We start from the raw sequence: 72089 nt of genomic DNA, 5'->3' as shown, positions 1-72089 counted from the left end.
ATAATGTTGCAGATACTTTTTCTATGTTTGTCTGCCCTTACAGTTTGTTCACTGTCCTAACTAAAAGTATTCATTCTCAACTGAAATTATAACATTTTTGTCTGTTATATATATATATATATATATATATATATATATATATATATATATAGTTTTAATGAAAAGAAGTTAATTATTGGTGTTTTTTTGGAAGATTTTTCATTCACAAAGTCATTTTAACTATCAAATATAGGAGCACAAGCATCTTAGATTGAAATATATTTGGTTAAGAGCCGAGGACTGATGGGTATTCATTAAGCCAAATTCACCCAAGTCACAATCCTGATCCCATCCCTTATGATGTTGAAGCCCATCACTGAACAAGAATAACCCTTCAACTTCACTAGCAAAACAAGGACTCGTTCACATTATTGATGCATTTTAATTTGTATTGCAAAACTCATAAGTAGTAAAAATAATATTATTTATCTTCTAAAAAGAATAATTCTTTTCAAATCAAAGAAAGGAAAAAAAAAATAGTACTCTTTACAATCTCTCTTCACTTGCACCATTCCATTTCCTTCTCTTTTTAGTTTTGTCTTGGTCTACAACTAACCATTTTTCATCTCTTTGAGCTCTCTAATATCTTAATGATGGATTATGCAGTGTCATTGGAAATGTTGATAAGATAAAAATCTCTCACACAATCAAAAGTGATAGTCTTGTAGATTGTGGAAATCTAATAACATTAAAAGCTTTAGTAGTAGGATAGTGGTATCAAGATTAAATTGTGTAGTTTTCTCCCATGAGAATGAATGTTACACTTGACACTCGTTGCATGTAGGTGGTGTTCACAGAGGTGAAGCATTGGGTCTTCTGGGAGGTCACCGATCCTAGTACTACTCCAACTCAAACATTCTTAACCATGTAGTTTCCCTAAGGTTAAGCCCACTTAGTTGGCTATCCCATTTGCAAAACCTTCAATAAGTATTGTGCCTTATGAACCATTCATTGTAGAACCCCTTTAGCTCATCAATTGATAAATGAGAGATATTTTCCATAGGAAATCAAAATAAAAAACGGAAAATCAATACAAAAGATCAATGCCTTTCTAGATCCCCTTTAGCTTTAGTATTATCAAATATCATTACCTTAAAATAAAAAACCTCAAATCAATGCAAAAGCTCGTTTACATTATTAGAGTTAACATTAATGATGAAATTTGTAGAAGAGTCTATCCAAAGTATCTTGCAAATTTTAACTTATGTTGTAAAATTAATAAATTGTGAAAATAAGATTATTATCCTCTCCAATAAAAATTAATATTTTCAAATTAAAAAGGTAGGAAAAAAATTTAGTACTATGAAATATCATTAACTTAAAAATTAAAATCTCAAATCATGCAAAATGTTAATGATGTTAGAGTTAACATTAATGATGGAAGTTGTTGATTAGACTCTCAAAAATATCTTGTAAATGAATTGTGGAAGACAAATTCTTTTTCCTACCCTATTTAATTTACAAAAATGTTAGACACAATCATGTAATTAAATTTTTATTTACTAATAAACTATTTTAAAATAATATTCTAAAAAGACAAAACCACTTTTAATAATAGATGTTACATTTCTCATTCTAATAAATGTAGTATAATCAGATACATAATTGTGGTCCAATTATATAAAAACAGTTGTGAATGAAAACCATCTCAAAAAATTATAATGACCCTCCTCTGCATTCTTTTAACAATTTTATATTTCAAATTTCCCTTTCAAGTTGAAAGTCAAGCTCCATTTTAAAAGTGGGTCCATATAAAAAACAAAGGACTATCCAATGTGAAAGTATGTTGTCTAGGTATACTATTGAGGCATGCAAATGCTAAGAAAAAGACACATCTTAATTAGAGGCAAGAACTAACATTGCCATCACCAAATTCTCCTCTTGCCATCACAACTATCACAACTGGCATGCATAAATATATATATGTATATATGGCCATAGAGTATTAGTGGGAAGCATATGAAAGCTTTAGTTAATAGATACATAAATTGATATTTGATTTTGATATAATCATTGCTCCATTTGATATATATAGATTTTTTTATAATTAATCAAAATAATTTAAAGATATTTATCAACATCATATAAAGCAAGCAATGTTCCTACAATTGAAATATTAGTTTAGGTATTAAATATACTAAGCCTATGTGACATTTATTAGAAAAATCTATTTGAACTACCTTTATTTCTTATCAAGCTTCTATTGGTTGGTGGTATGGGCAGGAACAACATCAATATCTAGACTTGTACTCTTAAGTCTATAACATGTGACCACTGGTACCTTTAAAGTCTATTACATGTGAATGGGTGAGATAAACGTACCTCCTATCTTCATTAATACTTATTATATAATTAAAATGCTTCAAATGATAGCTTTTTTCAACAATATTCATTTCATTGTTAGAATATGGTGGTTTTATTATATAGACTACACATTTTTTTTTATATATGGAGGAGATATGAAATATAATAGTGCAATCTCATTCTTGGGTCAAGGGAAATAGATTAAAGTTTATTATAAATGATATTTATATGTATATGTAGTATATTATCTTTCTCAATTTTATTTTATGTTTTTTTTTTCTTATAATTGGTTGTTGTAAAAAAATATTATTAGTTGATTAATATCATAAAAAATATAAATTTATATGGAGGGGATTTGATTTAATTTAATAAACATAATTTTTTTATGAAAATGATTGTATGTAATTGAAATATTAAATTAAATAGTAAGTGATAATTTTTTTAAATAATTTTATATTTTATATTGATGTTCTTATTTCAATTAAATAAATAAATAATTATTTTCATTTATTTGTAAAAAAATCCACTCTATATATCTAAATTTTAATTATTACTTATTAAAAATTAAAAATTTAAAAATATTAATAAAAAATATAATAATTATGAAAGCATTGTCTATTAGTCTTAGGCATGTCTAAATTTTTAGATTTTTTTCTCAATTTCATGTTTTACTAAATTAAGAAATTATTGAATAAAGACAATATAAATATAATAATCACTTTAAAAAAAAATCAAATACAATATTTATAATTTTTTTAAAAGTAATGAATAAGTTTAAAAAACCTTATCTTTAAAGATTCTAAACTTTTAAACTATGGAACACATTACTATGTTGTCACCCAAAAGAATTTAAAGTGATTTGAAAAAAATCATATTATGCAAGATCATATGTTTACATGATTTTCATGTGATTTAAAATTATGAATGAATAACCTAAAAAAATAAATAAGAAATTCTACAAATAAAAGAAAGAACATCAAGATGTAGAGATGCTACAAACAATAAAATAGTAATTCACTATCTCAAAAAAATCATGGAATGAATTAATCATATTGATAAGATGGGAGATGTTGCATCTATTCATCTAGATAACCTTCAATAAAACAAGATGAATCATTAAAACACTTTAAACATGATACAATTGTAAGTGTAACTACATGGTACTTAAAAAGGGACCTGAAAAGGTGCATTTTTTACACTTGAAAACTCCTCTTAGAAAATAAATTGGAAAGATAAAATGCATTTACATTACTTTGAAGCTCATAAAAAAATTGAAGCATTAATATCCACATATTAATAGCTTCTAAGGACCCAACCAAATCTAATAGTTTGATAAATATATTATCTATGTTAAAAAATCTAAATTTGAACATCTTCTATATCTTTGTACTCTCCATTATTATCTCCAATACCTAACACTATTGAAAAGAGAAACGTTGACCCATTACACTTTAGGTCCATGATGGTGTATGTAATTCTTTTATCTTCATTTTTTTCTTCAATAGTATAATGGACCACCTCAAAAGTCCCATATCTACCTAGAATAATCAATCATGATGTGTGGAAATTTCTTCCAATTAAAAAATAATATCAACTTTCTGTTAGAGTAAAAGGTTTTATTTACTTAATTAATTTAATCATATTAATTAATTAATTAAGTCACCTTTTTCCTTTTTTCACTTCAGCTAAATTGAGGAAGCTTTTTTAGGCATTTAATATGCATGCATCCCTTAGGTATATTAATAATTAATTCATTATTAATTATTAATTACTTTTTAGGGTTTCTATCTTTAGAATTAGATTTCTTTATAAGGATGTCATATCCTTCATTGTAAATAAATAAATAAGCAATTTCAAAGCAATACAAGCAATATTCAATCAAGCATTTAGTTCTTGTTACTGTCTTCAAAATTCTCATTTGTTGTGCAATTTCTCCTTTGTATGTAATAGGTATTCTTGCAGATGATTATCTGTGCTTGTGGAAATTCAACAATCATGAATTCTAACATGGTATCAGAGCTCGGATTTGAAGACCCTGTTTGCCTATTTTGGAGATATTTGTGATTTACAACAATTAGAGCACCTTGGGCTCAAACTGACATTGCCATTAGACTCACAACGTCCCAAAACCCCAAGATCGCCTATTCATTTGCTCAAATCAGACATCGTTTGCTTTAGAGAAAAAATTTCCCCTCCTTGGCTAGCCGTACAGACGCAGGTACAGTACAGGTATTTTTATATTTTATTTTTTGGGTTTCTTAAAAAATCAAAATAAAAGAAATTTTTTATTAAAAAAAAAAAATTAAATTTGGGGGGTGTGAGATTTTTTTAATTTTTTTATTAGATTTTTTTTTTTAAATCTTTTCTTTTTTATTAGTTTTTTAATGAAAATTTTTCATGCCTTTTTTTAAAATAAAATGTTTGTATGTTTTTTATTAGTTTTTTAACAAAAAAAAAACCTTCTTTGATTGCATGTGTTTTTTGATTTTTTAAATCATTTTTTTTATGCATGCATTTTTTAATAAAAAAACAAATTTTTTTATCCAAGATTGGGTGTTAAATGGGAAATCCTAGATCCAAGGTGGCATAAGATTAACTTCGATGGTGTCTCTGTAGGGAATCTAGGGCGGAGTGGAATTGGATGTATTATTAGAGATTCAGAAGGTATCTGTATTAAGGAAATCTCTGAAGATATCGGTATGGCCACTAACAATGAGGCTGAATTCTGAGTGGCATTAAGAGGTTGCAATTGGGGATTGAGTTAGGGATAAAAATAATCCATTTGGAGGGTGATTCATTAAATGTTATCAATGTTGTTCATAGTAACCAAACCCCTAGTTGGCGTCTTAATCTATGGCTTCGATCGATGGTGGATTTGCTTGAGACCATTGCAGAATTACGGATTAGCCATATCTATAGAGAAGGTAATATGGAAGCAGACAAACTATCTAAGATGGCAATTGTAGATGGAGGCCTTGATCTTGGGCTTACGGCTAGGGCATAGATAAATTTTGATTATAGCAATTTATATGGTTAAAGTGCTACAACCTATTATGGCAGATGAATGATCCGGCTTTGTTTCCCCAATGGTCTTGGTTTCTACCTGTTTGTAGTACTTGCCGGGAGATGAACTCTTATCAGGTGTGGGTTTTTCTTTGATTGTGGTATCCTTCTAGTTCCTACCGATAGGGGTATCCCACTCGGTTGCGCGGTCTCTATCGGTTGGCGATGTTGTCGTTTGCATAGGTCTCTTGCACTTGTCTCTTACCGGTATTTATTACGTTCCAGTAATATGGTCTTACCGGGGTCATTTACTCCAGTGCCGGAATAGATGTTGTCAGAAAGATAATCTAAATTTTTTTTTGATAAGCAGCTACAATTGGTTCTCTCCTCAAGTCACCCTGTGCGGATGGAGGCCCTAATCCGGGACATAAGGTTAGGGCACATATATATTTGATTATGGCAGTTAATATGGTTTAAGTGATGCAACCTATCTTGGTCTAAGAATTAAACGAATTTGTTTCCCCGATGGTCTTGGCCTCTATCAGTTTGTAGTATTTATCAGGGGTGAATTCTTACCAGGTCTCTTGCATTTGTCTCCTACCGGTATTTTTTATGGTTCCGGTAATATGATCTTACTTGGGTCATTAACTCTAGTTCCAATGTAGATGTTGTCAGAAAGGTAATCTAATGCCCATAATTACTATTAGATATGATAAAGCTGGATGGCGACAGACATCAAAGTGGCAATAAATTGTGAATAAAGGTAACATGCTTAATATGTGTTTTGTTTGTGCGAAGTAATTTGGCACGGTTTAGCCAGGTCCTCGAGCTCCTCAACCAATATGAGCTGTCGAGATAAATAAAGGAAGGCCTACTTAATTTAAGCATATCAATCTCTTCCCCTTTCTTGCTCTATTGTTTATACAATGGATACACCGATATTGTTGGAGGCAACATGTCGTCAGATGGCATTTCTAGGCAAAATTTCTGATAAGTGCATGCAATCGGTTCTTTCCTCAAATCACCCTTTGATTCTGAATTGTGTAAAAGAATTTTGGGGAAGGAATTCTTAAATGCTTCCCATAGATATAGAGCCAATGCAGAAATCTTGAATTTCTTTCTAGCAATGCTGCTATACATGGGGACTAGCAAGCAAAGGGCCAAGATGCTCACTCAAATGGTGTTCGAGCATCGTTTCCTTGGGGAAATTGACGTCGTACTAGATAATGCTAATGACAATCTCAGAATGCCCTTTCCCCAAAATTATTATATGAGTTTGGGAAATGGTGTGGAGATGAGGAAAGAGGCGATAGTAACCTCTCTTGATTTCAATGCCTTGGAGGCCTCTTGGCCTAACATTAACAGAAATATTGAGTTCCTTTTCAAGGTTGTCAGAATACTGCCCATCTTCATGTCTGCCTAGGGAAGAACCTATAATCAGAATGAAGGGCTTTCGGGTAGAGGAGACATTGGTATTCTGGCCAACGGTGACATAGACGATGACAACTCTTGGGGTCTTGGTTGTGGAGAAGAGTGGTTTCCAGACAATGTCCGCCACCCCTGGGAAAAAGAGGAATTGATGGCTCATGCTTCTTGCGGGAATGATTGCCCGATAATATTGGATGCCGCTGCTGCTCCTGCTCTCGGTGATGAGGACCCAAAATCAAGCTTTGAAGAATCTTGAAATGTTGTGACCTCCTCGGCTTTGTGTGTCGGTTCTCTTTGGTATTCCATTTCTCAAGTTCTTTGTACAATTATGAAAGTTGTAGGCCTTTGGCCAAATTAGGCATAGTAACAGCCAGCATGTTGTTCTCATCCGATTGATTTTGTCTAGCAATGTAGGATCCTCGCCAGCTCAGTTGGTTTTTGGTCATTGTTTGGAGAAATGGTAGGGGGTTTTCTTCCTGGTTCTTCCCCCCTACGACTCTTTCTGAACCAGGTTTGTATTTTTTAAATTTTGATTAATACAAGGGTGTTGCCCCTCTACAGTTATTAATCTATTAAAAAAAAAAAAATTCCTTTTTCAAAATAATTTTTTTGTATGTGTTTTTTTGGTTTTTTAATCAATTTTTTTTGCATGTATTTTAAAAATAAAAACGAATTGTTTTTTTCTTTTATTCAAAAAGTTTTTTTAGGGGGTGTTTTTTAATGTTTTTTTAAATAAAAACACTAATTTTGCCATAATAAGCAAAATTGGGAACATGTTTTATTTCACCTAACCTGTATGCAATGTTCTTCAACCGACAACCTTGGGTGGGATAGTTTTGGCTCCCTTAATTTCACCCTTGGCTATATTCCAACCAGAGGGCATATAATTTGCACAGATTTCTACAGGGCATCATTTGGTGGTAGCCTCATCTACATGTTTTCCAGTTTTGCACACTTGCATTTCATGTTGGATCTTCTTCTTTGAGCTATGTTGTACACGCACTATCATAAAGTTCCACATCTCTTTGTCCTTTGTCTTTTGATGACACATATGATGCAATCCTTCTGTATTGTAGATTAGGAATTTGATATTAGACCTTTGACCTATCTCCTCTATTGAGCATGTCAATATGTTTGTGTAACCGATGGTTCCCATACTTGGTCTGCGTGCCCGATCTTTATCATTTGCAACAAGTGATTCATCGTCATCAACATTGGTACCTAGTTTTATCACACTTTGACGTTTTTGGTGCAACATTAGTTCTCATTCTTCCTATGGAGGAACATTTATAGGAGATTCTACATTTTTGGAGGGCTTCATGGTCTTCATTCGTCTCTTTTTGGAGAGGAGTTTTGTTCCCATTGGGTTTTCTCCTATTCTCCACTTTACAGAGATTTGCATGTTGTGATTGGGTACCTCATTAGACCTTGTTGTCGGGACCCAAATTTGAATGTAGTTGCCTTTATTGTATGTAGCTGCATTCATGCACTTAGCTTTTTAGCTTCTCCCTAAATTCATCTTAAGGGGGGATGTTAGAGTAAAAGGTTTTATTTACTTAATTAATTTAATCATATTGATTAATTAATTAAGTCACCTTTTTTTCTTTTTTCACTTAAGCTAAATTTAGGAAGCTTTTTTAGGCATTTAATAATCATTTAATATGCACGCATCCCTTAGGTATATTAATAATTAATTGCTTTTTAGGGTTTCTATCTTTAGAAGTATATTTCTTTATAAGGATGTCATATACTTCATTGTAAATAAAGCAATAAGCAATAAGCAATACAAGTAATATTCAATCAAGCATTCAGTTCTTGTTATTGTCTTCACTATTCTCGTTTGTTGTGCATTTTCTTCTTTGTATGTAATAGGTATTCTTCTAGATGATTATCTAGGCTTGTGGGAATTCAACAATCATGAATTCTAACACTTTCGTGATGAAAAAACACTTAAATAAATCCCCTCTAGCTACTCTAGAATGAAATTGTCTCCCCTCAACTATTGTCCCATCCTTGTTAGGAGTCTTTCTAAGGTGATTAGACACCTTACTCCACCTCTTGTTAAAACACCTTCCATGAGGATGTCAAAATATTTTTCCTCATAAATTAATAAAAGATCCAATAAATCTATTTTTTTAATTGGAGCTTACTTGGGTCAAGATCCCACTTATTGTAGCCTTAAAAAAAGATTTGTGGAAGACCTAATTTTGTAATATTTTTTGAATTTTACTTTTGGACTATAGTAGCTTCAATATGTTTTTATTAACCCTCTAGATATTAAAAAAATTATGATTTTCAATCTTGAGAGAAAATTTAGTGGAGATCATAATTTTATAATAAATCCTTGAATTACACTCCAAATGATCTTTAATATTACCTTCAAAAAGATTTTAGAAATTAGAAAAAAATTATCCAAATTGAGAGACACGTGTTTTTCATAATCTTCCCTCCAAATAAAAAATATTTCTTATATCTTTCCCTTTTGTTTCCAAGATCATACTTTGATACACTTGTAACGAAAAAAATTGAATAATATTTAAATAACAAATTTGACATATGTTGCAAATACTTGATAATAATATGCCAGTTCAAGGAGGATACTTCAAATAATCTTCAATGAGAATAAATACTCAAACTGGTAATAATAACTAACTCCTACCTCTTATATATGCCATACCCATACCTAATATAAGACTATATTAAAGATTATATATTTTAATTAAGATTTAAGGCAGTCACAAGCTGGCTATACAAAATCCTATGTATAATATAAGATTAAGGTTGTAGTATTCTATTGAAAAGTCATCAAAACATTCACATGAAGAACCCTTGACATTGAACCTATGATTCCTTTCCTCCTTTTCATCAATAATTTGGATAATGATATTTTTCATCCTTAAATGAAGCCACATCATCAAATAAAAGTCACTTAAAACTCATAGCATAGATATTTCACCATTAGTTGAAATAACAAGAGTGACAATATCTTTTGGTGTGCCAACACCTAGTTCATAAAGAAACTACCATGAAATATTATCAACATAAATTACTTGAATTCAAAATTTGTTTCTTATACTCTTCAAAATGAATCTATCAAGAAAAAAATTGACCTTGAATTCTTGTTGAATAATCTGAGAAAGTGAGAAGATATTAGACTTAAATTTAGAATATGACAGATATATTTAATTATGACATGTTGTAACGTTACACACACACACACACACACACACACACACACACACACACACACACACACACACACATGTATATGTGTGTGTGTGTGTGTGTGTGTGTGTGTGTGTGTGTGTGTGTGTGTGTGTATACATATATGTGTATGTATACACACATATATATATATATACATATATGTGTATGTATACACATATATATATATATATACATATATGTGTATGTATACACATATATATATGTATATACATACACATGTGTATGTATATACATACATACATATATATATGTATATATACATACATACATATATATACATATATATATATATACATATATACATACATACATATTTATATACATACATACATACATACATATATATATATACATACATACATACATACATATATATATGTATATATGTATACATACATATATATGTGTACATATATACATATATATACATACATATATATACATATACATACATACATACATACATACATACATATATATATATATATATATATATATATATATATATATATATATATATATATATATATATATATATATATATATATATTCCTTCTTAGCTTTTATTTTCTCTTTTACTTTTAGAAATATTTTCAATCTTGCATCCTTTTAGAGTTCCATATGATTTATCGGTCCCTTTCTCTAGCATTATCTAACAGTCTCTAGCTCTTGAGTTCTTACCTATAAAGTATTGCAGCTCCTTGCGTCCTCTTTGCAACAGTATTTAAAGAACTCGCGTCGCCTATACACACTGATCTACCCCCATCTTCGGAGGGTATTAATCATATATTGAATCCTGGAAATCGACCATCATCAGGGATAGCATTTGGGTACATAAACAAGAGGTGGTAGACAGATGAATCATAACTTTGGGTTGCCGAATCATGGCTTATGAATGATATATTGACTTAAAACTTAGGAAAGTGAGGCCAAGCTCTTAGAAACAATGGTTATATTTATATATAAATACATATATATATATATACATACATATATATATATATATATATATATACATATATATACATATATACATATATATATATACATATATATATATACATATATATATATACATAAACATATATATATATATACATATATATATATATATAAACATATATATATAAACATATATATATATATATAAATATATATATATATATATCAAAGGATGTATACACATATATAATATTCATATATATATAACATATATATCTGTAGGTATACATATAGATATAAAGGATATATATACACACTATTTATAAGACATAAATATACAAACAGATATATATACTCATATATATTATTAAACTGAGGTATATAGATATATATATACAAATATATATATATATATATTTATATTAATCTGGGTATATATACATATATATATACCAAGATATAGATATATTCAGATATATAATCACATATATTGAACATCATTGAAATCTCGAAACTAACAATTATAATATTTATATGACAAACATATCAAATTTAATTTATATATATACTTTTGGCTCATATATATATATATATATATATATATATATATCTGGGTATATATACATATATATATATACCAAGATATAGATATATTCATATATATAATCACATATATTGAACATCATTGAAATCTCGAAACTAACAATTATAATATTTATATGACAAACATATCAAATTTAATTTATATATATACTTTTGACTCATATATATATATATATATATATTAATTCATACTTACAACCTGAAACCAATAATAATAATTAGTAATCATTTTCATATTTAAAGTCTACACTGTCAAATCCAAAACATACCTATAGAACATTTTATCTTAAAATTAATTAAATTTTCATCAAGATTTGAGGAGCAGCTATGCCCTTAGGCTTATATGTCCCTCATCTCACGAAACAGAGGACGATTAGTAACTTAGCAGGCAGTGGCACTCATATCTAAACACAACAATTACATAATAATGAACCCCCAGATAGGTGTACTTGATCATCAAAGCATATAGGATCCCCAAGAAATCCTAATCATTATGACAAGTCAGGGCTTCGATGTGTGGCGTACCCGTTTGATCATCTGCCAAAATTAATCAGGGCTCCTCAATAGGATTTTCCTACATACGATGCATCATTGAAGGATATGCACTATTTCTTAGCTAATTAGATTCATCCAAAGTGGGTTATGGCTCGCATGTATTTAGAAAGAATAAGCAAACTCAGTTCTTTCACATCAATAACCCATTCGTCTATTAACCAAGCTTCAGGTTAATTTTAAGATGCTTTGTAATCCATCAAAGAGCTAGAATTGAGGAAAACTGGTGATGGATACCCTGATCAAACTATGCAGTACGAGGAGGCAAATGGCTTTTGAAGGGGCTATTACCAAAGATTGCCTAAAGCATATCATGTGACTTCCCCATACCTTAGTGATTGATGCAGTTGAGAGCATCATGGGCCCAGAATTTCTCACAAATTCAAACAGAACCAGGGAAAACACGGATGTGGCCGCCATGTTTCTTGATGTGATGATTACATCATCCAAAAATCGTGAGGATACAAGTGCTCTATGTAAAGAGGTCTTCATTGCCTCTATATTGGGTGATCTGGAGCGAGTTTTAGTCAACATTGACAACGAATGGACTATCCCTCGGCCGCGGCACTATGATATTCTCATTCGAAACAACAGGTCGGTTCCTAGATTCCCTATCATCTCCACGGATGGTGAGTCCTTCACCAGGGAGAGGATTGAGGCAATCAATAGAAATGTCAACTTTCTACTCTACTTGTTTCATGTGAGACACCCTCCAATATCCACTTGGTTCGAGGACTTCCTCAAGGCTAAAGGCCTGGTTCTAGACGATGAGAATGCTTCTACCTCGCCTTCGGGGTCGGAGTGAGTAGGCTCGTCCTTGATAGTAAAACAATGTTATTTTTGCAGGGGATAATCTTGTCACTAAATGTTAGGATTATACTGGTGACCCAAGTAGATTACTATATCTAGTAAAACAGGGTTTAATCTTTAGTTAGCAAAGATCGGGGTAAAGATAGTAACTAGTATCGGATCTTAAAGACAAACTTAAGTGACCTACAGGACTTTAAATTAGTTTGTTTTAACAGTTAATCCTAAAAATGTTACGAAGACTAAATAGGCATGATGGAATATCTGTTTATATAGACATATATTAGCATTCTGTTTTGTATACCTAGCAATTTGAATATATACTCTAGATATTTACAAGCATCTGGATGCATGCATTTATTGGTATTTATTCACATTGGGGGAAATCATTTTAGGATGGGTAATATTGGCTTATTTTAGAATACTAATCACTGGATGTAGTACTCTAGTGCCATTTGCTGAAGATTTCTATATTTTGATATCTGTCTGTCATATCTTAAGACTATGGATTAAATGTGGCTAACATGCAAAATTTAGGGCCTAGACAGAGATTATATCCACCCTTGAATAATCATAGACTCTGTCATCCTCTCTGGATAAATTTACAGGGAAGGGGAGGTTGGAATGACCGAATCTCATTTACCTACTCTTGTTATTGTAGCCTGGATCTCATCCTTCTCTAGGGATTGCATCCAGGAGCATAAACAAGAGTTGGTAAACTGGAGATTCTTTGTTTGGATGGGTCACGGGTCGATCATGATTGGGCCTAAGATAAACGAATTTGGAAACCCAATTCAGTTTAAAGTTTTATACCTCTTTATTCATGATCTATGAGGATAGGTTTCACAGGATATTTTATTATGGTAAGTTTCTAGCTTTATAGGTAAAATTTCATTTGGGATAATGGACTGAATGATACTAACAAATCTGCCAAGTGTTTGAGAAACTAACCATGCAGGCCAAACAGGTATATCTCGGGCAATTAAGGGATACTATATACAACCAAAGAACAACTTCAGAGCCAAGCCGCTGGAAGTTGAGGGACAAATGATTATTGAAACTTGTAAATTAGGGCTTGTAAGGGAGGGGTAAAATGGAAACACCCTCCCTCCTGATCACCTTGACCCGGGGTGATGAAGTATTAAAATCTGAAATTATTGTGTATTAAGACAAGACCAGCTGGACTATGGTCCCGGGCAAGGCCGGAGGTTTTCTCGCCTCCACTCTTTCCTACCAGCGCCCACACGAATAGAGTAATGTAAAACTTCAAAATAATTAATAAAATTCTTGGCCTCGACCTCTTATCGATCAAAAAAAAATTATGACATGTTGAAACATAACTACTCCTAAAAATTAATAGAATTGGATGATCATCTATATAGACATTCTCATTATTTTATTTAATAATTATTTATTTAAAAAATCATCCTATTCAAAAGATGGCTGCAACCAAAATATTAAACAAACTAGTAATTCAATTTATGTGCACAAAAATTATTAAAGACATGAGCTAAAATAACATAACTCTTACCATTTTATTATTTGTACCCAAGTATTTCTTTACTTATTTTAAATCCTCTTTGAAATATCTCATCTTTGTATAGCATGCATCCTCAACATGTCCAAGGTACTACAATAGGTGCAAATTTTCTGTACTTCTACTTCTCACTCTTATGATATTCATTGCAATATACTATTATAAGAGATCCCGATTTTTAGCTTTAGTCACTGTTTCCTTGTTATTACATCATATGCAACTCTTAGTTGTTTTTCCTTGAGAGTATGCTTCCAATACTCAAATGATTCAATTATCATGAACCAAGAACCCATCTTAGTGAAATTATCATATTGTATAACTAATAACATGAAAATTTTATCAAAGCATTCTATATTTCCTCTCTCCTTCATAATGGGCTTCATAGAAAATAATGTGGAGAGAAAAGCATCATAAGATAGATTGAATATCTTAAGGAAACTATAGAGGATTCCAATACTACTTGTTACACTCTTTCAACTAAAACTAAATATCATTAGAATAAGATAGATAGTCTTTGATCTTGCAAAACATTGATTTAGCAAGAGTACAAATATTTTTATTTAATATGTAACTCCTTGGCCCATAAAATTTTCCAAAAAAAATTAATTTAGTAGATCCAACATCCAGCCTCAATATTTTTTTACAACTTTGGATGAAAATGAAGCTTAGGTGAAATATATGTCGACAAAATGGGTCCTTATTATTCCATGTAATGTTTTTCATACAACCAATTTGGTCCTAAATTATAACTAAATGAAATATTTCTATACCTAATAATTATGTCACATTAACATAGGGATCTCTAGAATTGTCTCTATATTCTCAAAATCTAGGATCAATATAAATTTTATGATTAATAGTATACTAGATCAACCAACTAAATTTTATTGGTTAATACTCTTTAAAATGCATCTATTTAGAAAAATAAACCTTGATTTCTTGTTGAGCTATTTGCAAAAATATTATATTCACACTCAAATTTGAAACATCCTAAATATACTTAATTATGTCATATGATGGCATATTATTTTCATTATTAATAATAAAAAGACTTGAATAATCCTCTATATATACCTTCCCATCATTTCCTTCACCAAATATTTATAAAAAAATATCCTTTGTCATAAGATGACTATATCTAGAACCCAAAACAATGTCATATATCAATTTACATGCATGAAAATATGATAAGTATGAGCAAGAAGAACATTAGGCTTACCCTTTTGGGGTATTTATAATAATTTCATGAGTTGTTTGACCTCCTAGAGTGCATTCCTTTTTCTTCTCCTTCTAACCCTTTTGGTTATCCCTATAATTGCCATTGTGAGAGTCTTGTTGATGACCTAAAAGACACAAAGCAACACAAGTTAAGTGTTTCTACTTAAACTCTTTTGAAATAAGTAATAGATAGCAAAACCTATAACCTCCCAAGGTCTCAGGAATCGAATCATGATAATATTGTGTAGCCAAGTGTTCTATGAGGTTGGTTTTGATATTCAAATTAAACATATCCTAAACTAATCATATTCTAACAATATTCTAAAGAAACTTAACAAAAGATAAGACAAGGATGTGAGAACCTAAATACTTGATATCAACTCACACTAATCAAATTTACTAGATCCAAAGAGATTTTAAATAATTTATCACTAACATACAAAATAACATCCAATCTAACACACTAATGATACCAAATTCCAAAAGGAAATTCCAAACTTACACTCATTCACCAAGGATCTTAGGACAAGTGAGTCTCAAAGCCCAGAAGGAAACAAGAAAAACCCAAGAAACAAAATAGGAAAAGGGAACTTTGGGGGAAGGAAGGATCTTAGGACAAGATCCTAAGGTCCTTCTAGGGCCCAAAATCGCCCCCCCACCCCCCCCAAAAAAAAAAACAAAAAAAAAAAACAAAACAAAACAAAGACAAAGAAGAAAGTGGGAAAAAGGGAAAGCGGGAAACAAAAGGATATGAGGATGAAGTCCTAATATCCTTGTGAGGTCTTAAATCCTAAAAGGAAATAAATAACAAAAGACAAACAAGGAAAAAAATAAAGGAGTAGAAGGAAAGAAGGAAAACAAATGACAAGGAAGAAAATAAGGGGACCCTATTTTGATCAACAAAACATGGGGGTGTGCATGTAGGGCATAACAAATGGTGACTCACTGAGAAAAATACCAAGGTATTTTATAATTTAGAATACCTAGAGAAACTCATATTCACATTGCTTAAGTCTTCACTTGAGGAATTATATAGTTTTTTCTTACCTCATGTGGTTGAGACATATGCATGCATACTTGCCACTTGCTCACACATTTGTCAAGCAATCTCACAAGTGTGCACATTTGGAAAGGTAGTTAGTCATTATCTTCTACCTTCTCACCTCATCAACCTTGCCTATATAAGAAAGGTCACTATGTAAATTTTACACAATATCATTGTATATGATAGATATTTCTATTTGTGTTAATCTGGTTTCACTTGTAAAAGACTATATTTGCATTTTGATTCAAGCTAATCCTAACATCTTCTTGATCCTTAATAGTTTGATCATTTTAATATTTTTAGACTATCTAATATTTATATCTAGTAGAATCTTTGTTGGTCTCATTCATATCTAAACATACATACTCCCCCAATTGAACCTTGATTTACTTTTCCATCCCCTTTAAAATTTAGTTAGAGGACACTTGGAAAAAATACAATTTCAATCTTACTTTCCTCCTTATTTGCCTTGGTCTTAGTATATATTTCTTATTATGAGGAAAAAAGAATCATACATAATTTATAAATATTAATTTGGTTAAATATTAGTTTAGCATTAACTATTATTTAGTATACTTTTGTCATAATTATAGTTAAAGGATTAGATAGTTTTTAAAGTCAAAATAAAATTTTATAATTAATTAACTTTAAAATCAAGAAACCATTTAGTTTATTGGTTCGTGCATGCAACATTACATTAATTAAATTGGTTAAGTTTTTAATTTGGTCAAAATATTTATAAGTAAATAGGGTCTTATTTAACAAAATAGTAGATCATAATAATTATGTTATCTAATTGGAAAGGATTAATAGTTATTTCTACTACTAATTAAAAGACACAAAATAGTACATACTTGTTTAGAAAGGGTAATTGACCTTGGATGATAAGTTAATCAAGTTCATGGATATTGTTTGAGGTGTTCACTTCAAGGTTGTGGGTAAATTAATCTTGAAGTAAACCTAACAATTGAGTTAGGATATCTATAACTAATATAATACATGGTATGTTAGCAAAAAATTCTAATGTAAAAAAATTATTTGATTTATGAGGACTTAAACATAGACATGAAGACATTTTAGAATTATGTATGATGTCTTTTAAATAATAATTTTTTGAGGACTCAAATATTATCTATTGATGTCTTTTTAAAAATGAAATATAATATATCTGTTTTACAAATATTGATCTAATTTAATAAAATTTCAATTAATTTTTGAAGTCATTTCATGAACAAGAATACCACCTTCAATCTTTTCCTTGAAGTTTATATGCTTGATGAAGATTCCACACACAACAACTACAACACAAATATTGAATGAAATCCAAAAAAATCATGCAAAACCTCATCAAGCTATAAACTATTTTTTAAATCCCTTCTTCTTTGATGTAACAATTGTAATATTTATTCCTTTCTTGAATATATAGTCTTAATGATAATTTCTTTCTTTTCCTATTTCCCTCTTTTTTAATCCAAAATGATGTGTATTCTTTAAATGTAAGTATAAAGTTAAAAGATTAATAATTTAACTACAACTTAGATAAAAATATCATTCTAATAATCTTTTCTATGCATGCACATGTATCTAATAACAAAATATTAGAAAGTCAATATTAACTAAATACAATAAATCATTTATCTTTTTATTTCTAAATGAAATGAATATAAATATTTTATTTTCAAAGTTATTTATAAAATTATAAATTTTAATTAATTGAATTTAAACTAAATCTACTTAATTTATTTTCTTAAAAGATACTAGAAATTATAAATCACTTAACTAGATAAATACTTTAAAATAATTAAGAAATTCATTATATATGCATTTTAAAAGAACAAAATATCAAGAGGTATTTATCTGTATTTTAACAATATCCTTTTCAATATATATATCTTGAGAACAAAGGAGCAACATAAACAATCAAGTCTAACAATAATGAATAGTCAACATTCAGTACCATGGTAGTATACTTAGGTTTGCATCCAACACAATCAAAGACCTACCATTAAATCAAAGATTGAAGTGATATGGTTGCAGGGTGTTTTTGAAGCCCCCTACACATCAAAAGCATCTCAGTGTGATTTTTAGGTGAAGCCAAAAGTTTTGTAGGCTTACTCTTTATAACAATTTGACGTGTGTTCAATATTGGAGTTGAGAAAATACAACACCATAGGAGCCCAAATTATCTCTACAAGTTGAAAAACCTGTTACAAGGAGAAGCAAGGAAGCAAATACAGAAAAACAAATACACAGAGAATATGCTCAAAAAGAGAGAGCTCAATATTCACAAAAATATGTAATGTGTTAATCCTCCTTCTTCATACAATGAAAAGAATGAACTCAACCTTTAATAGGTCAAGAAACCCTAAAAGGGAAAACCTAGGTTTGCACATAATAATTAATAAAAGAATTAATTATTATGCACCTAAAGTTAGCTTAAGTGTAAAAGAGATAAAGGGAACTTAAATAATTAAACAAATATTATTTAATTAATCAAGTAAATACCCGAAAACTCTAACACCCCCCCTTAAGCTAGACTTAGGGAGAAGCTAAAACCTAGAACAACTAGTGAAAGCAAGAAAGATGGGTCCCGACAACAAGGCCTGATCAGGTACCCAAATACAATGAAATCTCTATGAACTGGAGAAATAGAGAAAACCACATGGGAACAAAACTCTACTCCAAAAAGAGATGGAAAAGAACACCACTGAAGCATGAAGAACCTGCAAACTCTATCGAAGAATAACTGCTGATCTGAAGAACCTCCATTGAAATAGAACATGACCAGGTAGAGAAGACTATGATCTGTATGAGTGCCCTCAAATGACACTACTTGAATAAGAAGGCAAACAAGGCAAACAACTGAAATCGAAGATATAGATGGCATGAAAACACCAAAGCCTGAAGAGCTGATCAATCGAACCACGAAAGCATTAGAACCAACAGGACAAACCTCCCCATAATGCAGAAGTGGGAGAGGGACAGGAACACTGAAAAGAACAGCCAAGAAGAACTGCATAACGAAGAACCAAGAACATCAAAGGTGCTGAGAAAAATACAGGGTGTCATGGAAGGAACACTCACTTGACACACATCATGAGGTTAATGTCATGGAAGGAACACTCACTTGACAAAGGTGGATGGCAAACAAGGCAAACATCAACCCCCTCATGGCACTTTATAAGGAGTGCATGTACAACAAGACACATGATGTGCAAGATCCCAAGTAAACAATGAATGATGGCACTTTATCTCAGTGCGTTTGCATAAATACAAGCTACAATGATAAGAAGATTGGAAATAAAAACGAGAACCAAAATAGAGACATCTGAACCAGACAAGAGATCCCAGGACCTGAAACAACCAAGATATTCACCAGAGTGTTGAAAAGCAAAAAAAAGAATAAAATATGTATGGAGCAGAATCTGGAAATAAAACTCATTTGGTTGGAAAGTACACATCACAGGCTTTCCAAAAATATAAATTTTTCGAAAAACAAAGTTCAGAGGTTCATTCTACATCCCCTGGAGTGCAAAAAAGAGACCTCACTTTGACTGAAAAAAAATAGTCAAACAACAAAATTGAAAAAAATTACCAACATGACGAGGTCCGGCTCAGAACTAGCTTTCCGACGCCTATTCATTTTCAAAAAAATGACTCCGTATGCCCAAGATATGACTAAAAAACCAAACCCCCCTTCAAAACAAGAGGAAGGGGTAGTCTAGTGGCTCTGGCGGGTGGAGGTGGCCAGTGAGCGGTGCTCCGGTGGCGGGATGGTGGCTCCCCAGTGGCTGGGTGGCGGTGTTCGGGCAGCAGCCAAGCTTGGCGGCGATTTTTGGCAGCGCAACAGGCGGCGGGAGGTGGCTAGAGCGGTTCTCGGCGACGGGAGGTGCAGGTGACGGTTTCCGACGGGCGGTAGCGGCTGGAGGGAAGTGGCTATGGGATGACTATAGGCAGTGGGGGCTAGGGAGGAGGCCACAGACGAGAAGGCCGGCGGCGGTGACAAGGGCCGAACGGGAAGCAAGGTGCCGGCGGGGAGGAAGCACAGCAGCCAGGGTTTGTAGCGGCGGTGGGCGACGAGTCGGGGGTCGTAGGGAGGCTACAGGTGTTGCAGTGTGGAGGAGGCCGCAGGGGCGGCAGTGGCCGCAAGGAGGTGCCGGCGGGGGCCGGGGGCTGGCAGGGGGCCGGAGGCCGGTGTCAGCGAGGGTCGGGCCGGCGGGCGGTGCAAGGGCCGAAGCTGAGGACGGCAGGGGCTGAAAGTTGAAGACGGCAGGGCCCGAGGCTTGACAGGTCTGCAGCAGCGACAGGGGGCTCCACAGTACTTGTGTACCATGGGGAACCCCCCAAAAAAAAATTTTTGATTTTTTTTTTTTGTAAAAATAATAACTATCGCCTTTTGATTTATTTTATTTTTTTACAAAAAAATCAAATTTCACCCTGCATGTCGTAAAAGGGCAAAAAATTATTTTTTTTTGAAAATTTTTTGTCGATTTGCGTGCCAGGGCCGTATGGCCTGGATCTGAGAAAAAAAAACTCCCAGAGGCTCAAGAACCAAAATAAGTCAAATTTTATATGACCATAGGGGTTTTCGGGCCTTCTAAGCATGATGGTGAGGTTTGTTTAGGCCTAAAGTGCTCAGAAAAAAAATCCTATACCTAGGTGCATAAAAAAAACTTTCTGAAACCCCAGATATGCTTCCAATGCAAAAATTCTCAAAACAAGAACAAATAGCTATAGATCTGAAGCTCTGATACCATATTGAAGTTGAGAAAATACAACACCATAGGAGCCCAAATGATCTCTACAAGCTGAAAAACTTGTTACAAGGAGAAGCAAGGAAACAAATACAGAAAAACAAATGCATAGAGAATATGCTAAAAAAGAGAGCTCAATATTCACAAAAATATGTAATGTGTTAATCCTCCGTCTTCATACAATGAAAATAATGAACTCAACCTTTAATAGGTCAAGAAACCCTAAAAGGGAAAACCTAGGTTTGCACATAATAATTAATAAAAGAATTAATTATTACGCACCTAAAGTTAGTTTAAGTGTAAAAGAGATAAAGGGGACTTAAATAATTAAACAAATATTGTTTAATTAATCAAGTAAATACCCAAATACTCTAACATTCAACATGTAGTTGCATGAGTCACACTTTATAATTTTAGATAGTTTTATTCAAATAGGATTCTATAGCTTAGATGTCTTATGTTATGTGAAGTCATGTTTTGTATATAATTTTGAAGATTGTTAAAACTATAATTTTTTCTTGAGAAATTCAAAATATGAGAGGTTTTTTCTTGTGGTTTTTTCCTAGTATAGTTTTATTAGGTCTTCTATGTAAATATGTGTGTTTATTATTTTTACATAATTTTGCATTGTAAAGTTTCACAATAATTGTTAGGATTAAGATGTTATTAATGTTATAAATTTTATGTATTAAAAATATTGTTAGAAGATTTACTTGGATGCATAGAGTGTAATTAGATAAATAAATTATAGTTTAAATTATTCTAAAATCTTAATATTGATTGTCATATGCATTTATGATAGATGCATAAAACTATAATGACATAACTACATGTTTGACTTTGGACTCATTTAAGACCTACATATCCCCATTCTAGGTGCTAGAGGAAGGAGTGTATATTTTTTTCATAATAGATGGGACCTATATGAGTTGTTGGACTCCAAAATGGAGTGCTACAAATGAGGATATGCAATATTGGGGATTTATGAGATAAATATTCCTTTTCAATTGTATTTTATATAACTGAGGATTCATTGATTGAGCTCATATGATGTCCATTGAAGTCATTGATTGTATATATTATTCTTAAAAAATTTCCTCTAAGGTGGGCAGAGAGTTTTTGCATCATGTGATGGTTTTGATACCAATTGTTTTGAAAAAAATAAATTTTGATTTTGGCCTCTCTTTGCCTATATATTGAAGGATCGAGATACTATTTTTATATGGTGTTTTAAAAGAACACAGGTGCTACCAAAATGCTATCTAAGTGTAGAGTGGATAGTGTACATGATATTGTATTCATGTTATTTGAAGAGTAATATATACTTGTCCCATTTCTATAATGGATTTTATTTTCTAAAAAGGTTTCTCCATGTAAAAATTAAATTATTATATAGTTTGTTAATTATATTCTTATTATTGATTTATGTTCACATGTATATAATCTTTCATGATAATCCAATTATAAAAAGATTTCTTTTAGAGCTGCATACACTTTGAGAAGTTTTTACTAAAGTAGTTTCACCTTTTTTCTCAACACATATAACTTTAGAAATATATGTGATTCAAATAATTTATTTAATATAGTCACATGTATAAAAATGAAGAATATGATAATGAAAAAAGAATGCATAAAGAAGAAAAAGATGAAAACATACAATATATTGACATATGCATTCAAAAAAAATACAACATTCAACACTTTCAATAGAAATGAAAGAAGATGAAAGGATAGATATATTCAACAGTTATGTCTCACTCAAGAACAGGTAAATTATGAATATATTTGTGGGTCCACCAAGTACCTTGAATATAATAGAGATAAAAAAGAATGGAATTGTGCATGTTATTAATTTTAAATAAAAATACAAAAAAAATCATATTCAAGGTTTGATGGACTTGAAATGCAAAAACATGTCAATTAAAATGTGAAGGGTGCTTTCTATATCATAAATATTAAAATATTTGACATAATACTCAACATAAATTGACTTAAACTCTATATCAATTACCAACTAATCATGCACAAAAGTTAAATCTATATTACATAAACATTCAATAAAAAATGGTATAGAGTCACAAGAAAGGGAGTTAAACAAGACATAGAAAAATAAAGACTTCATCACTCAAGGAACATGTTAATATTTTAACAAGACATAGGTTTTTGAAAAAATATTGTTAAGAAATAAAAGCTCTATCAAGTCTAGGTGAAGTCACCATTAAAAATAAAATATAATAAATAATTAAATCTTAAATAAATCTTAGAAAGGCAAGAGAAATAATTGAAAGATTAGAGAATCAAACACTAAACCAATTATCTCTAATCAAAGAAAGCGAGTTAACAAAGGAATAAGTAGTATTAGAATTTGAAGAATTGATCTAACATTCTTTGATAATATAAATTATAATTTGGGAACAAAGCCTTTTAAGAAGGAGATATGTTGTGCACCCACATAATATTAGTTAAATTAGTTGGTTTAATTTAAAATAATTTTGTGCATACACACACATGCACGAATAAGACAATAAAGTAACACATTCATTCTCTTATCACTTATATATGTTATCAATTTTATATTTGCATTAATTTCATTCTATTATATTTAATTATTTCACCATTTGGATACTTTGGAGTGCATCAATAGGTAAGTGAAAATGTAAATGTGGATGTTGTAATGGTGAAAAATTAGGGTTTCCACCATTAGATGTAAATCCACTAATTTTTAACTTAGGGACCATTACAATCAAAGAGGGGTGAACTTAACAGATCTAGCCTCAAACTAGAAAGGATAGGGATGAGAATTCTTATTAGACTCACCTTGAGGGTAGTTGTCCTCTTTTAAGTTGAATTGTAAAAATGCTAAAATTAGGGTAAATGTGTTGGAATTGAAGTAAAAATGCATAAACAATGAACTACAATCATCGTATTGATCCATGAAGTTGGATCTTAGTAAAATATGAATATTCAAATATGTTCCTAGAAGGAGCTCCTGAAATGTTGGGATCAGAATGCCCGTCGCTCTAATCCTCCACACTTTTCACTGTCCAAAGGGGAGCCTGTTCATCGTTATAAAAAAAGTCAATTATGAAGACCACAACTTTGTACCTATTCTTGCACACACTAAAGAAGGGAAATAGGTTAGGAATAGGGTTTTGCCTTAGGTCAAACCCTGGTTTTGGAATTAACCATGAAATAGAAATGAAATGTAATTGAATTGTAGTAATGAAAGTGATCTCCTTTTGAGGGAAATGTTGAATAAATGTCTAGAACACTAATGTTGTACCTTTTAATGGAGTTTTGTTTGTCTTCACAAAGAATTAGGGTTTCATGAAGTCTTCATAAACATATAACATGAATGTCAATTCTAATGCTTGAAGCTTGACCTTACTTTTTCTCCAATGCTTGAAAGAAGATTGATTGATTGCTCACTTAAATTTGAATGTTTGATTTCTTTAATTGATTGCATGAATCTCTTAGGTGGTTATCAAAATGAGAGGGGTAGACCTCCTTTTATACATGCTTATTGAAAAAAAACTTAATTTTCCAACATGAGCTGATATAGGATCAAGATTCTTTCCCAAATGATGCTACCATTGAGGGTCCCCAAAATGGGCCCTGATTGGGAGGACCAAGACGCCAACACCCTAGTCCTGACCAATCAGGGACCAAGAAAAGAGGGGCAGGAGATGCACATTCCATAAAAATGAATTATTTGCAAGGTGTGAGTAGAGTCAGAGCTCCGATCAGGCCTTGGGACATGAATGCCAAGGTGAGGGCACAAATGAGGATAAAATTGTAAGGGATTAAAATTTAGGATGCTAGAGATGTGTTTTTGTGGTTTTATGTGTGTAAATATGTTTTTTATGGTTCATATGTAGATGTACATTTATGATACAAATGTATGTGTGGAGATATATTTGGGTGTTTGTGCACATAAATCTCTAAAGGGTTTTTGTGTGATAATATGAGTGTATGTGTATGAAAATGAGGGGATGTGTGTTTGTAAGTGTTTATTCTTGAAATAATTTGTAAATGGTTGCTTAAATTTATTAAAAGACATCCTTCTATGAAAAAAAAATCTTCTCCTTATGTGATGATGCAAGGCAATTTTGGAAATCCACATGTGGGCTTATATTTTGGGTAAGGTGGAAATTCATATGGACATATGGTGGTCTAATCAACTTAACTTTGTGTGATTGTATCTTATAAAGTTTTAAATATTGGGAGGTCATTTAGATTTCATTTGTTGACATAACTATAATGGAGAGTTAAAAAAATGTTACAAATATACTGAATTACCTACCTCTATAAAAAGACATCTTTATTTTGTACAAAGTTCTTCTCTTCAGGAAGGTGTGAGGTAGTGATTTGATGAAAATTAATTCATTTTTTGTGATTATATGTCACATAAATCCTATGTTACAAGATTTTTTATATTTTTCTTACATGACATAAGTTGAATAGAGAACTAACCAACTCTTGAAATAACCTAAATCATATAAACTATTGGTAGATCACTTGGTGATTTTTTCAATGTATATGGTGAAATTGGAAGACTAAAATATTGTGAAACCAAATAAGATTCAACCACATAAAAACCCTAGTTCTACAATGAAATCCACCATACACCAATGAAGAACCTATAAACATGCAAAACATCAAATATGAAAGATTATACCATTCATATTCTCATAGGGCTTGATCTCCATTGTTTCCTATCTCCATTGATCTTTCTTTGATATGTTGGTTGCTTTTAGATTTTATGTGTGCACAAGAGTTCAACAAAGAACATATTGTGGTTGTGTAGATGCTTAAGAGACTGATTCCTTATTAAGGATTGATAAGGATGAAATGATCCTCTTATATAGAGAATACCCTAAAAAATGGAGGGAGAGGATTTAGAGGTGGAGGGATAAATGGTCGGCTAGGATTAGCGGGTTAGGTATAGAAAATTGGAAAATATTAGGGAGGTGGTTAAAGGTAAATTAAGAGATGAATGACAAGTGCCATGGAGGAAAAAAGCTAATGGGTTAATGATGCAGCCATAACTGGTAAACCCTCAAAAGAGAACTGACTAACTTATGTAGCAAGAGTAACACAGCGAAAGCAACAAGAAAACGTAACAAGATTACAAAAATAGATCATATTATTATCTTAGAACCTCCAACAACCGACTGGTTATCATCATACAACCATCATAGAATATTCGGTAGTCAACCAGTTACATGCAGGCTACAAGCCAAATACAATCCATTCAAAACTCTCATAATCAACCGGATCACTAATCACGAATCTAAATATTTCTTCGGATTTCTACTTCTTCTATCCTATAAATGATTACATAATACCCTATATATACCCTCTAGAACATATCCAGGTCGGTCACAAAAGATTACATTTACCAATGTAGGAAAATGAAACGTGTAACTAGGTCGGCCCTAAAAATGGAAGAGATTCCTCTGGAAAATAACAACCAAGAAGTGTGGATCAGTAGGAAGGTCGGCCACATGCCAAAGAGCATTGAGAAAGACCCCAAATAGATCCACACACCAAGAAACCGCTCCGAAAATGAAGGAAAACCAACTAGTAAGCACAAGAACTATCTCGAAACCTAGAAACAGTCAAATCGGGAGTGATAACTAGCCGGAAAAGAATCCAAATGGACCGAAAATATGGAATTAAGCACATGAACCAGCCTAGAGACCAAAAATAGGATCTGTAATGAAAAGCAAGCAACAACCAACACCTACCAGTAGGAACATAGAAAACTACACACTTAACTGAACAAGAACTAAACTGAAAGGAAATATTTTTGGTCGATGCAAGATTACTCATAGACCAGGGACACTCCTGCATCAGACACCCCAGGTAGAAAGAGATGTTCCATGAGAGGCAACTCATGGACATCGAAAAGGATTCGGGATAAAGACCCCATGCTCATTTCTTATCCAAACATCTTCCTTATCTACAAACCTCTTCTTTAGCTCCTCTAGGACCTCACCCAGATTCTATAACCCCTGACTCCCTTTGTTTCTCTTCCTTTGCTTCAGATCGACACATTGTCTTTGCTTACTTCTCTCTTTCTTCTACAACTCTGATTTGTTTCTGCCACAAGTTTTCATCCGCTTTGCCACCATAAGCTTTACGTCATCCGATTGTATTTGTCCATCAGGGTTACCTATCAAATCCTTCTGTAGACTCATACCATCTTCCAGTAAACCTCTGCAACTAGTTTCTCAATACTGAAACTTTTGTCAAGATTTAGGTTCTTCACCTCCTTCTCTTTCTCCTTTAAAGAAGTCAATGTGAACTTCTTCTCATCCTTCTCAATAGTGATTAGGTTTCTTCTACAATCATAAATAGCTCCTCTATCAAACTGCCAAGGTCTTACCACACAAGACATGACAAGAACTCATAGATACAACATCACACAAGACCTCATCTCTAAAAGGCCCAATATTAAAATTCACCAAACATTGTTCCTTTACTTCTAACTTTTGATAATCTTGTAACCAACTTATCTTGTAAGGACAAGGGTTCTCAAGCCTCTTCAATCCAAGCTTCACTACCATCTCCTCAGATACCAAATTATCAATACTTCCACTATCCACAATAACCTTGCAACACTTGCCACTTGATTTGCACGTAGTCCAGAAAATACTCTTTCTTTGAGTAGATCCGGTATCTTCAGTACTCTGCTCCATCATGACTCTTTTGAACATAAGGGATTCTCCTTGCTTTGGTGCATGGTCAATTCCGATACCTTCACCTTCCAGTTCCTCATTTGCCACACAACTTCTCGCCATTCCTTGCTTACATTCATAAAATCTATGTCCGGTTTCTCCACACTTGAAACATTTTCCAAGAAATTCTTTGTCGGCACTGCCACTGCCTTTCCTCTGTGTTTTCCGTTCTGGTTCTTTACTCCACTTAGGTTTTGATTCTTCTTCCACATTCTACTTCTCTGTACTCACCTGCCCCTTGAATCTCTCCTTCCCTCTAGGGTTATTCAACTGTCTTCTTCATCTTCTCCTCGGCCTTGAAACCATATTGGTAAGCTTCTTCAACTGTGGAAACCCTCAACATACTCATCTCATCCTGAATGTTAAATGCAAGTCCATTTATGTACCTTGCCACCTTTTGTCTATCCATCTCTCTATGTCTAGATCTAATCATCACCTTGTAGAATTCCTCAGTATACTCATTCACAGTCATGTTTCTTTGTTTCAGCTTTTGCAACTTCTTTAACAATCCAACTCATAGTCTCCCAGTATGAACTTGGCCTTCAATCTTGCAACCATCTTTCTCCACTAGGTGATCTTCATTTCACCATTCTCCACTCTATATTTCTGCAATTCTTTCTACCACAAGGCAGCATGCCCTTTCAACTTAGTCTATGCCAACCAGACTCTTTGTGGGTCCTTGACATCCTCATACTCAAAGTAATCCAACAACTCTTTGATCTAATCAATCAGATCCTCCGAGTTTAGCATTCCGAAAAAGTTTGAAACTTCCACTTTATGAACTTTACTCACTTGCACCACTGCTCTCAGGAATCTTTCCTCTCAAGTCTGTCTTTCATTCCTTCAGCCTCTTCTGCTTCAAGCTCTTCACCGGTTTCTTCATACTCATCCTCAGACTCGAGGTTCCTCTGCAAAACAACCAATGCGCTCCGGATTTCGTTCCTCACCTCATTCTTGAAGTCCTCCATCATCTTCTCTACCCTCTGGGGGTTCATCCTTATAGGTGACATCTCCTCTTCGCTTCGGTGAACTGCCTCAACTCAGCGATCTGACTACTGGTTTCAATTGCCTCTCACTCAACGATCTATTGAACACACACACAGCCTACCTCCAATCAGCGATCTATCCACCCAAAGGAATGCTTCAAGGTTCACAAAAAACTCTTCCACCAACTGGTTCATAACCAACTTTGATACCAATTGATGCAACCATAACTAGTAAACCCTCAAAAGAGAACTGACCGACTTATACAGCAAGAATAACACAACGAATGCAATAATAAAACATAGCAAGATTACAAAAACAAATCATATTATTATCTTAGAACCTCTTTCAACCAATTGGTTATCATCATACAACCATCATAAAACATTCGATAGTCAACTGGTTACATGCAGGCTACAAGCTAGATACAATCCATCCGGAACTCTCAAAATCAACCGGATCACTAATCACGAATCTAAATCTTTCTTCTGATTTCTACCTCTTCTGTCCTATAAATGATTACATAATACCTATATATACCCTCTGGAACATATCTAGGTCGGCTTCAAAAGATTACATTTACCAATGCAGGAAAATGAAATGTGTAACTAGGTCGACCCTAAAAATGGAAGAGATTCCTCCGAAAAATAACAATCAAGAAGTGTGGATCAGCGGGAAGGTCGGCCACACGTCAAAGATTATTGGACAAGACCCCAAATAGATCCACACGCCAAGAAACCGTTCTAGAAATGAAGGAAAACCAATTGGTAAGCACAAGAACTATCCCGAAACCTAGAAATAGTCAAACCGAGAGTGATAACTAGTCGGAAAAGAATCCAAATGGATTGAAAATCTGGAATTAAGAACATGAACCAGCCTGGAGACCGAAAATAGGATCTGCAATGAAAAGAAAGCAACGACTGACACCTACCAGTAGGAACACAAAAAATTGCACATTGAACTAAACAAGAACTAAACTGAAAGGAAATATTTATGGTCGATGCAAGATTGCTCATAGACCAGGGATGCTCCTACATTAGTTAATTAAATAAATGAAGATCTATTTAATTAATAGAAGAAGTGGGGTCAATTAAATAAATAAAATATTTATTTAATTTAGAGAAAGGATATTTAAATAAATAAAAATATTTATTTAATTTAGAGAAGGATATTTAAATAAATAAAAATATTTATTTAAATGGGGAAAGGCTAGAAAAGGTTTAGTGAATTAATTAATTCATTAAAGATCTATTTAATTAATACAAAGGCTTAGGATAAAATAATTAAATAAATAAAATATTTATTTAATTAGGCGAGGACAATTTTAGGTGTCTACATTAAGTATTTAAAAATATTCCTTTGGAATCAAATATGTATCAATCTTTTGGAACACAATCAATTGTATATGCTTTTGTATCAACATTTTGGATTACACTCAATGATCCATCACCAAAAAGAAAAGAGTGGTCTATCATTTGATAAATATTATATTTATTGGAAGTTAACAAGTAATCCTTTATTCAAATGCTTAAATATTTAATAAGAGTTGATGGGTATTAACTTATTTGTGAATAGTCTAATTTCTCTAGCTAAGCTCATGGATTGAAAGGGATCCTCATACCCATTAATAATTATTCTTTGATTAAACATTAAGGATCAATGGTTATTCATTTACTAATAGTTTGGGTGAACAAATAATTGGATATCTTTACTAAGTAATATTCACTTTGCCAAAAATTTCTTTGGCATGTTTGAATTTTACCCCTTATGGTGTTCGCCAATACACACTCATTATGACTTCATCTGTAATATACTATTTATAGGCTAAACATTTTCACCAATAAACCAAAGCCACATGATCATGTGACTTGATGTCTAGTAGTCAATGTGGATTACTTTCTAGAAAAAAATTACACTTAAATTTCTTGTAAATAAAATAAATCTTAAACTTTAAATACTTTAAATTTGACTTGCAATATGTTAGTCTAGGATTAAGTTTTGATGAAAGAAAAATCTATGACATTTTTAATAGATGATTTTGGAATTGTACTTGAAATGACATAAATGAATATGCTTAATTGTTTACTCTTAACTATAAAACAAATTATTGGTGCCAGTTTAATTCACCCTCTTCCTATTAGTAAATTGCAATAAATATGTCTAATTGTTAACTCTTAACTATAAAAAAAATCAATTATTTGTGCAACTTTAACTTCATCCTCCTAATACTAATAAATTGTGTCTAAAACAACTTGAATAGATACATATAATTGTTAAATCCTCTTAATTATAAAAGATATGTGAAATTGTTTTCTGAAGAAAATTGTGTGTATTTTTGTTCAACATTTCAAATTGCACCTAGAGTGATTCATCATCAAGAGCAACATAATTGAAAAATGAATTGCAGAGTAAGCTATATAAAGGGATGTGGTGGAGATGAATTAATTGGACAACTTTCCTCCTCTCGAAGAACACATTTGTGAGTGGTCTTTTATATAGTTGACTATAAAAGATTAATTACTTGGACAACTTTGATTTGTTCTCTTGATATAGACTAATGAGTTGCCAAATAAAATAAAACAAAATAATAGAACTAATTCTCTCTAAAACTTTTATTAATTTAAAAGAAAAGAAAAATAGAATGTGGTAAACTTTTTTTATGGTCTCCATTTTCCTCCTCTTGAATGATACATTTGTGAATGGTTTTTTATCTAGTTAACTCTTCTTAACTATAAAAGATGAGTTACTTGGACAACTTTGATTCATTTTCCTTGATAGACACTAATAAGTTGTCAAATAAAATAAAATAACTTCTCTTTAAAACTTTTAATAAATTTTATTTTTAAATTTTTTTTAAAAATCAACATCGTGTAAACTTTTTTGACGCTCTCCACTTTCCTCCTTTAATGACACATTTGTGAATGGTCTTTTAAATATAGTTAAATCCTCTTAACTAAAAAGATGGATTACTTGGACAACTTTGATTCTTTCTGTTGATAGACACTAATAAGTTGCCAAATAAAATAAAATAAAATAATAGAACTTCTTCTCTCTACAACCTTTATTATTATTATTAAATCAGTACCATGTAAACTTTTTTGATGGTCTCCATTTTCCTCCTCTTGAATGGTCAACATATTTGTGAATGGTCTTTTGTATAGTTAACTCATAACTATAAAAGATGAATTGCTTGGACAAATTTGATTCATTCTCTTGGTAGACACTACTAAGTTGGCAAATAAAATAAAATAAAATGATAGAACTTCTTCTCTCTAAAACTTCTATTATGTTTTTAAAAAAAATAAAAAAATCAACATTGCATGAATTGTTTGGATGCTCACCATTTTCGTCCTCTAGAATGACATAGTTGTGAATGGCCTTTTATATAGTTAACTCCTCCTAACTATAAAAGATGTACTTGGACAACTTTGATTCATTGTCTTGATAGACACTATAAGTTGTCAAATAAAATAATAGAACTTCTTTTCTACAACCTTTATTAATTTCATTTTTATTTTTTAAATCAGCATCATGTAAACTTTTTTGACTTTTCTCCTCATGAACGTCATATTTGTGAATATAGTTAACTCCTCTTAACTATAAAAGAGGAATTACTTGAACACTTTTGATTCATTCTCCTGATAGACGTTGCCGCATAAATAATAGAACTTCTTCTCTCTAAAACTTCTATTATATTTTTTTTAACATGAGCATCATGTAAACTTTTTTGGCGCTCACGCTCTCCATTTTCGTCCTGTTGAATGACACATTTGTGGATGATATTTTATATAATTAACTCATCTTAACCATAAAAGATTAATTACTTGGACAGCTTTGATTATTTCTCTTGAAAGACACTAATAAGTTGCCAAATAAAATAAAATAATAGATTTGTTCTCTCTACAACCTTCATTATTATTATTTTTAAATCGACATTGTGTAAACTTTTTGACTTTCTTCCTCATGAAAGACATATTTGTGAATGGCCTTTTATATGGTTAACTCCTCTTAACTATAAAATATGAATTACTTGGACAACTTCTATTCATTCTCTTCACTAACGCTAATAAATTGTAGATATATGATTTCCAAAATCCATCCATAGTGTTAACATAAATAGTCTCAGGAATCAACTCTGTGATTTCTTTTTGCTCGACATTTTAGATCAAACTCCATGATCCATCATTAAGAATAGAAAAGCAGAACAAGAGACATTTTGGATCAAACTCCATGATCCATCATAAGAAAGAAAAGTAGAACAAGAAAACAAAAAAAAATCATATAATTGATTCCTTAAGCTACCTATTCATGTTAACACTAATAAATCATCAAATAAAATAAAATAATAGAACTTCTCCTCCCTAAATTTTTCTTTTTTGACGGTCTCCATTTTCCTCCTCCTGGAGGGCATAATTCTGAAAGAGGTTTTGATTTAATTATACTGATAAAATTAAAATGATACGACCCCCAAATTTAAGCCATGGTGGTGGGACCTGTGGTAATTTATCCGAAGTGGACCGTTTGAAGGCGGACATTGACGTTTAGGGTGTAGGAGCATGTGGTGTGTCAGAAGGGGCTGTAAAAAAGTTGTAACGGGCTGTGGGCCGCACGCCCACCGCTCAGCGCCGGTCGCCCCCCCCCTCCAAACCTGCGTAATATTTGATTGTTTGATTGATTGATTTGAGCACTACTACTACTGTTGCACTCTCTACTAGTATTATTGTCTTTTGCCAAATCCAAGCTGGGTAGATGTGTCGGGGTAGAAGTGAAGTGAAGAAAAAAAAAACAAAGGGTTTCAGTTGTTTTCTTTTCTTTTTCTTTTTTTGCCTTGTTTAGTCTTGGGTTTTCAGCTGTGGGGTGGGGTTTTTTGTCTGATTATTTATTTGTTAGCGCTAAAACCCCGGGGTTTTTTAACCAGCTGAAATTCCACTTCCCATTTTTTTTCCCTGCTAATTTATCCGTGCTTAGCGCCCGCTAAGCTCTCTCTCTGTGTTCGAATCCGGTACTGTAGTGAGAATTTTGAAATTGGAAGCCATGTTTGGGTAGATCAGGAAAAGGCTGGTATGTTTATGTTTAAGGCTTAAGAGTGGTGATAGTGGAAGGAAAAAGGAGTGAATTTTGGTGTATAATGGAGCTTGGGGAACATGAAGGAGAAATGGGTGGAATGCAGTTGCCTATGCTGGTGAGCAGCTATGGCGCCCCGCCCAATATCCATGAGTCTTCAAAGCTTAAGCCGCAGAGTATTGTGAACGCAGATCATCATCAGAATGGAAGTAGCGGCACTGGGACTGGAACTTCCTCGGACGAGACTCGAACTGCTGACCAGCAGCCTGTGAAGAAGAGCGTAAAGTACAGAGAATGCCTCAAGAATCACGCCGCCAGCATTGGCGGCCATGCTATTGATGGGTGTGGGGATTTCATGCCCAGTGGTGAGGAAGGCACTCTGGAGGCTCTCAAATGCGCCGCCTGCAATTGTCACAGGAATTTTCACCGCCGTGAAGTGGAAGGTGAGCCGCCATGCTATTACTGCTACAATCCTCGCAAGGATGCCCGGCGGCGGAGTGGCGGCGCAACGGTGGCGGGTTCCATGGCACCGCTTCTTCAGACGTCGGCGCCGCCTTTGGCTCTGCCCGCGCCCTCGCGGTTTCCTGCACACCAGATGATCATGGCGTTGGGCGGCGATAGTGATGACGGCGGTGGCGGCGGTGGCGGTGGGTATATGAGTGTGTACGGCGGTGGCGGCGGCGGTGGTGGTGGGGGTCATGTGATGATGAAGAAGCGGTTCAGGACCAAGTTTACGAACGAGCAGAAGGAGAAGATGAGCGTTTTTGCGGAGAAGATTGGGTGGAGGATTCAGAAGCATGATGAGGCGGCTGTGCAGCAGTTTTGTGCAGATGTTGGCGTTAAAAGACACGTTCTTAAGGTGTGGATGCACAACAACAAGTCTCATGTTCTTGCCAAGTCCAACAGAGAACAATGCAGCTCACAATGAAAGCTACATTTTTAATCCTTTTGCCTCTTTAATTCTGGACTGAATAAAACACACCATTCAATTCAGTTCAAGTGCAGGCATATATATATATAGATTTTTAATTTTTCTTCATTTCACTCTAACTTTCTTCCTTGGAGGGAGGTATACCCCGCATGCACTCCAGCAACGTCTATCTATCCTTGGACTCGGACTAGTTGAGTTTAGATTTTTTTTTAGTTTTGGTTAATGTAACATAGTTTGATCTCTCTCTCTCTCGCTCTCCTTTGTAATGTGTAAAGTAATTTCAGTAGTTTAGTTAGGTTGAAGTTAGGGTGAACCTATGGAAAAGTGAATGGTAGTCAGTAGCTGGCAAGTTGGGGGTATCTATCTCTTTGAATGTGGCTGCCATGGGCTGTGCTCTTCTTCCACTCTCTTCTCATCATGCAATTCGTATCTTTATTGCTTCACCAAGGAGCATCTCAATGGAAATGTCTCACTTTTGAATGCATCCTATGAAAATGTCTCACTTTGAATGCATCCTACGCTTTTCAAGGATTTGCTGCTGTTGGACTGATAATGAAAGTTAAATCTAAATGGGTCATACAATTTGATCCGAAAATTATTGAATAATACAAATGCAGTTTAGTTTCACTGAATGCTTATATGAACAATCAATCACATTATGTTCTCCTGCTCCAATTTGTATTTCAGTGTTTCATCCGAACAACAAACTCACTGATAATGTCTGTGATCAAATGCTGTGGTTTCAAAGTCTAAAGTTTCAATGAAAATTTGACTGACCTAATATTCTGAAGCTGGAAATTTCTCCGAGAAAGGAATTTAGTAGAGGCATTAATGTCTTGAAATGCATTGTATGTGACCGAAAAGGCAGTAGTTTCATTGTAGCATTGTACCATGCTTTGACAGCCAAACTGGCTTTTCTTTGAATGCACACGACTTAGATACTGTAAAATTGTTTTCAAATTCAGAAATTTTTTATGTGGGTTTTTTATTGCAACTGTAGTAATCTGAACGAGCAGACGACATTGTAGCAATTGTCTTGGAATTTATTGTATGTGACCAGAAATGTAGTCGATTCATTGTACCATGCTTTGACAGCCAAAATGGCTTCTTTGAATGTCCACGGCTTAGATACTGTAAAATTGTTTTCAAATTCAAAACTTTCATTTTTATGTGGGTTTTTTATTGCAAGTGTTATGATCTGATTGAGCCGACGACATTGTAGCAGTTGTGCAATTTTGTAGCACATCGATGGCTCAGACATGTGGCGCTGATAAGGTCGAATTTCCCTTGTTTATTATGAAACAATGTAGGAATGTTTCTGTCTATTTGCTTGCATCAACTTTTTACTTTATCAGAGAATGCAGGAATATGGGATGAAATCTTGTCAAATGTATTGGGGCGACACCATAAAAGTTGAGGCAAACGAGACCCATTCTGGATGTACCTGCTTACTAGATATAGTATCCCCCCTTCCCTTAGCTTAAAACAAAAAAACATGTCGACTGCTGAAATTCACGAGTTTGTAGGAGCACATGTGACATGAAATGTTGCAGAATTTGTCCAAGAATCCAGATTTAGAAATTTGAAGTCTGTAGAGAGGTGCATGACAACTTTGGACGGTTGGCTACTGGCAGCAGTTGGCTCTTTTTTGCAGTGGGGTGGATAAAAAGAGAGAAAGCAAGGCACCGGCCAAAATCTTTTTTAATGTAAGAATCCTGTGCCCTAGCCCAATACATCAGCACTAGGCAAAGGCATGATGACCTTTTTATGAACGAGACAAAGCTTGCAGCTTCCATTATTACAGAAAAAACCAATTTTATGGCTGAGATTGAGAGATTCCAAAAACTGAGATATTACTACTACATGGGTGTCTCCATCTCCTCCTCTCTTCTCCTCTGCTTTTCAGTAATGGGAATCTTGATTTTGATTTGGGTTCCTCTTCTCTTTTGTTCTCGTGAGTTTCACAATCCCCACATTGAAATGTGCCTATCACATTCCACTGTCTTCTGAAACCATGCTATCTTTGTTTGGTGGTTAACTAGTTATTGCACGAATGGGGACACCATTGATTGAAGCATGAGAGATCATGTGGGTGTCTGTTAGCACTTAATGCATCCTGATATAACAGTTAATGATTCGGGTTCTTTTCTCCCAGTCGTACTGCTTATTACTGTTAATTATTTCCATTGGTTTCATGTCTGTACAACTCTTCTGACGCTCTCGTTTCAGTGCTTTCAAAATCGATGGTCATGGCTAATGAAACTCCCGCATCTGTGTTTCAGACATGTTTCTGCTCCAATAAATGCAAACCTTACACGAGAAATTAGACTACGTTCCTTGTGTTTCTGATTCAATAAATGCAATCTGACTCACTCCAGTGCTTGGCATTTTCTCATTCATCACAATCTCACCGTATCATTCTCATACGTTTGTCTCTGTCACGGCATAATAATAATTTGGTTCCCATGCTTTCGAATATAAAAGGAACGAATGGGTTCTATTGCGTGGGAAAAAAGAAAAAAATCTTAACACAGAAAGCCATCATGGATAAAATTTCATTCAGATATTGTGGTTCATATGGTACGATTGTGAGAATATCTTGATAGCCACTGTGGAGGATGAGGAATTTCACTACAGAAGGAATGGTTGCCCACCATTGTCTCCATTTGAGCTCAGCACTGAAGCTCAAAAAGTTTGCTTGGATTGACAGAATTTCACACAAATTTATTTCCTCGTCAACCAAATTGTTGCAGTAAACCTCGGGCTTTGAGGCAATGGTGAAATCTGTAGAGCTCGAAATTTCAATACCCAGTACTGTGCTAATTCCTCATGGAAATAGATTATTGTGGGCAGAGATTGTGTCCTTCCTTAATGATCTCCAAAATATATTTATAAGGACGAAAGCAATGTCCACTAGAAAAGAAAAATTAAAAGAGTTAAGTCACAGAAAAATGACTGAACAACACTAAAGTCAAACTTAAACAACACGGCAATTGGAAGGTTGCTATGGAATGGAGTAAAAGAAATTATGAGCACACCACATGCTTTCTATGGGAAGGAACTTCATCAACATATGACATGCTTACTGTAATACAATCATGTTCTGGAATTGTTTCAATGGGGGTACTTCTCATATGCACATGGATTAATTAAATTGCTTGTGACAAACACAACTTAGTCAATGTGATGTTGTAATTTTATGAGTTTTTTATGAATATATTTAAAAGTATATAGTATAAGAGGATTAGTTGGTGGTCTATTTTTCATCTGATAACATTAAAAATATATTTGGGTTGTGAAAATTCATTCTTTTATTATTTTAATGTGAAACATTTTTTATAACTATTTTGATAGAAAAATATTTATACTTACAATATAACTATTGATGAGCATCGCATGATATACATTGTTGATTATTATTTTTTTTCTCAAATATGTGTCCATATTACATTTACTATGGTGTTTCATAGATATCACTAAAATTATATATTCTTAAAGTAGGCCACTTGCCAATATTCTAACCATGTTCATCAAACAATGATAACCATTTAAAGACAAAGCTATTTAGATTCCATGTTGCTTTTATACCCTCACATTCTAAGAATTTATACACTTCTCAAAAAATTCCATCGCATTATTATATTCAACTAAATTATTAGAAGCCAATCTATCTACCCACTTGCATCCTACACCTATATGTCCTATTTATAATGTATGCAAGATCTATGTTGCTATCTATTCCTTAAAAATATATTAATTATGTGTTTCCAAATCATACATGTTTCTTTTCCAAATTTACACAATACCTATTTATAATGTATGCAAGATCTATATTGCTATCTATTCCTTAAAAATATATTAATTATGTGTTTCCAAATCATACATGTTTCTTTTCCAAATTTACACAATATATCAATTACTTTTTCAACATATCTTTCATTATGAAATTCTTCCTCACTATAGAAAATTTTCAATTGATATTCCATCTACATTACAACATAATGAGGATTGATAACTATATTTCATGTGGTCATCTCTCACTTCATGTGGCCATCTCTCACTTTCTCTCAAGATAGGTTGAGGGGTGGGTTTCATTTAGATTGGGACAAGCTTTTATAGTTGGATATAAGCACAATGATCACCATTGTATCTAATTATGTAATCCTAATATGGTAGATGGTGCACTTTCATTGGGTTTTCAATTTGGTATTTCTCATATGCATATGGATCAATTAAATTACTCATGACTAATAATTTATTCAATGTATTGTGACAATTTTATGAGTTTTTTGGTATATTTTGAAATATATTACCAATACAGGTATAGGAGGATTGTTGACCATCATTTTTTACCATATCACATAAAAAATATATTTGAGTTGTAATCATTGTTTTATTGTGATTTTTTAATAGCTATTTAATTTGATAAAAGAATGTTTATACTCACATCGTAACTATTGAAGAGCATTACACAACAAACGTTCTTGAGTTATTTTTTTTATCAAACATGTGTCCATATTGCATTTACCATGGTGTCTAATATATCACCATATTTATATATTCTTAAATTAGGTTAGTTGTCAATGTTCTAGTTGTGTTCATCAAACAAGCATAATCATTTAAAGAAAAAGATGTTTAGATTTCATGTTTTTTTTTTCTCTCACATTTTAAAAATTTATACACTATATAAAATTCTAATTAATTATTAAAATTTGACTAAATTATTAGAAGTCAATATATCTACACCAAACTCACTCTCCACCATATTTCCAAATTATCTTAAATTTATATTGCTATATATTCAAATGTGTTTTTATCATATGTTTTACAAACCATACAAGTTTCCTTCTAGAATATGTACAGTATTGAATTGCATAATTTTCTAACATATCCTTTAGTTCAAGATTTTTGAAGAGAAATTCATTATATAATTTTTTCAATTATTTTTTCATCTACATTGCAACATATGAGGATTCATTACTATGCTCCATCTCTTACATTCTAAGGATATTTTATTGGAATGCATCAATGAATATCACTCTATTTCTATTTTCCACACCTAATATTATGAAAATATAGCGTTCCTAGCAATATAATAATATCTATCAATTCATTTTAAATTTTTTTTTTGATGCACTATACTTCCTCTCAAATGAGCACCATACCACATTAATATCTATTGAGAAAGATTAGCATTGATGATTTATCATAAATATAAAGAATAAAATTGTTATCTATCTTTTATTTTTTGATTCACAAATACTGAGATTGTGAATTGACATCATTAACAAAATATGAGATTCAACAAAAATAACATAATCAATGATGCTACCAAATTTATTATCATAATATCTAATAAAATATGCCATTTAATTGTGTATATAGAGACTATTTCTATGTGGTTGTGAACACTTCATATCATTGCTAGAGAAAAAAGTGTGAAAATCTATGTGTTAAGCAATTTTTTTAATATTATACTCATTAATAGATGATAGATTAAGCTCAGTTAGTCAACATATACTTCATTCTGAATTTCTTTTTAAAATAACTTCATTATAAAATACATCAATTAATCTACATTGCAACATAACAAGGATTCATAAATATTTTTCATGTAGCAATCTCTCACTTTCTTTTGAGATAGTTGGAGGGATAAGTCTCATCTAGATTGGGACAAGGTTTTATATTTGGATATTAGCACAATGATATCCATTGTATCTAATTATGTGTTCCTAATATCGTGGTTGGTACACTTTCACAAGGGTCTCGATTGTACACTTCTCATATGAATATTGATTAATTAAAGTATTTGTGACAACTAATTTATTCAATATGTTATGGTAATTTTATGAGTATTTTTGAGTAAATTTTTTAATATATTTTGAAGTATATGATATGAGAAGATGGTTGGTGATCAATTTCTATATAATCACATAAAAAATATATTTAAGTTGCGAAAATTTACTCATTATTTGTTGTGTCATATATATATATATATATATACAATGTAATTGTTGAGGAGTACTGCACAACAAATATTGTTGAGTTATTATTTTCTTAAACACATGTCTGCATTGCATTTACTACATGTTGACTAATATATATCATCATCATATCTATATATCCTTAAAGTAGGTTAGTTGTCAATGTTCCAGTTATGTTCATGAACACAAATAATAATTTAGAAATAAAGATGTTTAGATTTCATGTTTCTTTCATATCCCCCACATTTTAAGAATTTTTACACTTCTTATAAAATTTTATTGCCAATCTATCTACACCACACCACACTCACCCTTCACCCATATGCCAAAATTATCATGAATCTATATTGTTATCTATTATTTGAAAGGTACATCAATTATATGTTTGTATCATATACTTTTCAAACCATACAAGTTTCCTTTCAAATATATATAGTAATGAATTACATATGGCATATCCTTCATTTCAAAATTATCAAAGAGAGCTCTACCATATAATGTTTTTATAACTATTCCATCTACTTTGTACCATAATGAGGGTTCATAACTATTTTTTATGTGTCTATCTCTTACATTTTGAGGAGATTTTATTGGAATACATCAATCAATATCACTTTATTTTGTATTTGTCACACCTAATATTATGAAAATGTAGTGTACTCTATTAATGCAATCATATCTATCAACTCATTTTTTGTATGCATTTTGATAGACTATATTTCCTCTCAAATGGACACTATACTACATTTATATATATTGAGAAAGATTATCATTTATGATCTTTTGTAGATGCTTATGCACATTTGTAATTGCTATCTATCTTCCAATTTTTTATTCACAAAGATTGAAATAGTGAATTGACATCTATAAAAAATTATAAGATTTAACAAAAAAAACATAATCTAGAATGGGTACCTGATTTATTATCAAGATATCTAATCAAAGATGACATGCATCCATGTATATATAATCTAATTTTGTGTGGTTATAACCAAACCATACCACTATTAGAGAAGAGTGTGTAGAGATCTACATGTTAAGCAATATTCATGTATATTATACGCATCAATAGGTGATAGATTAAGAGGTTAGTTAATCATGTCAATTGATCAATCTCCCTCATTTCTTAGAATTCTCCCAAGTTCCTCCATTTCTCACTATGGAGAACCAAACCTAGCGATAGAAGAAGATTTAGGTAAAATATCAACATCTTTTTCACCAAACAATGCTTAATATTTTATTATCCAATAAGTCCAAATTCTCAATAAAAACTATGCATGTTAGAGATACCCAATATCTTTTCTTTAGGGAGTTCCATGATCAGGAATCCTTATTTACTTCCACACAATTGTAGTATATATATCTAGTATTTTTTTATATTATAATGCATCTAAGACACATTATCACATAAAGTAATAATGATAATATGTAGAATGGACCATGGTGCCTAACAATCAAAATTTTAATATCATGAACTCTTTGTGGTAGGAATCTTATGATGTTTTTCACATCTTGTGTCAAAATAGCTATGTTATTGTTTTATGTGTACTAACAACCTTAAGAGGTGTTTTGCATTGTTAGATTTAATTACGCAACAAGAATATCTTGAACATTTGTAAATAAATATAAAAATAACATTTTAAACCAAAATATATGTTATTGCACTTAGAATTGGTGATTAAAATCCATATGAAACAACACTTACTAAAATGAGACCTTTTATTTGTAGTATAGATTTGATTTCAAGGTATTCCTCTTTATAAACGGATAACATTTGAATGACAAAAAAATGATCTAAGCTTTCATTTATGGATTTATATGTTTAATTAGTGTTTTGATTGAAACATAGTTTGGATTAAAACGTACAATATATTTAGGTTAAACGTTCAATAAAAATTATATTTGAATAAAATTTAGGTTTCAATCAACAAATATCATTAAAAAAGTTACATTCCAAGTAAAATAGAGAGTCACAAAAACTATGTCATCAATTCATTATTTATCTCCATTAAAAGTATAATTAAATTCACATGTAATTATATTTTCTTCATATAAGAGATGTCGATAAGTATCCCCAATGACACTTCTCACTACATATATAAAGAGGCGTGAAAAATTACCATGCCTCCTATTTCTAGTTAGAGAGGTAGGCCTCATATAATAACTTTGAATATTAGCACAATAATATCCATCACATCTAATTATGTGATCCTAATACAAAAAATGACACACTTCCAGAAGAGATGTAGATGAATTCTCATGAATTGTTTGTTTATCTAAAATGTTACTTTGACCATGTTAAAACTATTCATGGCACATATGTGAATGATGATCAAAATTAATGTCTATAAGTATATAGAGGAATGTTGGTTTGGATGTAACTAACACTCCATTGTCAACATCCACATATAGAAGGGAACCACCTTCAATTACAATATCTAAGAAACCATTTGCAACACTATACCCTTCATGTCAATATTAATATGAATTAGAATTCATGCTAATAATGTAAGTTTGGATGTAACTAACATTCTATTGTCAACATCCACATTCCAAAGGGAACCACCTTCAATTACAATATCTAAGAAACCATTTCCAACACTACACCCTTCATTTTAATATTAATAGGAATTAGAATTCATGCTAAGAATGTAATCCATATGTTGAGCATATCGAAAATAATATCATTTTGCCACAATTTTAGATGAACTTATTATGTGAATAAATGAAATAAAAATACTAATATGAGGAACTAATGCTTAGCAATAAAATTATTGTAATCACTTTGTCACATGTGAAACTAATTTTAAATTTGAGAAACTTTTAACTCTCTGAACCTCATCTTCCCTTCTCTCATAATATCTTTTCCTTTATTTTTTAATTAAATATCTCAATGTATATATGCATAAGGAAAATAACTTAAATATTCATTTCTATGTTATTACACAAAAGTCCTTTAATTATCAAGTGATATGGTTAAGAGACCATTTCATGCATAATATTATTTCATTTGAAAATAATTTTATAGGAAATGAAATAGTTGTATCTCTCTTAATATTGTGCATAGCTCCATATTTCATCACATAAAAAAATATATTTATTGGTTGGTACAATTGAATCATATTAATAAAATATATAGCATTAAGTAACGAGCAAATATTTTTGACTAAAATTTGTATAATATAGTTTATCATTACAATTTCATATTAGTGGTTATTGACCACACATTTAAATTTTGGAACAATCAACACTTATAATTATGAAGAGGGGCACAAATGTATACTTGTGAATATAGTTATATTAGATTATGTAAAAATAACACACATATACCTTCATTAAGACCATAATTAATAAATGTTATCCATTTTAAAATATAATAAAATGACACAATTGATCAAATTGATTACACACTATATGAAAACAAATATACATCTACAACACGACTTAGATACAACATGCGATATAAATTAATCATCATAAAATAGACTTCAACAAAATTTAATTCAAATAATATAACATTAATAGAATTCAAAAAGGTTGATTCATAAGAAAATAAATATTTAATTGATAATAAAATTTCTATATTAATTTAATAAAAATTATCTTTATAAAAAAATAAACATTACTAAAACAATACACTTAATTAAAAAAAACTTTTTTCTAAAGTCCAAATTTTGATTATTAATAGAATATTCTAATATTAGATAGGTTCTTGCAACACCTTAAATAAATCCACATCCCTTTAAAATTATGGATAATAATACTCATGCATCACATGTTTTAATTCATTAATAAACATACAAGCTAAACAAGCCAAAATGTTATTCTTTGAGATACATGAGTTAACTATTTATTGAATGTATTAATCTAGAATAGGTTTAGTTAACTAAGTGAATACATTAATAAACATTAATTATCATTTATAAATTAGATTCATAATTCATTATTATATAATAAGTATTGTTTTATTTTAAGTTAATTTATAATTATAAATTAATTATTGTTGATTATTTATGTCAATAGATGTAAGTTTATAATTGTATATGCACCTCATTCATTCATATACATGAAAGCAAAAAATAATTTTAAAATCAATAGATACTAAAATTATTTTGTCATAAATATAATGATTAGATTGCCAAACAATTCTATTTTAACTATAGATATGCAGACCATCATTATTATTATTTTTATTTTAATAAGGGATACACATTAAGTATTGGTAAATCATTTTTATTTATTTTTTATTTCTATAATTATAATGAGATAAGCATTAAACATTTGTAAAATTAGTTTTAATTTTAATTTTTTATTTTTTATTTTTATAATAGATAAACATCAAATATTTGTAATACATTTTGATTTTGATTCTTAATTCTTATAATGAGATAAATAAATTTAATATATATTTTATTTTTTATAACAGATAAACATTAAGCATTTGTAAATCATTTATTTATTATTATTTTTTTATTTCTATAATAAGATTAAAAAATAACTAAAAAAACATTCTTATTATTTGTAAAATTATTTTTATTTTTATAATCATAATGTAATATAAATTACAATATAATAAGATATATATAAACATACTTTGTAATGTCCCTCCAGGAATCATCTTATGATAGTTATACATTAGATGCTAATGAATATCATGTGTGCTTTTGACTTCCTTATTGATGGTTGAATTCCTCTTGATTGAGATATTTTATGATGTTATTTAATACATTATGCTCCTAAAGTGGATAATGATATATTTAGGACAGGATCATGATGTTAGGGTTTTATGTTGATTCATTCATGATTGCGTGTAATTAGTAGGTGTGATTTACTATCTTGGAATATAATGATGTGTTGTGCTAACCTTTACTTCATGATTATGTTAAATGAGTATGATGTTCGATAATATCTATATGTTATATATCTTCTATGACTATATGGGAGTGAATGGGACAATGTCACATCACTCACTTGTGAGCAAGATGTGATGTTGCGATTCTCTTTCACCTGTTTGAGTTTTTTTATATGTATATGTATTTGCAAACTTTTGGTGTTATGCAGGGTTGCGGGTATGAGGCATCGACTCCACCTGGTTTCATAGGTCTGAGCATGCCTACATAATTTCGATGGAAGTTGTGGGAGATAGCATAAGGCCCATCTTTTGAACCCTTAGCCTTGCTCGGTTTAGAGCAATGTCTATTGTCAACCTGGTTGGAATGCCACATAGGCAATTTTCCAATGCCTTTGGTATGTTGTATGTGTCTGTTTAGGTGTTAAGTATAGGTCTATTATTTTATTGTGTTGGTAGATTTTAATTACAAATTTATTATAGTTTATTTATATATGAGATGAGTTTATTTAATTATTTTTATTTGTGAGTAATAAATAATATATATATATATAGAAATATTAGTACCTTTATAATTAATTAATAAATTAATATTAGTGTTTTATATAAATAAATTAAAATAAAAGCTTTATTGATTAATAAATTAAGTTGTTATTTAATTTATGGAATAAATTAAATTATAAAATAACTTTAATGAAATTTAAATTAAACTAATTAAAATTTTAGAAATGTTATTTTGGAACTTTTGTAAAGTTGTGATTTTCGGGGGGAAGTTTCCATTTTTTTGTGAAGAAGTTTGGATGAAACAATGGATTACTCTAGGAAATTTTCTAGAGGGGGGAAAAGCTTGGGGGAAGAGGGTTTTGGACAAATTTTTGGAGTTTTGGGGTTTGCTTTTTGGATTGTCTGGAATTGTTGTATACTGGATTGTGAAGCTGTGGATTTTGGGGATTCAAAGTTTGCCTCTGCACTTATCTTCTAGGATTGTGAACAGAGGTAGGAATTAAATCCCATTCTGTCTGTGAAATTTCCTTTGGAGGTTTTGAAAAAATTAAATTTTCTTTTAAAGAGAAAATTGGATGAATTTTGTTTGTCATGTTCTCTAGGTTATGGATTGGTTCATTTTGGGGTTGTATTTGGGGATTTAGTTTATGTGCGTAAATTGGTTTTTGGAGTTTTTTTTTGTCTTTGAATCTGGTAATAGGGTTTTTGTTTTTTAAATTAAAATTTCATATTCATTATTCTAGTTTGTGTCTAGAGATTGTTTAATTATAAATCTTATTATAAATTCAGGAGGCTGGAGATTGTAATTTTTAATTTTTAATTAAAATTTTTATTACAGATTTGATGTCTGTAAATGATAATTTATAGTTTTAATTTTTCTGGAATCTATGTAACTGGGGGGTTTTAAATTTAAATTTTAAATTTTAAATTTTAGTTTAGTTTTTTTTTTGTGTGTGTGTTTTTTTGGCGTGGGGAGCCTCACACACGAGTGGGAGGACTCTACCCACAATTGTGGGGAGTCCTTCCCACAACCATGGGGGCTCACTCCACGCTGTGGGGAGGGGAGCCTCCTCCATATTGTGAGGGGAATTACCCCCCACAGTCGTGGGGATCACTTCCCACCCCCACGAAAGTTTGCTAATAATCGCAGACTTAAAAACAAAATATTTTTTTTTCATTTTATTTTATTAAAGATTAATTAATATTGTTTAATGGTGGTAATTCCTGTGTAATCTGGTTTTTATATGGATTTGATGGTAATTATATATATATATATACACTTTTGTATAAATTATTTATTTAATCTTTTGTAAATTAATATGCTGGAATTTACAAGTGGGTAATTGGTTATTTTGTCAAATAATCTATTTGAGGGTTATATCGGAATAATGAACTTTAAATGGGATTGTGCGAGTTCTTTTTTATGTTTCAAATATTTTATTAAATAATGTTTGGTAGTATTAATGAAATTTTAATTTATAATTATTTTATGAGGATGCTTTAGTTATGATGCTTGTTTATATGTGAGTACTTGTCATTTCCCATCAGTGGTTCTGTAAATGTGAGTTGATCTGTCTGAGTCACCTGTGTTACCCCTCGTGTTTTCTTTCTGTATTGGGGATGTTGTAGCCAAGGTGTAATGGCAGTATGGTTTTGGATTACATCTGTTACATTGGTGGATGATGTCTTACTCTATGTCTCGGATCATTGTCAGTGATAGTATATTCAGATTTTCTATTTGGACCTTATTATGGAAGTCTATGCCGGCTTATCTGTCTCTTGGAACTCTATCTATACCCTCCTTATGGGATTGAGTCATGTTGTGCTCTTTGATGGAAGTTATTGTATTTGTTGGTTATGTGGTTGAGATGCAATGTTATTCCAAGACTTGGTTGGGTTCCATTATATGGCTATTTGATGATGTTTCATCTACTGCCTTGGGTTGGATTTGAGTAGGCTTAGTGTCATGAGTGGGAGTGGATCTCCATGGGGGAGAGGATCCTAAAGTGATCGCTAGGATAACCCATCAAGAGAGTTTCTTAATAAGTGATATAACCTAATTAATGTATTAGGGGGTTGGGTAGTTAAACACATTAAACAAGATTAAGTGTGCCCCACTCATGGCTTGAGTGCTTGTTTAGGCTCAAGATGAGGTGGGAAGGCCTGAAATGATATGATCAACTACCTTGTCTTCTTGAAAGGTATGTCGGTTCCGCATGAGACTTGAATGGGGGTCGGGGATTGGGAGAGGCTACCAGGATAACCCAGGATGGGCGACGGGGCCTATGGAGACCTGCCAGGATAACCCATATCAAGCTAGATGCGATGACACTCTCCCCTTGTGAGCACTAGTATCCTGACTTTGTGATTGTAGCCTTTGGAGTACGCTTGTTTGGAGTTTTTTCTATATATGTCTTGATTGTGTCTTTACCCATGGAAGTGTGTTTAGATCATGTGTTGTATTTCCTTGTTTGTATATTTGAGGGCCTTATGTTATCTCCTATCATGAGGGGTGGTCCTTTGGGTTCCACATGGTTAGGTGGTAGTTGCCTTCTTTCATCGGGGATTTTGAATATGTCTATGTGTGGATTGGCTTTGTTCATGTTCTATATTGCTACTCTTGGATTTGATCAGCTCAGTGAATTAGATGGAGATTTTATGCATTTATTATGTTGTACTTATGTTGGAATCAGATGTAACTATGTTATGTACATGCCTTCATGGCAAGTGATGCAACTATGATGTAACTATGATGCAATCTTGATGCAAGTGATATGAGATTTAGATGATAGGTTTTTAATATGTCAGTAAATGGAAACACTAATCTTGAAATTAAATTTGTTCATGTTCATTATTCATTACCTTGTATGTTATGATAAGCTGTCGTTATTGGTTTTCAATAAATGTAGTTTTAAAAGTATTTATATTATACAATGCAATTTTATGGTTCAATAATTTGCATTAATGGATTTCTTTAGTCGTTATTTGCAATATGCTCGTATGTGTATCTATGCTATTTTTGTTTAGTTTCAATTCCTCAAATGTAGTATGTTTAGATTAGTAACATCGTTGAGAAACCTTCGGGGAAAGTTAGTAAATGTCTTCCGCTTGTGCATTATAGTTCAATTTTTATCCTTCTAATATTATTAAATGTTAATTTCATAGTTTAAAAACAAATATTTCTCCTTTATTTTAGAATGTTAGTTAGTTCCTCTAAGGTTTCTTGATTAATAGTATTGATGTTTTATGTGTTTAATTGAGTGAGATATGTGATGAATTTGTTTGAAATTTCAAGTATAGGAAGAATAATTGTTTGATATATAAAATTGAATGTAGTTAGACAAACTTACTATAAACGTGATGTAACAAATACAAATGAAATGGTACAAATTTCTCAAGGAACTATTAATATTCATCAAAGTTCATACATCATCAATAGGATTGACATACGAGTAATTAGAAATCTCATTAGAGAATGAAGGGCTATATGTTGTGTGATGGTATGAAAATGCAAATCCAAATAAAATGGATACAATGCAATGCAAGATTTGAATTCACACTCACACAGTTCACTCAATAAAGTTTAATATCTATGCATAAAATCAAATGAAAAAAATAATATCACAACAAAGACCTTAGATTGCTCCATTGTTTACTTGATAAATTTAAACACTTGATGTAAATTACTCTCAGATTTTTAGCATAACCTAGATATTAACATAATAAGGTAAAAGGTTGATATTTGATAATGGATGCTTGATTGATGATTTCTTTCTTGATAACGATAGTGTTAGGATATGAAAGTGCTCTTATATTAATGCTAGCTCTAGTTGAAATGAATGGGTGAAGGTCTTATTTATATGTCTCATCTAACATTTGATCAATGGTAGAGATTAACTAGAAAGATCAATGGATAAGGAAATTTGAGAGAGGGTAGGAACTATAACTAGCACATGGATTGATGAGGTAGAAGAATTAAGAGGTCCATTAAATGCATAGAAGGAATAAATAAAATATTTTTATTTATGCAAATTGGGAAACTAAAAAAATTATTTGAAATTTATTTAATTTGAGAGCAAGTGTTAGCTAATTAAATAATTTTTAAAAATTATAAATTATTATAGTAGACCAAAAGATGAATTAATTAATTAATATAATTATTTAATTAATATTAGAAGAAAATAGAAAATTAATTAAATAATTAAAATTTATTTAATTAACAATGGAGGGATGAACTAATACGATAAATAAAAATTATTCAATTAATAGATGAAATATTAACTTAATTAAATAATTCAAGATTATTTAATTAATATGGATAGAAGAATTGATGATATCATGATGAAATGACAAGATAAAAATGAATTAGCCATTTGTAGATGTTTATATTTTTCCCCTATTTGAAATAATACTTTTTTGCCATTATTTCAAAGAAAAATGATACTAATGTCACACCCCAATGATATGATAGAAATAGGATGGATGGATGCCCCCTTGAGAGATTAGCTAGAAAATTAAATTTTGGGTCAATATTGTGATAGGAAGGATATGGTAGATTGAAGTGTAGGATATGTGATGTGTGTGCAAGAAATATGTTTAAATGCAACTAGATGTAATGATGACAATTATTCCATTGATTATATAAAAAGTGAAGCATATAAATGGGTAATGGAATGGAAGGAAAATGAGAAAAATGAATATTATATAATAATGGAAGGACATGTGGAAAGGTATGCAAGATGGATATGAAAAAGTGGATGAATACCTTCTTTTTCTTTATAATGCTTTATATCGTCAAGCACTTTATTAGGGGAAACATATATATGTATACCTAAGCATGGATAACTTGGGTGACTTTGGTATCCCCTTGCATGGACTATGACTTTACAAACAACATAGAAAGAGTAATGATCATGTCACATGCCTCATTTTTCACCATGATATCAAGATCAAGGCTTCCTAGAGCTTCCTTGAAATAGGCTGAAAGAAATGATCAAAAGATTAAAAGGTCAAGATAAAATGTTTGAGGATCAAAGATTGTGATTATAAGATCAAAGATAAAATATTGAAAGGGTTAAAGCTTAAAATTAAAAAGATCAAGGTTCAAAGATAGATAAAAAATAACAAGGATCAAAGATTAAGATTAAAGTAAAATGATAATTATAGTGAATCAAAATATATATCGACAAGAAAAAGGCCAAATGACAAACATGTCAACAACCAACATATTTCTCACCAAAAGGATAAGCTCAATGCAAAAAAATAGCACCTTATATAAGAAAGATATATTTGCCAAGGTATAGATATGTAGATAAAGCTTGATATATGAAGGATACATTTGCCAAGGCATGGATAGTTGAATAGATAGATAGGAGATAGATTAGGCAAGCATGTAGGAATTTGACTTATTTTAGTATCAATATTTTTCTTACAACTTTCACGATTTATATTGTTAATAAAATGAAGAAGACTATCCTAAACCTTACATTGTGGGAGGCTCTCTCCATCCCATATCAAATGGATTTTCTGTAATAATCCTTGAAGTAAATTTTACCTCATTTTTATCCCCTTTGTCAATTTTAACACTCTTCCTTTCCTTCTCCTCTTCACTACCCAATTTTGCCTCATCTTGAATCTTGTACTCCATAAGGTTCTTTGGCTTTCTTCCTCAGTGGAGCAAATGAACAACCTAAAAAAACCATCTAGGGGTATTTTCACTTTTACTCAAGTCTTCCCCCTCTTCTTCCTCCTCCTCACTCACTTCTTGTATAGACATTTTGATTTTTTTGGCCAGGGGGGAAGGTTTTTTTCCTTTTTAAACCTCCTAAAAGTCTTCATAAATAAATGGTTGTGGAATGTGAAAATCCATGATATTGTAATTTGTTTCTTTGTTGGATAATAGAGAAAGTGAACAATTGTTTCTCTATGGATGTAGGATATATTGGGTGAATCATGTTTAATTTGTATTATTATGAATTGTTATTTTACCTTTTTATTCTACACTATATTTAATATTTTTGATTGCTTTGGTCTACCTAAACCCTAACAACTAGTATTAGAGCCGTGCATTTTCATTTTGGTGGGACATTTTGTATTCGAGTGGAATCAATGGAAAAAGAAGGAAATTTTAGGGTGGAAAATTTCAATAGCCAACACTATCAACTATGGAATATGCAAATGAAAGACTATCTATATCAGAAATATCTTTTCTTACCATTGGTTGTAAAAGTAAAGAAGATGAAAATATGACAGATCTAAAATGGGAGATTATTGATAGAAAGACACTATGTACAATGTGGTTGTGTCTAGAAGCACTGATGACTTTCAATATATCAAAAGAAACAACAAAAATGGATCTAATGTAAATATTAGATAAACTATATGAAAAACCCTTTGTGAGATTTTGCCAGGATCAAGAGGCAATGGAAAGCACAAATAAGAGAGACAAAATATATGAGAGAAATAAACTGTATTCTATCAAGATGAAAATACTGATCAACTAGATCATCAAGTGATACATACAATGAATATGAGCCTGCTTATATAGGCAAGGCTATATGGATATGTGAGCACACAAACATGACATGTGGCTCAATAAGAAACAAGGGTAGGTAGGAAATAGGTGTGGGTAGGTAGGAGAAACAATATAATAGTCCACATGAAGTGGATCACCCACTGAATGTGGAGTGTAACAACAAGATCACACCATAAAAGGTGGAAATTCTCCTACACACACTATCCCAATGTGGCACAAACACCCAAGTGTCTCATACCCAAACTAATATGAAATGCATGTACCTAAGTAAACTTAAGTAAGGTGTAATAATATCCAAGATGAATAATTATTTACACCAACACCCCCCCTTAAGTGCAACTTAGGGGAATGCACTTAAATCTACAATTCAACTAAGAAATGCAAGATGGGTCCCGACTACGAGGCCATGTTAGGTACCCATGTACAAATGCAAATGCATGAAAACCAATGCAAGGAAAACTCTCACAAAGCGAGGAAAGAGAGAAAAACCCAATGGGAAAAAACCCTCCCCCAAAAGAGAGATGAAAACTAGATACAAAGAACTCTCATAGAAGTATGTGAAGGACAAAACCCCATGTGAGGAAAAAGTCCCTGCCCCATATGAGAGAAGAAGAAGAGAGACTAGGAAGCCCCCCGCTCAATCTGGAATCTGCACCAATGATAGAAGCTCGAAGATGAATGAAGAAACTACTCCATGAATGTCAAACAACATTCCTCCCCTTAGGAAGAAACAAAACTAAAGGTGTACCCATGAAGTCTCCCCAACCATGAAACAAAGATGGAGAAAAAATACTCATGATGAAAGGAATCTCTGAAAACTGCTCAAGTGTCCCCATGTCGATGCTGAAAGGTACTCCCTCCAAAGGTGGTAAACTATGCCACACTGTTGAAAAAGGCACTCTAAGATCTAGTGGAGATGAATGTAGAACAATATCCAAAGACTCATATGTCTCCTCAAAAGATAAAGAGACCTCCTCCAAGTGTTGTACAAAAGTATCCACAATCATGTCAACCTCTGAAGATTGATCATGTAGAGAATGCACAAGAGGGTCAATGTGATCCCTCGCAACAATCAAAGAAGGATCATCTTCATCAAAGAGAAGATGAATGTCATCAATGGTACCTCCCAAATCTGCAATGTAGGAGTCCACAAACAAACCTACAATGTCTGTCAAGTAGGCATCCCAATCAACTGAAGCTGGAAGACATGAAATATTCTGCTGCACTGAATCATAAGAAGGAAAAACTGTCGCACTAGCTGCATCATCAGGTGCAATAGGTGGTGTGATATCAATAGAAGGAGATGAAATGCAAGGCTCAAGAACGAGGTCACATGTGAGAATTCCCAAGTTCAAATGCCCAAAGTTCTCCACAAAATCTGAATCATCAACATAGGAAGAACCAACCTTATCAATAGGACCAAAATCTGAAAAAGAGTACAACCGAGATGCATGATCAACCACCCCAGTTGCAATGATAGCTCCACTCTCCAAGTCTCTAATGATAACTAAATCAGGTGTGAACTCCATAGTTTTCCTAGTTTCCCCATGTGTGATTTGATAGATGGAAAGAAGATTATTTGTCAAGTGGGGTACACACAACACATCATTGAAGGAGTTATCCCCAATGGCAATAGATCCTTTTCCAATCACATCCATGTATCTATGATTGCCCATCAAAATATGCGACATGTGGCAAGGCTCAAATGTAGAAAATATAGACTGCAAAGATGCCACATGATGAGAAGCCCCTGAATCTAGAAGCCATCTCCCTGAATCATGACTTGTAGTAGCAAAAAGAGCTTCTCCCTTTCCTTTATCTATCCCAAAAGAGTGATCCTTTCCTTTATCCTTGGAAGAAGAAGCCGATGTAGATATTCTAGAAGGTAGTTTGATTCTATTATTCTCAAGAAGATTCTTCAACTCATCAATATCCTTCTTATAACAATGATGTTCATCATGTCCCGACTTCTTGCAATATCCACAAAAAAGATTGTCCTTATATGATTTCCTCTTAGGTGAGAATGGTAAATCACCTTGTTGTGGAGAGGAAGATTGTGCTCCATCTTGTTGTGGTTTATACTTAGGTTGCTTTTGATTCTTGCCTTTTCCTTGATTACTTTGATTCCCTTTGTTAGCCACCAAAGCTTGTGACTTTGAAGATTTGAGAATCCCCTTCGTGGTCAACTTAGATTTCTCAAGTATCAACATCTCCATGAATGAATCAAATGAGGGAGAAGTGTATAAGGAACCTTGAGCTAACCTATGGGTGTGAAAGCTAGATACAAAGGCTATATACTCTGAAGGAAGCTTGTCCAACAAGTTATAAACCAATTGAGCATCCTTTTTGTTAATTCCAATCCTTTAGCTTTTCTCTTAGCTCAGTTGCTTTTGTGACATAATCTTGGATTGTATCAAAATCCTTGGGATCCAAAGTTGTGAGTTCACTATCAAGCTTGTAGCCCTTAATCTCATCAACTTGACCATACAATTTCTGAAAAATATCCCAAGCCTCTTTAATTGTTGTACACTTATCAATGTGAAAAATGAGGTCATCTGATACATACTTTCTAAAAGTTCCAAGTGCCATATCATTCTTAGTAAGCCATTCAATTTGAGCATTAGGATTAGCCTTAGGATCAGGTGGTGATGTAATAGTTTCATTTACATAATGAATAAGTCCTTTTTCCATTAGTTTACTCCATGCCTTAATTTTCCATGATGCATAATTATGATGAGTTAAAAGTGGAAATTTAGGAGAACCCATAGCACCAAAATGAAAAAACACAAGATAGAGAGAGGCACAATCACACAAGACACCCCCCCAAAATACTTAATCAAGAAATCCCCCCAAAATGGTGATTTTGACACTTTATACTTAGTGCATATACAATGGGCCACTTGCAAAACAAGGCAAAGTGGACTTCTGATTTCAATTTACAACTTCATAAAATGAGATCTAATAGACTTCAACAAATACTGCTAGTGATCTAAACTGAGATCCACGCAAAATGCAAGTACCAAATATGCCAAAAATGGCCAAATACTGAAAGTACAATTTCTGCTTAAAATCGCTACAAACAGATGACAGATTATGAAAGTAGATGAAAAAATGTGCACTTAAAAAAAAATGACACCTAAAAAGGAGTCCATATGAGCCCAAACGAAGCCTCCAAAGTCGTAAAAATCGGTATTTCACGATTTCCAAAAAACTTGTATCCAAAAATCCGAAACCTCCTGCACCACTATACAGATCATGAAATTCTACCCCAAAACAAAAAAAAATGCTCAAAAAAATGAGTCTGGATGAGTGAGATATCACTATTTGAAAATTGCCTGCAAAATTATAATTTCTGGAAAATTTCCGCCGCAGCGTCAAACTTCAAATGACTCTAGATTTGGCATCCGAAGTCCGATTTTGATGAAACAAAAGGCAAAAATGACTTTCTTGGACCTCTTAAATCCAATGGTGACCTCATATTTGACCCATCAAGCTTCAATAACAACTTGCAATAGAAAGTTCCAAAATACACAATCCTAAATAGCATCAAATTTCTCTCAATTAGCAAACCAATGACACTCTAATGGCTCTGATACGATGTGAGATTTTGCCAAGATCAAGAGGCAATGGAAAACACAAATAAGAGAGACAAAATATATGAGAGAAATAAACTATATTCTATCAAGATGAAAATACTGATCAACTGGATCATCAAGTGATACATACAATGAATATGAGCTTGCTTATATAGGCAAGGCTATATGGATATGTGAGCACACAAACATGACATGTGGCTCAATAAGAAATAAGGGTGGGTAGGAAATAGGTGTGGGTGGGTAGGAGAAACAATATAATAGTCCACATGAGGTGGATCACCAACTGAATGTGAAGTGTAACAACAAGATCACACCATAAAAGGTGGAAATTCTCCTACACACACTATCCCAATGTGGCACAAACACCCAAGTGTCTCATACCCAAACTACTATGAAATGCATGTACCTAAGTAAACTTAAGTAAGGTGTAATAATATCCAAGATGAATAATTATTTACACCAACACCCTTAGCTTACAACAAGCTATTTATTATGAAATACTTATTTAAAATAAGAAGATCAAAAGGTGGGTTTGTTGTTGATCATTTAGACAAGTTTAACATTGTCACTAGTCAATTAAGTTCTATAAAATTAGCCTTTCATGATGATATTAGGGCTATTTTGATTTTATGCTCATTTCTAGAAAGTTGTAATAGATTGGTCTTCATTGTAGGTAATTTTGTCTTTGATTCAAACACTTTAAAGTTTGATGATGATATTGGTGTTATCCTTAGTGATGTAATGTGATGGAAAAACACAAGTGAGACAATAGATAATGACTTGATTGCCTAAAATAGAAGAAGACAAAGGGAGAGTGGAAAGAGCCTAGCAAATAATAGGAAATATAAGAAGGAAATATCCAAATCTAGAGTAAGGTTGGAGTGTTCGCATTATGGGAGAAAAGGACACTTGAAGAAATATTGTTGGTCTTGAAAGGGAAAACAAGAAGTATAGAGGAGGGGATTTTCTACCCTCAAAGTGATGAAACCTCAAGGAGAAAACCTTCCTTCACTACCTCACTAAACTACCACTATGGTAAGCCAAGAAGATAAAAACAACTAACTATCCAAACCTATGAAAAGAAATTACTAGATAGAATAAGCACATATAATATTTAAACTATATTATCCACCAAATCTAAAAGAATAGGTCATAGAGACCCTCTAATGGTCTCTACTTGCTCTCTTCCTGAGGATGCATGTGTGGGTCATGGATGAAAGCATGACACACTGACATCTTGTACGAACAGAGTCTAGAGTCTCACACATAGGATACAAATCAACCAAACTTTGGGATTCTCTTATATTCTTAATAATTAGATAGAAAAAAAATAACAATACTAACAAGGAATGAAAGAAAAGAAGCTTATAGTGTAGTCCCATGTTGAATCCTCTAGCTAGCTCATGAACCTCCTTCAATAACCTACACACAAGATAGAAGAAGACAAAATGTTGGGGCCATGTTTTAGAGGTCCACTATAGTCAGAGCCTCATTTTGGTGTTTCCACCTCCATGAATAGACAAGATAATAGTTAATGAATAAAGAAGATTCTATGCAATAACACAAGGTAAATGAGATGAATAATATGCTATTGGAGATATAATTCTATAATAAAAGCAAAGAGGAAGAGATTCCCCTTCAAAACTAAGAGATTAAGAGCTTTTCAAAGTGAAGGTAAGCATCAAGAATCCTTAAACACACAGCTACAATGATGGTGACAAGATGAATGAAATGCAACATTGACAGAATGCAGGGCCCATTGATCAGGAAGTTGGAGGTTGTGTAGAAAGATCAAAGAGTGTCCAAGAGGTTTGAATCAGTTGCTAGAGAGGCAAAATAAGACAGAGGGAAGATATGATTGTGGGAGTGAAACCAACATTGGTGGCTATGGGAAGAGTTGTTATGAGATCTACTAGTTGCAGGTGTAACACTCAAATGGCCACCTACGAATTGTAGATTTATGGGATGCTAGCACGACACGTGACATGTAGGCGTTCGCAAGCCATACAGTCAACAAGGTTGGGAAAAGGAAAAAATAAAGGGTGACAAAGCAAGCTAAGAAAACAAAAGAACAAAAGGGGAAGAGAGTTCTCCAATCATTATAAAGTGAAGGCACTTATGTATTGTAGAATTACACAAGGTCTAATTTATGTCACTAAATTCTTCCCCCACTTTAGGGAGCATACAATTATCACAAGATGCAAAACTAAAATAGAGATAAAAGTTAAAATAATTTTACCAAGATGTGAAGGGGAAGCAAAATCCTCTAAATATGCAAAGTTGGCCCTAGGGAAGAGACTTGAGCCTTCGTAAGATACTTATTTCATCATAAACATATTAGCTATATAAAAACATGTTAGATGAAAAAGTGAAAATTTCAATAAAATGATATGATCAGACACTAAGATAACAAGATAGTGATCACTGAGATAAAAATATTTTGTCGATATGGGTAACAAGTTATGTTATGTTAGGTAGTGAAACGATAGGGAGACCATAGATTGATTTGATAGATAGTGGTTTGGCCCCCACAAAGGCAATAAAATAATAATATCAATTGGATTGGCCCGCACAAAGGAAAAAGATAATAAGATCAAGTGAATTGGCCCCCATAAAGGTAAAAGAAAATAAGATCAAGTGGATTGGCCCCCAAAAAGGCAAAAGATAATAAGATCATTAGATATATAGATATGCAAGTAAATAAGATGCTAATGCAAATATGTAGAAATGTTGAGATATGATAGCCCCCATTAGAATGACGTGTGAAATGTATGAAATTCTAAACAAAATAGATGTTGTGACACTTTTAACATAGTGAGATGTTTCCATGGAATGCCACCTTACAACAAATGACACATAAGACCCACAACATCAACAAGACACAAAGGGACAAGGGGGGTCTACTGATTTAGCATCAAAAGAACTCATAACAGTGAAATTTAGATAATTCATATGTTTAACAAGCCCAATTGTTCTACCAATAAAATTTACCGAGTTTTAACCTAGATGTGAATAGTTTATAATACCAACATTTAGGTAATAAATTTTTTATTTTCTATTTCATAAACATGATACATGTTTAAAATAAATCCCATTTCAAACTTTTCCATTGCATCATAATTTATTTACAATTTCATATTCATAATCATATGAATGAAACATTTACAATTCCATTTTCAAATTTCCAAATATCATAAAGATACTTCATAGCTTCCATGAGCTTACATAAGAAATAGAGATGGTCTAGATGTCCTTGCTAGCATACATCCTCAAATTTTTGTCTTCCAATTGCAAAAGGAAGAGCATTGCTCAAGCGCTTTTCCACCCAACCAAGACTTAGTAGTCCCCTATGTCTCTTTCTACTAAAAGGGACTTGACCCTTCGACAAAGAGATTGGTTTGGTGACCTCATAATAATAGCCTTGTGAGCATAGTGTTGTGTCTTACATATCTAGAGCTATCATGCATTGGCTACAACCTACATGTATGATATTCCCAGCCTAGTATGTAAACTTGGATCACAATAAATCAACAGTGTACATAGTGGCAACCTAAACTACTTTGGCCAAAGAATTCATCATCCAGTACTTCGAGTGAGAGTTGTATGTTCACCCACTTCTTAGCTCAATTTGGTACATTTACCATTCATACTCTTTCCAATTATAACATAATTCATTCCCTTAAAGGTGATAGCAAAATGACTAACTAGATTACTCCCATCAATGGATTATCCCAATCTCAAGAACAACTAAGTTAACCATACCCACACATATTTCTATTCAACATAATTACATAATTTCAGACATGGCATAATTATTATCACCAAGGTTTGTACCCTATCTAAGTCTAGACTTAGCCAACATGTGAAACACGGGACTACTTTCAAGTTGTGGGTACCCTATATTGAAAGTAGACCTCTAGAGAGGGATGGTTCCCTTAAGACACTTCCTAAAACTATTGACTTTTGATAGGGAAAAGAGAAGGAAAGATGTTTCAAAAACATACAACTAATTTGAGGTGATGAACCAATATATGCTTTTATGTTTTCAAAATGATTAATTGCAACTATGTCAACTAAGAAAATAACCTTTGTTCACAATTGATTCATACCTAAGTTGACCATAAAAATTTCATATGGAGGTTATTTGTTTTAGTTTACATAAAGATATCGATTCATATAGTAGCACTGGCTGAAATAAAGCTTTTCACACAACATATAACCTGATCAATACTTAAGACTGCTTGTCAATAAACATTGCATAGATGAGATGAAATCAAAGGACTAAAACTATCACAATAGAATTCATAAAAATCATACAATCACCATGAATTTGACAAGAGAATATGTAGGAACAATAACTTTCTTATTGATTTTGAAGAATCTGATTGCAATACATGAAATTTTTTGATAGAAACTCAAAATATTTGAGCTACAAGACAAGTCTTTCTGCTGTATGTATAGAGAAGAAAACAAGAACTAACTTTAAAAATAAGATGAAGTTTCCTTTTATTGAAAGAAGCTCTAAAATTTTAATTTGAAATATTGGATCTCTTTGGACTCCATGCTCCAACTATTTGACTTAACTGAAAGTGGGAGACTTGAGTGAACTGAAGACAAGGGTGTGTTGATTGCTTATTCTCCTCTAAACTAGGTACCAACTGATTTTGAATTTGAAATCAAAACTTAGTTGGCCAAGAAGAATTGAAAACACCATAAAAATAGGGTTGGAATTGAAGATATGATGTTGATTTCACTCTCCAAACTTCCTCTAGTAGATGCTCAATCCATATGGAGTTTCCAATTGCACTGAAACTACTCATACTTCTCCAAAACTCCTAATTTCAAGTTTCCAATTAAAGACATTTAAAATTTGAATTTCAAACTCCTCTGTCTATTAATGAGTAGTACCCTCATAGCTATGCTTGCATTAATGACAATTTGGATTTGAAATTCAAGCTTGGAAAATCCCTTTTCTAGATGTCATGAAGTTCCATTATTTGTGAAATATCTACTCAATTCTAACATGCTTCATAGAATTGTTCCTTTGATTCTGAGACCAAAATGACTGATTCTTTGGAGTTAGTTCACTATTATACTGCTTTGTCTTTATCTCTACACTTTGGTTTGCTTTAAAGTCCCCTAGACTACAAATAAACTATCCAGTGATTTGGATTACATTCTTTGACTATTTCACTATGATAAAAATCCTATAATTCTCTATTATGATCTTGGTCTTGCAATTATGATTATTTTGGAAGTATTATGTACTTTTTCAATAGTAAAAGGTAATGAGTATCATCACTATATGTTGCTACACCTTATATGTATGCTACTAATATATGTCTTTTGGACTATTTTAAGCTTGTGCATTTATGCCACCAAACCCTTCATTGATTTATTATAGTTGCCACAGTACTATGATGGTATTTTGATAGAGCTTATACCTTCATTAGGTGCATGACCCATATTATGCACTAAATAGATATCCAACTACCTCCACATTCCTTTATCTATTGTTACCCACACATAACACTACTGATTCAATCAAACATTCAATGATTTTAGCGGCTCTTGTTGTGCACTAACATAAAACTAGGGCTTCTCCTGAAGCAAACTGCAATTTACTCTCCTTTACCTGATTTTTTTCCCTTCTGACCAAGGGTTCCAACTTGAGTCTTCCTCATGCTTGTGGATGTTTCTAGATCGTGTGCCTTTTGTGTTGGTGTTCTTCAGTGTTTTGGCCGACCAGATGCTTGCAACAAGTTGTAGATGTTCGATGCATAATTCTTGGAGGTGTTTCATATTTGAGGCATGTGATATTGCTTCATGTTATGTCTTAGTCAACATTGCCTAGTCCACATATGTTTTTGTAGAGTGTGTGATTTATTTTTGTAATTTGGTAATATGTGTTGAGCCGACCTTGATGAGGTTGATATCATGTATAAATAGATGTAATATCTTTGTAATTGTGTAAGCCTATGAATGAGAATCAGAAGTGTATGAATGAATAATGTATACATCTTTTGGAGGCAGAGAAGAAGAGTGAAGAGAAGTTGTTTATGAGCTTAACCAGAATTGTAACCATGCGTTAGGAGATGATATTTCTTAAGTTCATGATATTCTAGATGTAATTTGAATGTGCTTGTAAGACAATGAGTCTTCCCTGGGTTGTAGTCCTTTGTTGTTTTTGAGTAGTGAGCTATAGGCAGTGTGCCTGAATGCATGTGCATTCCCCATTGTAATATATTATATACTTCTAACATAGTATCATCATATTGTGGGTATGTTCCCACCGTGGTTTTTCCCTTGACCAAGTCTTACACGTCAAAAATCTTGGTGTTATGTGTGTTCTTGATGTGCTATTGATTCATGCTTTCATGCTTAATAATCATATCATAGTTTAAGTTTTTGTGTGAGTTTGTGAGACAACTGATTCACCCCCCCTCTCAGTTGTCTATCTGAAATTAGAGTTACTTCATCAGTTGGTATCGGAGCAAGTTCCTCCAGAGAAGCTTAACTGCTTGAGGTGACCTAGGATAGAATCTTACAAGAAGGACAGTCTGAGATTTGATAATACTAACTACTCTATTTGGAAGAGCCATATGGAATGTCATCTCAAATGCATTGGCAAAACTTACTGGACTATTATAAAGAACAAGTATATTGTTCCTACAAATGGACCTTCAACTCCATATGAGAATAAGGAAGTTGAATATAATATTAGAGCTAAGGAAGCATTGTTGAGTGCCTTGATAGATTCTAAAATGACAAATGTTATGGAATTGCAGACTTCTCATGAGATCTAGAAGAAGTTGGAAACCCTATATGAAGGTGACAACTATGTGAAGATTACTAAGTTGCAGAGCTTGAAAGGAAAGCATGAGATGTTGAGGATGGGTGAAGATGAGAACATTAGTTCTTTTATGCAGAAGGTGAATGAACTAGTGTGTAATATTTGATGTGCCAGTGGAAAGTTGGAAGAATCAGAGATTTTTATTAAAGTGCTCAGATCCTTACCTGCATCTTACAAACATAAAGTTTTTTCTATTGAGGAGATCCGAACCATGACTGATGTGACCAAAGACATGTTAATTGTTAAGTTATCAACCTTTGAATTGATTGAATTTGGTGAATCTCTTCCTAAGGTAGAATCTGCATTCAAAGCCACTATTTTTGGAAAGGATAAGCAAAGATATGATTTGGGTGAGATTTCTTCAAGGAGGATGTTAAGATATGAGAAAGAGATGAAGGAGATGGAAGAAGAAGAGTAAGAGCTTGAGGAGCTTAAAGTGTTGATTTCTAGGAGACTGCCTAAAGGAGTCAGTAAGTATGAAGGAAAGTTGTCTCTTAAATGTTTTTCATGTAATAAGATAGGACATTTTGCCTCAAGATGTCTGAAAAGAGTTCCTAGAAAAAATTACAAGCCTAAATTTCAAAAGAGATGTTATTATGGTGCCAGTGAAGGTGTTTTAGATGATGAATTAGATAAGGGAAATACAAGTGATAATGAATGGGTGTTTATTGCTATCAAGGAAGATGATCCAATGCCTACTAATTCTACTAGCTGCATGAATCTGGAAAGAGCCTTGGTTGCACAGGTTGAAGAGAAAGATGAATGGGTGATAGACAACAAATGCTCTCATCATATGACATGTGATAAGAGTAAGTTTGTGAGCTTGGATAAGTTTGAAGGTGGACTTGTGAAATTTGGAGATGATAAAGCTGGTATAATCCATGGTAGAGGTTCTATTTCTCTTGATGGTAAGCACAATACTGATGATGTCTTGTATGTAGAAGGCCTAAAGCATAATCTTTTGAGTGTTGGACAGATGGTTGACAAGGGTTATGATCTTCAATTGAAGAATGGAAAGTTTAGAATCTTAGGTAGCTCTAAAATAGACATTGCATCAGGTACAAAGACTAAAGGTAATATCTTTCATTGAATAGCTTTGGTAAAAGATGTTTGAATGCTTGAGTTGATGAAAGTTGGTTGTGGCATAGAAGGATGTGTCATGTGAATTTTAATAACATTGTTAAGATAAGTTCTACTCAGGCTGTGAGAGATCTTCCAAAGTTGATGAAACCTACTAACCTTATGTGCAAGGAATGTCAATTGGGGAAACAAACCAAAATATATTTCAAGAGTAAGAAACATTTTTCTAATGGATTATTAGATCATGTGCATATTGATTTGTGTGGACCCTCTAGGGTTAGAATCTTTCAAGGAGATAGATATTTCATGTTGTTGATTGATAATTATTCAAGGATGATGTGGGTTACTTTCTTAAGGGAGAAGTCTAAAGCATTGGAGAAGTTAAATATTTTTAAATCTATGGTTGAGATTGAGATAGGTTTGAAGATTAAGTGTTTTGAGATCTGATAGAGGTGGAGAATTCATTTTTGATGAGTTTAATGCATTATGTGAAGAGCATGGGATAAGAAGACAGTTATCTACTCCGAGAATGCCTCAACAAAATGTAGTAGTAGAAAGGAAGAACAAAACCATTCAAGAAGCTACTAGGACAATGCTGTTGCAAGGAAATGTTCCACATGTTTATTGGAGAGAATCTATGAGTACTGTTGTGTACACTCTTAACCAGGTGCATACTAAAGGTGATACTGGTAAGACTCCTTATGAATTATGGTTTGGTCATGCTCCTACTGTTAAATATTTTTAAAAAATTTGAAGTAAATGTTATATCAGAAGAGATGAAGATTTAGGGAAGTTTGATGCTAGATGTGATGAAGGAATATTTCTTGGTTATTCTAATAAAAGAAGGGCCTACCAGTGTTATAACAAGAGGCTACAAAAGATAGTTGAGAGTGCTATGTCAAAGTTGATGAAAGAAATGAGAGATAGACCAGATCTTGCGGATATGATTCAGATGATCATAGTGATAGTGCAAATAAAGGAAAGAAACCGCAAACCCAAAATTTAGTTCAGATTGTGCCAGTGAATCCAGAGAATCAAGGTGAAGGAACTAGTGCAAGTGCAAAAGAAAGAGCTCAAGAGTCTAAAAATAAAGAAAATCCTAAGACTCCCAGGTATATAAGATTGAATCATGTAGAAAATCAGATTATAGGAGATAGAGATAAAGGTGTTCAGACTAGGAGAATAATTGCAGAAAGTCAAGTTGAGTATTGTTTGATTTCTAAGATTGAACCTAAGGATGTGAATGAAGCATGTAAAGATGAACATTGGGTAAAAGCAATGGAAGAAGAATTGATTCAAATTGAAAAGAACAATACATGGAATCTTGTTCCCCGACCTAAGGACAAAAATGTAATAGGAACTAAATGGGTCTTCTGGAATAAATTAATGAGCAAAGTGAAGTTGTTAGAAACAAAGATACACTTGTTTGTAAAGGATATTTTCAAATGGAAGAAATTGATTTTGAGCAGACTTTTGCTTTGGTAGCAAGGATTGAAGCTATGAGATTATTTCTTTCTTATGTTGCCTACAAAGATTTCAAAGTATATCAGATGGATGTCAAGTCAGTATTTCTTAATGGCGAATTGGAAGAAGAGGTGTACATAGAAAAACCAGATGGATTTATATAGACTGATCAGAAGGACATGGTGTGTCAGTTAAAGAAAGCATTGTATGGATTGAAGCTAGCACCAAGAGCTTGGTATGCCATATTGGATAAGTATTTGTTGAAGCTTAGATTTAACAAAGTTACTTCTGATAGTAATCTATATTTAAAGATTGATCATGATAACATTCTGATTATTGAAGTTTTTGTTGATGATATTACTTTTGGAGGAAATGATAGTTTGTGCAAAGAATTTGCTAATGAGATGCAGAATGAGTTTGAGATGTCTATGATTGGAGAGATGAAATCTTTCTAGGATTGCAAATTACACAGTTAGAAAAAGGGATTTTTATATCATAGTCAAAGTATGTGAAGGAATTGTTGAAGAAGTTTGGTTTGGAGGATACAAAGCTAGTTGGAACCCCTATGGTGACCAGATGTAAGTTGACTAAGGATGTTGATTTTCTTAAATCAAATCAGACCAGATACAAATCTATGATTGGTGGATTGTTTTATTTGATACAAACTAGACTGAATATCATGAATGTTATTTGTCTTGTTGCTAGATTTCAAGTTGATCCTAAGGAATCTCATGTTGTTGTCAAAGGAATTTTCAGATATTTGAAAGGAACTATTGATTTTGGTTTATGGTACCCTAAAGATGATGATTTTACTTTGAGTGCTTTTACTAATGTTGATTGGGTAGGAGATGTTGATGATCAGAAGAGTACTAGTGGTGGCTCATTTTTCTTGGGAAAAAGGTTGGTTTCTTGGTTGATTAAAAAGCAGAATTCAATTTCTTTATCTACTGTAGAGGCAAAATACATTGCAGAAACTAATAATTGCACTTAGGTTATGTGGATGAATTAGATGTTGAAGGATATCAGAGTTATGTATGATGAGCCTATTTCTATTTGCTGTCACAATTCAAGTGCAATTAAAATTTCTAAAAAAATGGCGTTGCATTCAAAGACTAAGCATATATCTATCAAGTTTCACTTCTTGAGAGACAAGGTAAATGAGAAAGAAGTCAGATTGGAGTATGTGCCTATAAAGGAACATATTGCATACATCTTTACGAAGCCTTTTCTTAAAGATACCTTTGAGTATCTCAGAGAGAAGTTAGGGGTGATTGCCCCTCCTGATCAAAACTAATGTGCATTGGTATGCATCAGTCCGGTGCATTTCACAATCATATCTTGTGATCTGGATTGATGAGTGGAGGCTACTACTCAAGGGGAGTAGTCAATGAGTTAGTTTTTGAGTTTTGAAGTGCAAATATGTGTCTTTGTCATTGATGTCAAAGGGGGAGAGATTCATTTGAAAAACTATATAATAATATAAGGGGGAGAGATTCATGTGAAAAACTGTATAATAATCTAAGGGGGAGAGATTCATGTGAAAAACTATATAATAATCTAAGGGGGAGAGATTATCTGTAAGAGGGAAAGAGTTATTTGAGAGAGTTGTTGATTTCTTTGTCATTGATTTTTTTTCACATCATATGTTTTCATCAATGCCAAAGGGGGAGATTGTTGGATTTTTGGGTGATTGCTACAAATATGTGCTTTAATTATATCCGAGGGATGTTTTGTCATTGATGTCAACATATTTCTATGTCTGTGGTAGTGTTGTAGTGGAGGTCAGTTAGTGAGATTGTTCAGCATGTTGATGATCAGAGTTTGTGGATTAAATGGTTTATAGAGGATTGTGTTAAGATGATCCAGTGTAATTTTTAAAGGTTTTGCATGAAGATTTGAGTGACTTATGGTTATCGGTGTTGTATCTGGTTTTTCTATTGTTTAGTGATGCTAGAGTGTTATTATTTTTATCTGCATTGCTCCGCATTGCAATATATTGATCTGGAAATTTGGAGGAATATTTGGGACATTGATGTGTGTCTTCAATTTAGTTGGTTCATGTTTTGGAGCTCTGCAAGTGATTATTCCAGGTTGACAGTTGTTGCAGTTAGTGTTCTTAAAGTTTGGTAATGATGATATGATTCTAGCAATTAGATTTGTTGAGGATGTTGTGGTGGTGATTCATGATTCTTGTGGATGTTTATGGATTGTGTGCCTTTTGTTTTGGTGGTCCACATTGATCATTGTGTGCATGATTGATGATTTTCTCTGATGTGTTGGTGTCCTTCATTGTTTTAATTGACCAAATACTTGTAGCATGTTGTAGATGTTCGATGTATAATTCTTGGAGGTGTTTCATATTCAAGACATGTGATATTGGTCTGTGCTATGTCTTAGCTGACATTGCTTGGTTCGCATATGTTTTTGTAGTGTGTGTGATATATTTTTGTAATTTAGTAACATGTGTTGAGCTGATCTTGATGAGGTTGATGTCATCCATAAATAGATGTAATATATTTGTAATTGTGTAAGCATATGGATGAGAATCAGAAGTCCATGAGCGAATAATGTATACATCTTTCGGAGGAAGAGAAGGAGTGAAGAGAAGTTGTGCATGAGCTTAACTGGAACTATAAATAGGCATTATGAGATGTTATTTCTTCTATTCATGATCTTCCAAATGTAAACTGAATGTGCTTGTAAGATAGTGAGTCTTCCATGGGTTGTAGCCCTTTATTGTTTTTGAGTAGTGAGCTCTAGGTAATGTGCCTAAATTCATGTGCATTTTCCATTGTAATATTTCATATACTTCTAACAAAGTATCATCATATTGTAGGTAGGTTCCCATCATGGTTTTTCCCTTGACCGGGTTTTCCATGTCAAAAATCTTGGTGTTATGTGTGTTCTTGATGCGTTGTTGATTCATGCTTTCATGCTTAATAATCAAATCAGAGTTGAAGTTTAATTTGTGTGAGTTTGTGAGACAACTGATTCACCCCCCCTCTTAGTTGTATGTTCGAAATTAGAGTTACTTCATCAAATCCAACATCGGATCAATCATTCATTCATTCAAATCCAAGTGAGCGAGCAATAATCTTCTTTTAAGGATTTAAGAAAAAGTAAAGTCAAGATTCAAGCATTGGAGATGACATTCATGTTCTATGTTTTATGAAGAATATCTACACAAAACCCTAATTCTTCGTGGAGACAAACAAAACTTCATAAAGAGGTATAACATTAGTGTTTCAAACATTTTCAGCATTTCTCTCAAAAGGAAATCATTTCCATTATAGTACTTCATTTACACTTCTATTATATTTCATGGTTAATTCCAAAATTGGGGTTTAACCTAAGGCAAACCCCTATTCCTAACTATTTTCCCTTTTCTATTGTGTTCAAGAACAGGTACAAAGCTACAATTTTCAGGATCAACATTATTTACGGAGATGAACATATTCCCTTTTGGACAAAGAAAAGTTTAGAGGACTAGAGCGATTGGCCTTTTGGTCCTGACAATTTAGGATGACCTTTTGGGAACAAATTGAACACTCACATATTTCTCTAAATTTGGTTCGTAGCTCCGTTTGATGATTGTAGATCACTATTTATGCATAATTACTTCAATTTCAGCACATTTACCCTAATTTCAATATTATTAATTAAATCAATTTACTTTAAAAGGAAAGAAGAAGCACATATAGAACCCCTCAAATGTAGTCAAAATCTTAGTCTTTTAGGTTTAGATCTATCAAATTACACTTTTCCCTAATGTATTTGTCCCTAAGAAAAAAGATAGTGGTTTTACTACATGATTGTGTGAAACCCTAATTGTTAACCTATACATTTTTGGTGAACTTGACATCTTAAACCTTAATTTCTAATTTGTGTTCTTAGATCTAAGTGTTTATGTTGGCAAATGCACACTTCAATGAGATATTGTAGGTGATTGAAGGTTTTGTCATTGATGGAAACCTTGCAATCCTATGACACCGGCAAGACAATTTACCGGCACCAGCAAAAACAAACTCTACACCAGCACAGAGACCACCAACAGTGAAAGGAAGCATACCAACACAGAAGTCGACAAGAATTTTGTTTGTAATATATTTTGTTAATTATTGTAAAATCATTGTAAGCCAACTTGGCAAGTTGTAAAATGACTCATATATATAAGAGATCATTGTAGAACATTTTGTAGATAGATGGAAGGAAATATATAGGTGAAATAAGGTAGACCTATTATGCGAATTATAGGTTAAGGGTTTATGTATGAAGCAGAGCTATAAACCAGTACTATATCTGGCATAATAGATGTTATTTTGAAGCAGTACAAGATATTGTATTTATATAATCCATTTTGTAAGTCAGTGAGACTTCCCATTTTGTAATTGAGCAGTGAGCTCTAGGCACTTGGCCTTCCTCCATGTGCAGACCCCTCTTATAGTAGTAATATTCTCTTATTGGCCAGTAAGTGAATATTGTGGGTCACAAATCCCACCGAGGTTTTTCTCACATCGGGTTTCCTTGTTAAACTACTGTGTTATGGTGTGTTTTTCATGTGGTTGCTATTATCTCTATTTATTGCATTACTTTTTGTTTACCAGTATACAGTATTGATATGCTTTACATGTTTTAAGTTAAGAAAATCTTATAACCAGTTAGATACTGATTCACCCCCCACTCTCAGTATCTGTGGGAATCCTAACAACTGGTATCAGAGTTTGGTCCTCTATTTTTAGAAGCCTAACAGCTTGAGGAAGATCTTGACACCAGTAGAGATGGAAAACTTGATGAAGCAATTAGAAGGAGCTCTCTCAGACTATGATGCAGAAAAATTAAAAAATATCAAACTTGAAGATGATCTAAAAGCTACACAGGATATCATTCAAGCACTTCAAGAGAATTACACTATAGCAAGGAATAAAAGAAGAGAATTTTGTGAGAAGATGTAGAAAGGAGATGAAAAAGAAACTCTCAATGACCTGGTAAACAAACTAAGACAAGAGTTAAGTACAACAAAGAATGAGATGCAAGATATGACTATGAGATTTTGTAAAGAAATTGAAGATAGGAAGAAGAATGAAGAAGACCTGACTAGAAGACTAAGTGATGCTGCAAATGAAAACAAAAGACTTAGTTATGAAAATGATTTGTTGAAGACAGATTTGATGCATACACAGAATGACTCAAATGAACTTATGAGACAGAAATAAATCTTGCTAAGAGAACTGGATACTACAAATCAGCACAAAGAAAAATTCAAGAAAAGCTCAGAAGAACTTGGTGACTTGCTGAAGAATAAAAAACCTAATGGTGACACTTATGAACTTGGCTTTGAAGTTGGTGAAAGCTCCGGTATTGCAAACATACAGGATCATAGCAAATCGGTAAGACAACCTACTACTTATAAATTTAATGGCAAATGGTTTAACTGTAACAAGCATGGTCATAGAGAAAATCAATGCAAATCTAGAAATTATCAGAATACCAATACACCCACCAGTCAATGTTCCAAATGCAATAAAGTTGGTCACAATTCAGAGAATTGCAGAATGAATGTAAGATGTTATGTTTGTGGAAGATTTGGACACTTATCTAATCAGTGTAGAACACAAACCGGCATAGGATATGGGAAGGCTATTCAGAAAAACAATGTGACTTGTTATGCTTGTAACAAGATTGGACATATTGCTAAATTTTGCAGAAGTAAGGCATCAACGACAAGTAACAATGGTGCTAGTTTGAAAGGTAAAGAAAAGGTTGAAGAGGTAAAGCAAGAATTCTCAAAATAATGGATCAGAAAATCAAATCTAAATGGTGATAGGAACACTCCTCCACCGGCAAAACAGAGTAACACTCCACCGGCAGGAGACTCTTCATCTAACTGAAGAAAATTCATTTGAGGGTTTGGCAATCAAATGTGAAATATGCTATTATTCCCTCGATTGATGGTGAGAAGTTGAAATTACCTCTATACCAGCAGATAAGTTAAGTCATTACTTAACCGACAAACATTAAATGTGGTTGTTGAAAAAATTAACA

At 32.5% G+C, this 72089-nt stretch overlaps 1 protein-coding gene across 1 annotated transcript; it reads left to right on the top strand.

Moving 5' to 3' along the window:
* The first annotated feature begins 33778 nt into the window (after positions 1-33778).
* Positions 33779-35809, top strand: LOC131044119 (zinc-finger homeodomain protein 2). Its single transcript, XM_057977373.2, has one exon. It carries the CDS (start codon positions 34316-34318, stop codon positions 35177-35179), a length of 864 nt encoding a protein of 287 aa, XP_057833356.1. The 5' UTR covers positions 33779-34315; the 3' UTR covers positions 35180-35809.
* The last annotated feature ends 36280 nt before the right edge of the window (positions 35810-72089 follow it).

This window comes from Cryptomeria japonica, chromosome 4 (genome assembly GCF_030272615.1).
Source record: "Cryptomeria japonica chromosome 4, Sugi_1.0, whole genome shotgun sequence".
In the NCBI taxonomy this organism is placed as follows: Eukaryota; Viridiplantae; Streptophyta; class Pinopsida; order Cupressales; family Cupressaceae; genus Cryptomeria; species Cryptomeria japonica.
Note: the sequence above shows the minus strand (reverse complement) of the source record. Positions and strands in the feature narration are given on the sequence as shown.

What these genes read in the sequence shown, in the direction of transcription:
- LOC131044119 (XM_057977373.2), top strand. Translation starts at nt 34,316, where the DNA reads ATGGAGCTTGGGGAACATGAAGGAGAAATGGGTGGAATGCAGTTGCCT.